Source organism: Ambystoma mexicanum, unplaced genomic scaffold (assembly GCF_040938575.1).
Source record: "Ambystoma mexicanum isolate Mex_15411 unplaced genomic scaffold, UKY_AmexF1_1 Mex_scaf4, whole genome shotgun sequence".
In the NCBI taxonomy this organism is placed as follows: Eukaryota; Metazoa; Chordata; class Amphibia; order Caudata; family Ambystomatidae; genus Ambystoma; species Ambystoma mexicanum.
In genome coordinates this window covers 9,134,580-9,206,668 of record NW_027182455.1, presented here as the reverse complement: position 1 = coordinate 9,206,668, position 72,089 = coordinate 9,134,580, and positions in this window count along the sequence as shown.

Below are 72,089 nucleotides of genomic sequence, written 5' to 3'. Positions count from 1 at the left end.
GATATCCAACTCCTTCCCATTCCAATCCTGAGACCCTTCCTATAGCATGAGATGTGATGTCTCAATGCTTCTAATACCAAACCTGAGATCCTTCCTATAACATGAGATGTGATATCCAACTCCTTCCATTCCAATCCTGGACCCTTCCTATAGCATGAGATGTGATATCTCAATGCTTATACCAAACCTGAGACCCTTCCTATAGCATGAGATGTGATATCCAACTCCTTCCCATTCCAATCCTGAGACCCTTCCTATAGCCTGAGATGTGATATCTGAATGCCTCTAATACCAAACCTGAGATCCTTCCTCTAACATGAAATGTGATATCCAACTCCTTCACTTTCCAAACCTGAGAGCCTATCTATAGCATGAGATGTGATATCCAAGTCCTTCCCATTCCAATCCTTAGACCCTTCCTACAGCATGCAATATGATATCTCAATGATTCTAATAAAAAACCTGAGACCCGTCCTATAACATGAGATGGGATATCCAACTCCTTCCCATTCCAATCCTGAGACACTTCCGAAAGCAGAGATGTGATATCTCAATGTTTATACCAAACCTGAGACCCTTCCTATAACATGAGATGTGATATCCAACTCCTTCCCGTTCCAAACCTGAGACCCTTCCTTTAGCATGAGATGTGATATCCAGCTCCTTCCCATTCCAATCCTGAGACACTTCCGATAGCATGAGATGTGATATCTCAATGCTTCTAATATCAAAACTGAGACCCTCCCTATAGCATGATATGTGATATCTAAGTCCTTCCCATTCCAATCCTGAGACCCTTCCTATAGCATGAGATGTGATATCTCAATGCTTCTAATACCAAACCTGAGATCCTTCCTATAATATGAGATGTGATATCTCAATACTTCTAATACCAATCCTGAGATCCATCCTATAACATGAGATGTGATATCCAACTCCTTCCCATTCCAATCCTGAGACCCTTCCTATAGCATGAGAGGTGATATCTCAATACTTCTAATACCAAACCTGAGATCCTTCCGATAACATGAGATGTGATATCTCAATACTTCTAATACCAATCCTGAGATCCATCCTATAACATGAGATGTGATATCCAAATCCTTCCCCTTCCAAACCTGAGACCCTCCCTTTAGCATGAGATGTGATATCCAAATCCTTCCCATTCCAATCCTGAGACCCTTCTGATAGCATAAGATATGATATCTCAATGCTTCTATACCAAACCTGAGATCCTTCCGATAGCATGAGATGTGATATCTCAATACTTCTAATACCAAACCTGAGATCCTTCCTATAACATGAGATGTGATATCCAAATCCTTATCTTCCAAACCTGAGACCCTCCCTTTAGCATGAGATGTGATATCCAACTCCTTCCCATTCCAATCCTGAGACTCTTCTGATAGCATAAGATATGATATCTCAATGCTTCTATACCAAACCTGAGATCCTTCTGATAGCATGAGATGTGATATCTCAATACTTCTAATACCAAACCTGAGATCCAACCTCTAACATGAAATGTGATATCCAACTCTTTCCCCTTGCAAACCTGAGAGCCTTCCTATAGCATGAGATGTGATATCCAAGTCCTTCCCATTCCAATCCTGAGACCCTTCCTATAACATGAGATGTGATATCCAACTCCTTCCCATTCCAACCTGAGACCCTTCCTATAGCATGAGATGGGATATCCAACTCCTTCCAAATCCAATCCCGATACCCTTCCAATAGCATGAGATCTGATATCCCAATGCTTATACCAAACCTGAGACCCTTCCTATAGCATGAGATGTGATATCCAACTCCTTCCCATTCCAATCCTGAGACCCTTCCTATAGCATGAGATGTGATATCTCAATGCTTCTAATATCAAACTTGAGACCCTCCCTATAGCATGAGATGTGATACCCAAGTCCTTCCCATTCCAATCCTGAGACACTTCCTATAGCATGAGATGTGATATCTCAATGCTTCTAATACCAAACCTGAGACTCTTCCTATAACATGAGATGGGATATCCAACTCCTTTCCATTCCAATCCTGAGACCCTTTCGATAGCAGAGATGTGATATCTCAATGTTTATACCAAACCTGAGACCCTTCCTACGGCATGAGATGTCATATTCAACTCCTTCCCATTCCAATCCTGAGACCCTTCCTATAGCATGAGATGTGATATCCAACTCCTTCCCATTCCAATCATGAGACCCTTCCTATAGCATGAGATGTGATGTCTCAATGCTTCTAATACCAAACCTGAGATCCTTCCTATAACATGAGATGTGATATCCAACTCCTTCCATTCCAATCCTGGACCCTTCCTATAGCATGAGATGTGATATCTCAATGCTTATACCAAACCTGAGACCCTTCCTATAGCATGAGATGTGATATCCAACTCCTTCCCATTCCAATCCTGAGACCCTTCCTATAGCCTGAGATGTGATATCTCAATGCCTCTAATACCAAACCTGAGATCCTTCCTCTAATATGAAATGTGATATCCAGCTCCTTCACTTTCCATACCTGAGAGCCTATCTATAGCATGAGATGTGATATCCAAGTCCTTCCCATTCCAATCCTTAGACCCTTCCTACAGCATGCAATACGATATCTCAATGATTCTAATAAAAAACCTGAGACCCGTCCTATAACATGAGATGGGATATCCAACTCCTTCCCATTCCAATTCTGAGACACTTCCGATAGCAGAGATGTGATATCTCAATGTTTATACCAAACCTGAGACCCTTCCTATAACATGAGATGTGATATCCAACTCCTTCCCGTTCCAAACCTGAGACCCTTCCTTTAGCATGAGATGTGATATCCAGCTCCTTCCCATTCCAATCCTGAGACACTTCCGATAGCATGAGATGTGATATCTCAATGCTTCTAATATCAAAACTGAGACCCTCCCTATAGCATGATATGTGATATCTAAGTCCTTCCCATTCCAATCCTGAGACCCTTCCTACAGCATGAGATGTGATATCTCAATGCTTCTACCAAACCTGAGACCCTTCCTTTAGCATGAGATGTGATATCCAACTCCTTCCCATTCCAATCCTGAGACCCTTCCTATAGCATGAGAGGTGATATCTCAATACTTCTAATACCAAACCTGAGATCCTTCCGATAACATGAGATGTGATATCTCAATACTTCTAATACCAAACCTGGGATCCATCCTATAACATATGTGATATCCAAATCCTTCCCCTTCCAAACCTGGGACCCTCCCTTTAGCATGAGATGTGATATCCAACTCCTTCCCATTCCAATCCTGAGACCCTTCTGATAGCATAAGATATGATATCTCAATGCTTCTATACCAAACCTGAGATCCTTCCGATAGCATGAGATGTGATATCTCAATACTTCTAATACCAAACCTGAGATCCTTCCTATAACATGAGATGGGATATCCAAATCCTTATCTTCCAAACCTGAGACCCTCCCTTTAGCATGAGATGTGATATCCAACTCCTTCCTATTCCAATCCTGAGACTCTTCTGATAGCATAAGATATGATATCTCAATGCTTCTATACCAAACCTGAGATCCTTCTGATAGCATGAGATGTGATATCTCAATACTTCTAATACCAAACCTGAGATCCTACCTCTAACATGAAATGTGATATCCAACTCTTTCCCCTTGCAAACCTGAGAGCCTTCCTATAGCATGAGATGTGATATCCAAGTCCTTCCCATTCCAACCTGAGACCCTTCCTATAGCATGAGATGGGATATCCAACTCCTTCCAAATCCAATCCCGATACCCTTCCGATAGCATGAGATCTGATATCCCAATGCTTCTACCAAACCTGAGACCCATACTATGGCATGAGATGTGATATCAAACTCCTTCCCATTCTAATCCTGAGACCCTTCCTATAGCTTGAGATGTGATATCCAACTCCTTCCCATTCCAATTCTGAGACCCTTCCTATACCATGAGACTTGATATCTCAATGCTTCTAATACCAAACCTGAGACCCGTCCTATAACATGAGATGTGATATCCAAATCCTTCCCCTTCCAAACCTTAGACCCTTCCTTTATCATGAGATGTGATAGCCAACTCCTTCCCATTCCAATCTTGAGACCCTTCCGATATCATGAAATGTGATATCTCAATGCTTCTAATATCAAACTTGAGACCCTCCCTATAACATGAGATGGGAATATCCAACTCCTTCCCATTCCAATCCTGAGACCCTTCCGATAGCACAGATGTGATATCTCAATGCTTATACCAAACCTGAGATCCTTCCTATAACATGAGATGTGATATCCAACTCCTTCCCATTCCAATCCTGAGACACTTCCTATAGCATGAGATGTGATATCTCACTGCTTATACCAAACCTGAGACCCTTCCTATAGCATGAGATGTGATATCTCTATGCTTCTAATACCAAACCTGAGATCCTTCCTCTAACATGAAATGTGATATCCAACTCCTTCCCTTTCCAAACCTAAGAGCCTATCTATAGCATGAGATGTGATATCCAAGTCCTTCACATTCCAACCCTTAGACCCTTCCTACAGCATGCAATATGATATCTCAATGATTCTAATAACAAACCTGAGACCCGTCCTATAACATGAGATGGGATATTCAACTCCTTCCCATTCCAATCCTGAGACTCTTCCGATAGCAGAGATGTGATATCTCAATGCTTATACCAAACCTGAGACCCTTCCTATAACATGAGATGTGATATCCAAATCCTTCCCGTTCCAAACCTGAGACCCTTCCTTTAGCATGAGATGTGATATCCAGCTCCTTCCCATTCCATTCCTGAGACACTTCCGATAGCATGAGATGTGATATCTCAATGCTTCTAATATCAAAACTGAGACCCTCCCTATAGCATGATATGTGATATCTAAGTCCTTCCCATTCCAATCCTGAGACCCTCCCTATAGCATGAGATGTGATATCCAACTCCTTCCCATTCCAATCCTGAGACCCTTCCTATAGCATGAGATATGATATCTCAATACTTCTAATACCAAACGTGAGATCCTTCCGATAACATGAGATGTGATATCCAAATCCTTCCCCTTCCAAACCTGAGACCCTCCCTTTAGCATGAGATGTGATATCCAACTCCTTCCTATTCCAATCCTGAGACTCTTCTGATAGCATGAGATGTGATATCTCAATGCTTCTAATACCAAACCTGAGATCCTTCCGATAGCATGAGATGTGATATCTCAATGCTTCTAATACCAAACCTGAGATCCTTCCTATAACATGAGATGTGATATCCAAATCCTTCCCCTTCCAAACCTGAGACCCTCCCTTTAGCATGAGATGTGATATCCAACTCCTTCCCATTCCATTCCTGAGACCCTTCTGATAGCATGAGATGTGATATCTCAATGCCTCTAATACCAAACCTGAGATCCTACCTCTAACATGAAATGTGATATCCAACTCTTTCCCCTTCCAAACCTGAGAGCCTTCCTATAGCATGAGATGTGATATCCAAGTCCTTCCCATTCCAATCCTGAGACCCTTCCTATAGCTTGAGATGTGATATCCAACTCCTTCCCATTCCAATTCTGAGACCCTTCCTATACTGAGACTTGATATCTCAATGCTTCTAATACCAAACCTGAGACCCGTAATATAACATGAGATGTGATATCCAAATCCTTCCCCTTCCAAACCTTAGACCCTTCCTTTATCATGAGATGTGATATCCAACTCCTTCCCATTCCAATCCTGAGACCCTTCCGATATCATGAGATGTGATATCTCAAAGCTTCTAATATCAAACTTGAGACCCTCCCTATAGCATGAGATGTGATATCCAAGTCCTTCCCATTCCAATCCTGAGGGCCTTCCTATAGCATGAGTTGTGATATCTCAATGCTTCTAATACCAAACCTGAGACCCTTCTTATACCATGAGATGGGAATATCCAACTCCTTCCCATTCCAATCCTGAGACCCTTCCGATAGCAGAGATGTGATATCTCAATGCTTATACCAAACCTGAGATCCTTCCTATAACATGAGATGTGATATCCAACTCCTTCCCATTCCAATCCTGAGACACTTCCTATAGCATGAGATGTGATATCTCACTGCTTATACCAAACCTGAGACCCTTCCCATAGCATGAGATGTGATATCCAACTCCTTCCCATTCCAATCCTCAGACCCTTCCTATAGCATGAGATGTGATATCTCAATGCTTCTAATATCAAACTTGAGACCCTACCTATAGCATGAGATGTGATATCCAAGTCCTTCCCATTCCAATCCTGAGACACTTCCTATAGCATGAGATGTGATATCTCAATGCTTCTAATACCAAACCTGAGACTCTTCCTATAACATGAGATGGGATATCCAACTCCTTCCCATTCCAATCCAGAGACCCTTTTGATAGCAGAGATGTGATATCTCAATGTTTATACCAAACCTGAGACCCTTCCTACGGCATGAGATGTCATATTCAACTCCTTCCCATTCCAATCCTGAGACCCTTCCTATAGCATGAGATGTGATATCCAACTCCTTCCCATTCCAATCCTGAGACCATTCCTATAGCATGAGATGTGATGTCTCAATGCTTCTAATACCAAACCTGAGATCCTTCCTATAACATGAGATGTGATATCCAACTCCTTCCATTCCAATCCTGGACCCTTCCTATAGCATGAGATGTGATCTCAATGCTTATACCAAACCTGAGACCCTTCCTATAGCATGAGATGTGATATCCAACTCCTTCCCATTCCAATCCTGAGACCCTTCCTATAGCCTGAGATGTGATATCTGAATGCCTCTAATACCAAACCTGAGATCCTTCCTCTAAAATGAAATGTGATATCCAACTCCTTCACTTTCCAAACCTGAGAGCCTATCTATAGCATGAGATGTGATATCCAAGTCCTTCCCATTCCAATCCTTAGACCCTTCCTACAGCATGCAATATGATATCTCAATGATTCTAATAAAAAACCTGAGACCCGTCCTATAACATGAGATGGGATATCCAACTCCTTCCCATTCCAATCCTGAGACACTTCCGATAGCAGAGATGTGATATCTCAATGTTTATACGAAACCTGAGACCCTTCCTATAACATGAGATGTGATATCCAACTCCTTCCCGTTCCAAACCTGAGACCCTTCCTTTAGCATGAGATGTGATATCCAGCTCCTTCCCGTTCCAATCCTGAGACACTTCCGATAGCATGAGATGTGATATCTCAATGCTTCTAATATCAAAACTGAGACCCTCCCTATAGCATATGTGATATCTAAGTCCTTCCCATTCCAATCCTGAGACCCTTCCTATAGCATGAGATGTGATATCTCAATGCTTATCCTTGATTCCTGTAGTAAATTGCTTTCCTTTGCAGGCCGACTCCTCTCACGAATGCCTTGTCTGCATGCATTCTCTCCTGGCCATTCTCTCACCGTGGCTATTTGCCTACCCCCTTCCTCTCTCAGTGGATGGACTTCTCCATCCTAGCCTCCTACCACTCAACTCCGCCTACTTGGAGAATTCAACATGAACCTGTATGCTTCCTGACCTGGACTTTTACGAGATCTGCAACTCTTCATGTCGCTGGCCCTACACACTGCAGGGAATACTCAGGATTTTCTGATCTCAGACCTCCCCCTCTGTAACCCTCTCAACAATCCTCTCCCGTGGTGATCAAGTTCTCATCTCTAAAGAAGGCTAACTGCCAGCTGTTCCTCCTCAGAGGAGTTCTCCCTTTCTGTCCCTGCTCCCTGCGCGTTGCAAACACTCGCTTCCCTGCTCTCTGGTTTAGACGCTTTTCCTTCTCAGAGGCCTTCTTCCTTTCTGCCCTTTTCGCGTTGCAAGTACTCGCTTCCCAGCTCTCTGGTTTAGACGCGTGTTCCCTGCCTTCTCTCCTCTTCCCGCTGCCTTCAAATCAAAAAATGAGCTCCAAAAGATACACAGTGCTCAGAATGCTCTATAACACCCATTATTCAACATATAGCCGTAACCCGCTAGACGTATTGAAACGTGCTGTAAACTAGCAAAAACAGCTAGAAAATGTACTTTCCTCGCGTTTTTGTAAATGCTAATTCTGATGGGTTCCCATGTATGTACTGTCCGTGCGTTTGTTGCCGAATCCTGAAGTTTTTAACCACTGTTCTCCCATACAAGGGGGGGGGGGGTCAACGTCTACTGCTGTTCACAGGCTGAATGTATACGGTTGAAATCTTCAAGGCATTATCAGCTTTCCTGACTGTTTTGGAACGTGTATTTGCCATCTGTTAATGCAGTCGCCCTGTGTTCATCGTCCCTTCTACTTTACAGGCTGCACTCCCCTGGTGATCACATTCTCCTCTCCAGAGCAGGCTGACTACCAGCTGCTCCTCCTCATAGGCGTTCATCCTTTCTGTCCCTGCTCCCTGCACCGTTTCGCGTTGCATGTACTAGCTTCCCAGCTCTCTGGTTTAGATGCGTGTTCCCTGCCTTCTCTCCTCTTCCTACAGCCTTCCAATGAGCTCCACAAGATACAGTGTTCAGAATGCTTTATAACACCCATTATTCAACATATAGCTGTAACCCGCTAGACGTATTGAAACGTGCTAAAAACGAGCAGAAACAGCTAGAAAATGTACTTTCCTCGCGTTTTGGTAAATGCGAATTCTGGTGGATTCCCATTTTGTACTCTGTTCGTGCGTTTGTTCAGTCGAATCCTGGTCTTTTGAACCACTCTTCTCCCATACAAGGGAGGGTCAAAATGTGTTGTTCACAGGCTGAATTTATACTGCTGAAATGCTCGCTTGCCTGCTCTCTGGTTTAGACGCGTGTACCCTGCATTTACCAAAACGCGAGGGAAGTACATTTTCTAGCTGTTTTTGCTAGTTTTTAGCACGTTTCAATACGTCTAGCTGGTTACAGCTATATGTTGAATAATGGGTGTTATAAAGCATTCTGAACACTGTATCTTGTGGAGCAAATTGGAAGGCTGTAGCAAGAGGAGAGAAGGCAGGGAACACGCATCTCAACCAGAGAGCTGGGAAGCGAGTACATGCAACGCGAAACGGTGCAGGGAGCAGGGACAGAAAGGATGAACACCTATGAGGAGGAGCAGCTGGTAGTTAGCCTGCATAGGAGAGAAGAATGTGATCACTAGGGGAGTGCAGCCTGTAAACTAGAAGGAACGATGAACAAAGGGCGACTGCATTAACAGATGGCAAATACACGTTCCAAAACAGTCAGGAAAGCTGATAATGCCTTGAAGATTTCAGCCGTATACATTCAGCCTGTGAACAGCAGTAGATGTTGACCCCCCCTCCCTAGTATGGGAGAACAGTGGTTAAAAACTTCAGGATTCGACACAAACGCACGGACACAGTACATACAACATGGGAACCCACCAGAATTCGCATTTACAAAAACGCGAGGGAAGTACATTTTCTAGCTATTTTTGCTAGTTTTTAGCACGTTTCAATACGTCTAGCGGGTTACAGCTATATGTTGAATAATGGGGTTATAAAGCATTCTGAACACTATCTTGTGGAGCTCATTGGAAGGCTGTAGGAAGAGGAGAGAAGGCAGGGAACACACATCTAAACCAGAGAGCTGGGAAGCGAGTACATGCAACGCGAAACGGTGCAGGGAGCAGGGACAGAAAGGTGGAACGCCTCTGAGGAGGAGCAGCTGGTAGTTAGCCTGCTCTGGAGAGGAGAATGTGATCACCACGGGAGTGCAGCCTTGAAACAAGAAGGGACGATGAAAACATGCTGACTGGAATAACAGATGGCAAATACACTTTCCAGAACAGTCGGTTTACCCGCTCATGCATTGACGATTTCAGCAGTATACATTCAGCCTGTGAACAGTAGATTTTGATCCCCCCCTTGTATGGGTGACGAGTGGTTAAAAACATCGGGATTCGACTGAACAAATGCACGGAGTACAAAATGGGAATCCACCAGAATTCGTATTTACCAAAACGCGAGGAAAGAACATTTTCTAGCTATTTTGCTAGTTTTTAGCACTTTTCAATACGTCTAGCGGGTTACAGCTATATCTTGAATAATGGGTGTTATAAAGCATTCTGAGCACCGTGTATCTTTTGAAGCTCATTTGTTGATTTGAAGGCAGCGGGAAGAGGAGAGAAGGCAGGGAACACACGTCTAAACCAGAGAGCTGGGAAGCGAGTTGTTTTCTGCAACGCGAAACGATGCAGAGAACAGGCACAGAAAGGAAGAAGGAAAAGCGTCTAAACCAGAGAGCAGGGAAGCGAGTGTTTGCAACGCGAAACGGTGCAGAGAGCAGGGACAGAAAGGGAGAACTCCACTGAGGAGGAACAGCTGGTAGTTAGCCTTCTTTGGAGATGAGAACTTGATCACCACGGGAGAGGATTGTTGAGAGGGTTACATAGGGGGATGTCTGAGATCAGAAAATCCTGAGTATTCCCTGCAGTGTGTAGGGCCAGAGACATGAAGAGTTGCAGATCTCGTAAAAGTCCAGGTCAGGAAGCATACAGGTTCATTTTGAATTCTCCAAGTAGATGGAGTTGAGTGGTAGGAGGCTAGGATGGAGAAGTCCATCCACTGAGAGAGGAAGGGGGTAGGCAAATAGCCACGGTGAGAGAATGGCCAGGAAAGAGAGAATGCATGCAGACAAGGCATTCGTGAGAGGAGTCGGCCTGCAAAGAAAAGCAATTTATTACAGGAATCAAGGATACTCCCCCTCATGAACGTTTGGATCTGGGCATGGAGAGGAACTTGTCATCAGGGAGGAAAGTGTCAGAGCTCGAGACAGCGCTGGCCGTCATCCATGTCTCGGTTAGACCAAGGACATCAAGGTCGGGTTCTTCCAGGAAATGGCAGATGTCAGATGAGTGTTAACTGAGTGAGAGTTGAGAGTGGGGAGGGGTACAAATCAGTAATCCTTGCGGAGGTGTAGAAGGAGCCTGACCTAGGGCACATGAGGAAGGAGAGAGGAAAGGAAGCAGAAGAAGGGAGAGAAGACACAGCAGGAGTGCATTATCAATCCGGGAGCTAGGAGTGGTGAGGTTAGACGGGGAGGTCTGAGTCTCAGGATTTGAATGGGAAGTTCGATATCACATGTCATGCTATAGGAAGAGTGTCAGGATTGGAATGGGAAGGAGTTGGATATCACATTTCATGTTAGAGGGAGGGTCTCAGTTTTGATATTAGAAGCATTGAGATATCACATATGCTATTGGAAGGGTCTCAGTATTGGAATTGGAAGGAGTTGGATATCACATATGCTAAAGGAAAGGTCTCAGGTTTGGAATGGGAAGGAGTTGGATATCACGTCTCATGTTATAGGAAGGGTCTCAGGTTTGGAATGGGAAGGAGTTGAATATCACATCTCATGCTAAAGGAAGGGTCATCAGGTTCGGTATAAGCATTGAGATATCACATCTCTGCTATCGGAAGGGTCTCAGGATAGGAATGGGAAGGACTTAGAATTCACATCTCATACTATAGGGAGGGTCTCAGTTTTGATATTAGAAGCATTGAGCTATCACATCTCATGCTATCGGAAGGGTCGCAGGATTGGAATGGGATGGAGTTGGATATCACATCTCAAGCTATCTCAGGATTGGAATGGGAAGGAGTTTGATATTTCATCTCAAGCTATAGGAAGGGTCTCAGGTTTGGAAAGGGAAGGATTTGGATTTCACATCTCATGTTATAGGATGGTTCTCATGTTTGGTTTTAGAAGCATTGAGATATCACATCTCATGCTATAGGAAGGGTCTAAGGTTTGGAAGGGGACGGATTTGGGTATCACATCTCATGTTATAGGACCGGTCTCAGGTTTGGTATTTGAAGCATTGAGATATCAAGTCTCATGGTATAGGACGGGTCTCAGAATTGGAATGAGAAGGAGTTGGATATCACATCTCAAGCTATAGGAAGGGTCTCATGATTGGAATGGGAAGGAGTTGGATATCACATCTCATGTTATAGGAAGGGTCTCAGGATTGGAATGGGATGGACTTGGATATCACATCTCATTCTATAGGAAGGCTCTCAGGGTTGGAAGGGGAAGGAGTTGGATATCACATTTCATGTTAGAGGTAGGATCTCAGGTTTGGTTTTAGAGGCATTGAGATATCACATCTCATGCCATCAGAAGGGTCTCAGGATTGGAATGGGAAGGAGTTGGATATCAAATCTCATGCTAAAGGGATGGTCTAAGGTTTGGAAGGGGAGGGATTTGGACATCATATCTCATGTTATTGGAAGGATCTCAGGTTTGGTATTAGAAGCATTGAGATATCACATCTCATGCTATCGGAAGGGTCTTAGGTTTGGTATAAGCATTGAGATATCACATCTCTGCTATCGGAAGGGTCTCAGGATTGGAATGGGAAGGATTTGGATATCACAATTCATGTTATAGGAAGGGTCTCAGGTTTGGTATTAGAAGCATTTAGATATCACATCTCATGCTATAGGAAGGGTCTCAGGAATGGAATGGGAAGGACTTGGATATCACATCTCATGATAAAGGAAGGGTCTAAGGTTTGGAAGGGGAAGGATTTGGATATCACATCTCATGTTATTGGACCGGTCTCAGGTTTGGTATTAGAAGCATTGAGATATCAAGTCTCATGGTATAGGACGGGAGTTTGATATCACATCTCATGCCATGGTATGGGTCTCAGGTTTTGTAGAAGCATTTGGATATCACATCTCATGCTATCGGAAGGGTATCAGGATTGGATTTGGAAGGAGTTGGATATCCCATCTCATGCTATAGGAAGGGTCTCAGGTTGGAATAGAAGGAGTTGGATATCACATCTCAGGTTATAGGAAGGGTCTCAGGATTGGAATGGGAAGGACTTGGATATCACATCTCATGCTGTAGGAAGGGTCTCAGGTTTGGAAAAGGAAGGAGTTGGATATCACATTTCATGTTAGAGGTAGGATCTCAGGTTTGGTATTAGAGGCATTGAGATATCACATCTCATGCTATCAGAAGGGTATCAGGATTGGAATGGGAAGGAGTTGGATATCACATCTCATGCTAAAGGGAGGGTCTCAGGTTTGGAATGGGAAGGATTTGGATATCACATCTCATGTTATAGGAAGGACCTTAGGTATGGTATTAGAAGCATTGAGATATCACATCTCATGCTATAGGAAGGGTCTCGGGATTGGAATGGGAAGGAGTTGGATATCACATCTCATGTTATAGGAAGGATCTCAGGTTTGGTATTAGAAGCATTGAGATATCACATCTCATGCTATAGGAAGGGTCTCAGGATTGGAATGGGAAGGAGTTGGATATCACATATGCTATGGGAAGGGTCTCAGGTTTGGTATAAGCATTGAAATATCACATCTCTGCTATCTGAAGGGTCTCAGGATTGGAATGGGAGGAGCTGGATATCACATCTCATGCTATGGGAAGGGTCTCAGGTTTGGTATAAGCATTGAAATATCACATCTCTGCTATCGGAAGGGTCTCAGGATTGGAATGGGAGGAGCTGGATATCACATCTCATGCTAAAGGAAGGGTCTCAGGTTTGGAAGGGGAAGGAGTTGGATATCACATCTCATGCTAAAGGGAGGGTCTCAGGTTTGGAATGGGAAGGATTTGGATATCACATCTCATGTTATAGGAAGGACCTTAGGTTTGGTATTAGAAGCATTCAGATATCACATCTCATGCTATAGGAAGGGTCTCGGGATTGGAATGGGAAGGAGTTGGATATCACATCTCATTTTATTGGAAGGATCTCAGGTTTGGTATTAGAAGCATTGAGATATCACATCTCATGCTATCGGAAGGGTCTTAGGTTTGGTATAAGCATTGAGATATCACATCTCTGCTATCGGAAGGGTCTCAGGATTGGAATAGGAAGGATTTGGATATCATAATTCATGTTATAGGAAGGGTCTCAGGTTTGGTATTAGAAGCATTGAGATATCACATCTCATGCTATAGGAAGGGTCTCAGGATTGGAATGGGAAGGACTTGGATATCACATCTCATGTTATAGGAAGGGTCTCAGGTTTGGTATTAGAAGCATTGAGATATCACATCTCATGCTATAGGAAGGGTCTCAGGAATGGAATGGGAAGGACTTGGATATCACATCTCATGATAAAGGAAGGGTCTAAGGTTTGGAAGGGGAAGGATTTGGATATCACATCTCATGTTATTGGACCGGTCTCAGGTTTGGTATTAGAAGCATTGAGATATCAAGTCTCATGGTATAGGACGGGAGTTTGATATCACATCTCATGCCATGGTATGGGTCTCAGGTTTTGTAGAAGCATTGGTATATCACATCTCATGCTATTGGAAGGGTATCAGGATTGGATTTGGAAGGAGTTGGATATCCCATCTCATGCTATAGGAAGGGTCTCAGGTTGGAATAGAAGGAGTTGGATATCACATCTCATGTTATAGGAAGGGTCTCAGGATTGGAATGGGAAGGACTTGGATATCACATCTCATGCTGTAGGAAGGGTCTCAGGTTTGGAAAAGGAAGGAGTTGGATATCACATTTCATGTTAGAGGTAGGATCTCAGGTTTGGTATTAGAGGCATTGAGATATCAGATCTCATGCTATCAGAAGGGTATCAGGATTGGAATGGGAAGGAGTTGGATATCACATCTCATGCTAAAGGGAGGGTCTCAGGTTTGGAATGGGAAGGATTTGGATATCACATCTCATGTTATAGGAAGGACCTTAGGTTTGGTATTAGAAGCATTGAGATATCACATCTCATGCTATAGGAAGGGTCTCGGGATTGGAATGGGAAGGAGTTGGATATCACATCTCATGTTATAGGAAGGATCTCAGGTTTGGTATTAGAAGCATTGAGATATCACATCTCATGCTATAGGAAGGGTCTCAGGATTGGAATGGGAGGAGCTATATATCACATCTCATGCTCAAGGAAGGGTCTCAGGTTTGGAAGGGGAAGGATTTGGATATCACATCTCATGTTATAGGACGGGTCTCAGGTTTGGTATTAGAAGCATTGTGATATCACATCTCATGCTATAGGATGTGTCTCAGGATTGGAATGGGAAGGAGTCGGATATCACATCTCATGCTATAGGAAGGGTTTCAGGTTTGGTAGAAGCATTGAGATATCACATCTCATGCTATAGGAAGAGTCTCAGGTTTGGGAAGGGAAGGATTTGGATTTCACATCTCATGTTATAGGATGGTTCTCATGTTTGGTTTTTGAAGCATTGAGATATCACATCTCATGCTATCGGAAGGGTCTCAGGTTTGGAATGGGAAGGAGTTGGATATCAGATCTCATGTTATAGGAAGGGTCTCAGGTTTGGAATGGGAAGGAGTTGGATATGACATCTCTTGTTATAGGGAGGGTCTCAGAATTTGAATGGTAAGGAGTTGGATATCACATCTCATGCTATAGGAAGGGTCTCAGGTTGGAATGGGAAGGAGTTGGATATCACATCTCATGTTATATACAGGAAGGGTCTCAGGATTGGAATGGGAAGGATTTGGATATCACATCTCTTGCTATAGGAAGGGTCTCAGGTTTTTTATTAGAAACATTGAGATATCACATCTCATGCTATAGGAAGGGTTTTAGGATTGGAATGGGAAGTATTTGGATATCACATCTCATGCTAAAGGAAGGGTCTCAGGTTTGGAAGGGGAAGGATTTGGATATCACATCTCATCCAATAGGAAGGGTCTCAGGTTTGGAATGGGAAGGAATTGGATATCACATCTCATGTTATAGGAAGGGTCTCAGGTTTTTTATTAGAAACATTGAGATATCACATCTCATGTTATAGGACGGTTCCCAGGTTTGGTATTAGAAGCATTGAGATATCACATCTCATGGTATAGGAAGGGTCTCAGGGTTGGAATGGGAAGGAGTTGGATATCACATCTCATCCAATAGGAAGGGTCTCAGGTTTGGAATGGGAAGGAATTGGATATCACATCTCATGTTATAGGAAGGATCTCAGGTTTGGTATTAGAAGCATTGAGATATCACATCTCATGCTATAGGAAGGGTCTCAGGATTGGAATGTGAAGGATTTGGATATCACATCTCATGCTAAAGGAAGGGTCTCAGGTTTGGTAGAAGCATTGAGATATCACATCTCATGCTATAGGAAGTGTCTCAGGATTTGAATGGCAAGGAGTTGGATATCACATCTCATGCCATAGGAAGCGTATCAGGTTTGGTATAAGCATTAAGATATCACATCTCTGCTATCGGAAGGTTCTCAGGATTGGATTGGGAAGGAGTTGTATATCCCTTCCCATGCTATAGGAAGTGTCTCAGGTTGGAATGGGAAGGAGTTGAATATCACATCTCATGTTATAGGAAGGGTCTCAGGATTGGAATGGGAAGGATTTGGATATCACATCTCATGTCATAGGAAGGATCTCAGGTTTGGTATTAGAAGCATTGATATATCACATCTCATGCTATAGGAATGGTCTCAGGATTGGAATGGGAAGGATTTGGATATCACATCTCATGTCATAGGAAGGATCTCAGGTTTGGTATTAGAAGCATTGATATATCACATCTCATGCTATAGGAAGGGTCTCAGGATTGGAATGGGAAGGATTTGGATATCACATCTCATGTCATAGGAAGGATCTCAGGTTTGGTATTAGAAGCATTGATATATCACATCTCATGCTATAGGAATGGTCTCAGGATTGGAATGGGTAGGAGTTGGATATTACATTCTTGCTATAGTAAGGGTCTCATGTTTGGAATGGGAAGGAGTTGGATATCACATATGCTATAGGAAGTGTCTCAGGTTTGGAACGGGAAGGAGTTGGATATCACATCTCATGTTATAGGAAGGGTCTCAGGTTTGGTATAAGCATTGAGATATCACATCTCTGCTATCAGGAGTGGCTCAGGTATGGAATGGGAAGGAGTTGGATATCCCATCTCATGTTAAAGGACGGGTCTCTGGTTTGGTATTAGAATCATTGAGATATCACATCGCATGCTGTAGGAAGGGTCTAAGGATTGGAATGGGATGGACTTGGATATCACATCTCATGCTATAGGTAGGCTCTCAGGTTTGGTATAAGCATTGAGATATCACATCTCATGCTATAGGAAGGGTCTCAGGATTGGAATGGGAAGGATTTGGATATCACATCTCATGCTATAGGAAGGGTCTCAGATTTGGTATAAGCATTGAGATATCACATCTCATGCTATAGGAAGGGTCTCAGGATTGGAATGGGAAGGAGTTGTATATGACATCTCAAGCCTTAGGAAGGGTCTCAGGTTTGGTATAAGCATTGAGATATCACATCTCTGCTATCGGAAGGGTCTCAGGATTGGAATGGGAAGGAGTTGGATATCCCATCTCATGTTATAGGAAGGGTCTCAGGTTTGGTATTAGAAGCATTGAGATATCACATCTCATGCTATAGGAAGGGTCTCAGGATTGGAATGGGAAGGAGTTGGATATCACATCTCATTATAAAGGAAGGGTCTAAGGTTTGGAAGGGGAAGGATTTGGATATCACATCTCATGTTATAGGACGGGTCTCAGGTTTGGTATTAGAAGCATTGAGATATCAAGTCTCATGGTATAAAAAGGGTCTCAGAATTGGAATGGGAAGGAGTTGGATATCACATCTCAAGCTATAGGAAGCGTCTCAGGATTGGAATGGGAAGGAGTTTGATATCACATCTCATGCCATAGTATGGGTCTCAGGTTTGGTAGAAGCATTGGGATATCACATCTCATGCTATAGGAAGGGTCTCAGGATTGGAATGGGAAGAAGTTGGATATCACATCTCAAGCTATAGGAAGGGTCTCAGGTTTGGTATAAGCATTGAGATATCACATCTCATGCTATAGGAAGGGTCTCAGGGTTGGAATGGGAAGGAGTTGTATATGACATCTCATGCCATAGGAAGGGTCTCAGGTTTGGTATAAGCATTGAGATATCACATCACATGCTATAGGAAGGGTCTCAGGATTGGAATGGGAAGGACTTGGATATCACATCACATGCTATAGGAAGGGTCTCAGGATTGGAATGGGAAGGACTTGGATATCACATCTCATGCTATAGGCAGGGTCTCAGGTTTGGAAAGGGAAGGAGATGGATATCACATTTCATGTTAGAGGTAGGATCTCAGGTTTGGTATTAGAGGCAATGAGATATCACATCTCATGCTATCAGAAGGGTCTCAGGATTGGAATGGGAAGGAGTTGGATATCACATTTCATGCTAAAGGGAGGGTCTCAGGTTTGGAAGGGGAAGGATTTGGAAATCACATCTCATATTATAGGAAGGATCTCAGGTTTGGTATTAGAAGCATTGAGATATCACATCTCATGCTATCGGAAGGATCTCAGGTTTGGTATAAGAGGCATTGAGATATCACATCTCATGCTATCATAAGGGTCTCAGGATTGGAATGGGAAGGAGTTGGATATCACATCTCATGTTACAGGAAGGATCTCAGGTTTGGTATTAGAAGCATTGAGACATCACATCTCATGCTATAGGAAGGGTCTCAGGATTGGAATGGGAAGGAGTTGGATATCACATCTCATGCTATAGGAAGGGTCTCAGGTTTGGTATAAGCATTGAGATATCACATCTCATGCTATAGGAAGGGTCTCAGGATTGGAATGGGAAGGATTTGGATATCACATCTTATGCTATAGGAAGGGTCTCAGGTTTGGTATAAGCACTGAGATATCACATCTCATGCTATAGGAAGGGTCTCAGGATTGGAATGGGAAGAAGTTGGATATCACATCTCATGCTATAGGAAGGGTCTCAGGTTTGGTATAAGCATTGAGATATCACATCTCATGCTATAGGAAGGGTCTCAGGGTTGGAATGGGAAGGAGTTGTATATGACATCTCATGCCATAGGAAGGGTCTCAGGTTTGGTATAAGCATTGAGATATCACATCACATGCTATAGGAAGGGTCTCACGATTGGAATGGGAAGGACTTGGATATCACATCTCATGCTATAGGCAGGGTCTCAGGTTTGGAAAGGGAAGGAGATGGATATCACATTTCATGTTAGAGGTAGGATCTCAGGTTTGGTATTAGAGGCATTGAGATATCACATCTCATGCTATCAGAAGGGTCTCAGAATTGGAATGGGAAGGAGTTGGATATCACATTTCATGCTAAAGGGAAGGTCTCAGGTTTGGAAGGGGAAGGATTTGGAAATCACATCATATTATAGGAAGGATCTCAGGTTTGGTATTAGAAGCATTGAGATATCACATCTCATGCTATCGGAAGGATCTCAGGTTTGGTATAAGAGGCATTGAGATATCACATCTCATGCTATCATAAGGGTCTCAGGATTGGAATGGGAAGGAGTTGGATATCACATCTCATGTTATAGGAAGGATCTCAGGTTTGGTATTAGAAGCATTGAGACATCACATCTCGTGCTATAGGAAGGGTCTCAGGATTGGAATGGGAAGGAGTTGGATATCACATCTCATGCTATAGGAAGGGTCTCAGGTTTGGTATAAGCATTGAGATATCACATCTCATGCTATAGGAAGGGTCTCAGGATTGGAAAGGGAAGGATTTGGATATCACATCTTATGCTATAGGAAGGGTCTCAGGTTTGGTATAAGCATGGAGATATCACTTCTCATGCTATAGGAAGGGTCTCAGGATTGGAATGGGAAGGAGTTGGATATCACATCTCATGCTATAGGAAGGGTCTCAGATTTGGTATAAGCATTGAGATATCACATCTCATGCTATAGGAAGGGTCTCGGGATTGGAATGGGAAGGAGTTGTATATGACATCTCAGGCCATAGGAAGGGTCTCAGATTTGGTATAAGCATTGAGATATCACATCTCATGATATCGGAAGGGTATCAGGATTGGAATGGGAAGGAGTTGGATATCACATTTCATGATAAAGGAAGGGTCTAAGGTTTGGAAGGGGAAGGATTTGGATATCACATCTCATGTTATAGGACGGGTCTCAGGTTTGGTATTAGAAGCATTGAGATATCAAGTCTCATGGTATAAGAAGGGTCTCAGGATTGGAATGGGAAGGAGTTTGATATCACATCTTATGCCATAGTATGGGTCTCAGGTTTGGTAGAAGCATTGGGATATCACATCTCATGCTATCGGAAGGGTATCAGTATTGGATTTGGAAGGAGTTGGATATCCCATCTCATGCTATAGGAAGGGTCTCAGGTTGGAATGGGAAGGAGTTGGATATCACATTTCATGTTATAGGAAGGGTCTCAGGATTGGAATGGGAAGGACTTGGATATCATATCTCATGCTATAGGAAGGCTCTCAGGTTTGGAAGGGGAAGGAGTTGGATATCACATTTCATGTTAGAGGAAGGATCTCAGGTTTGGTATTAGAGGCCTTGAGATATCACATCTCATGCTATAGGAAGGGTCTCAGGATTGGAATGGGAAGGAGTTGGATATCACATCTCAAGCTATAGGAAGGGTCTCAGGTTTGGTATAAGCATTGAGATATCACATCTCATGCTATAGGAAGGGTCTCCTGATTGGAATGGGAAGAAGTTGGATATCACATCTAATGCTATAGGAAGGGTCTCAGGTTTGGTATAAGCATTGAGATATCACATCTCATGCTATAGGAAGGGTCTCAGGATTGGAATGGGAAGGAGTTGTATATGCCATCTCATGCCATAGGAAGGGTCTCAGGTTTGGTATAAGCATTGAGATATCACATCACATGCTATAGGAAGGGTCTCAGGATTGGAATGGGAAGGACTTGGATATCACATATCATGCTATAGGCAGGGTCTCAGGTTTGGAAAGGGAAGGAGATGGATATCACATTTCATGTTAGAGGTAGGATCTCAGGTTTGGTATTAGAGGCATTGAGAAATCACATCTCATGCTATCAGAAGGGTCTCAGGATTGGAATGGGAAGGAGTTGGATATCACATCTCATGCTAAAGGGAGGGTCTTAGGTTTGGAAAGGGAAGGATTTGGAAATCACATCTCATATTATAGGAAGGATCTCAGGTTTGGTATTAGAAGCATTAAGATATCACATCTCATGCTATCGGAAGGATCTCAGGTTTGGTATAAGAGGCATTGAGATATCACATCTCATGCTATCATAAGGGTCTCAGGATTGGAATGGGAAGGAGTTGGATATCACATCTCATGTTAGAGGAAGGATCTCAGGTTTGGTATTGGAAGCATTGAGACATCACATCTCATGCTATAGGAATGGTCTCAGGATTGGAATGGGTAGGAGTTGGATATTACATTCTTGTTATAGGAAGGGTCTCATGTTTGGAATGGGAAGGAGTTGGATATCACATATGCTATAGGAAGTGTCTCAGGTTTGGAACGGGAAGGAGTTGGATATCACATCTCATGTTATAGGAAGGGTCTCAGGTTTGGTATAAGCATTGAGATATCACATCTCTGCTATCAGGAGTGGCTCAGGATTGGAATGGGAAGGAGTTGGATATCCCATCTCATGTTAAAGGACGGGTCTCTGGTTTGGTATTAGAATCATTGAGATATCACATCGCATGCTGTAGGAAGGGTCTAAGGATTGGAATGGGATGGACTTGGATATCACATCTCATGCTATAGGTAGGCTCTCAGGTTTAGTATAAGCATTGAGATATCACATCTCATGCTATAGGAAGGGTCTCAGGATTGGAATGGGAAGGATTTGGATATCACATCTCATGCTATAGGAAGGGTCTCAGGTTTGGTATAAGCATGGAGATATCACTTCTCATGCTATAGGAAGGGTCTCAGGATTGGAATGGGAAGGTGTTGGATATCACATCTCATGCTATAGGAAGGGTCTCAGATTTGGTATAAGCATTGAGATATCACATCTCATGCTCTAGGAAGGGTCTCAGGATTGCAATGGGAAGGAGTTGTATATGACATCTCAGGCCTTAGGAAGGGTCTCAGGTTTGGTATAAGCATTGAGATATCACATCTCTGCTATCGGAAGGGTCTCAGGATTGGAATGGGAAGGAGTTGGATATCCCATCTCATGTTATAGGAAGGGTCTCAGGTTTGGTATTAGAAGCATTGAGTTATCACATCTCATGCAATAGGAAGGGTCTCAGGATTGGAATGGGAAGGACTTGGATGTCACATCTCATGCTATAGGGAGGGTCTCAAGTTTGATATTAGAAGCATTGAGATAACAAATCTCATGATATCGGAAGGGTCTCAGGATTGGAATGGGAAGGAGTTGGATATCACATCTCATTATAAAGGAAGGGTCTAAGGTTTGGAAGGGGATGGATTTGGATATCACATCTCATGTTATAGGACGGGTCTCAGGTTTGGTATTAGAAGCATTGAGATATCAAGTGTCATGGTATAAGAAGGGTCTCAGAATTGGAATGGGAAGGAGTTGGATATCACATCTCAAGCTATAGGAAGCGTCTCAGGATTGGAATGGGAAGGAGTTTGATATCACATCTCATGCCATAGTATGGGTCTCAGGTTTGGTAGAAGCATTGGGATATCACATCTCATGCTATCGGAAGGGTATCAGTATTGGATTTGGAAGGAGTTGTATATGCCATCTCCTGCCATAGGAAGGGTCTCAGGTTTGGTATAAGCATTGAGATATCACATCACATGCTATAGGAAGGGTCTCAGGATTGGAATGGGAAGGACTTGGATATCACATATCATGCTATAGGCAGGGTCTCAGGTTTGGAAAGGGAAGGAGATGGATATCACATTTCATGTTAGAGGTAGGATCTCAGGTTTGGTATTAGAGGCATTGAGAAATCACATCTCATGCTATCAGAAGGGTCTCAGGATTGGAATGGGAAGGAGTTGGATATCACATCTCATGCTAAAGGGAGGGTCTTAGGTTTGGAAAGGGAAGGATTTGGAAATCACATCTCATATTATAGGAAGGATCTCAGGTTTGGTATTAGAAGCATTGAGATATCACATCTCATGCTATCGGAAGGATCTCAGGTTTGGTATAAGAGGCATTGAGATATCACATCTCATGCTATCATAAGGGTCTCAGGATTGGAATGGGAAGGAGTTGGATATCACATCTCATGTTAGAGGAAGGATCTCAGGTTTGGTATTGGAAGCATTGAGACATCACATCTCATGCTATAGGAATGGTCTCAGGATTGGAATGGGTAGGAGTTGGATATTACATTCTTGTTATAGGAAGGGTCTCATGTTTGGAATGGGAAGGAGTTGGATATCACATATGCTATAGGAAGTGTCTCAGGTTTGGAACGGGAAGGAGTTGGATATCACATCTCATGTTATAGGAAGGGTCTCAGGTTTGGTATAAGCATTGAGATATCACATCTCTGCTATCAGGAGTGGCTCAGGATTGGAATGGGAAGGAGTTGGATATCCCATCTCATGTTAAAGGACGGGTCTCTGGTTTGGTATTAGAATCATTGAGATATCACATCGCATGCTGTAGGAAGGGTCTAAGGATTGGAATGGGATGGACTTGGATATCACATCTCATGCTGTAGGTAGGCTCTCAGGTTTAGTATAAGCATTGAGATATCACATCTCATGCTATAGGAAGGGTCTCAGGATTGGAATGGGAAGGATTTGGATATCACATCTCATGCTATAGGAAGGGTCTCAGGTTTGGTATAAGCATGGAGATATCACTTCTCATGCTATAGGAAGGGTCTCAGGATTGGAATGGGAAGGTGTTGGATATCACATCTCATGCTATAGGAAGGGTCTCAGATTTGGTATAAGCATTGAGATATCACATCTCATGCTCTAGGAAGGGTCTCAGGATTGCAATGGGAAGGAGTTGTATATGACATCTCAGGCCTTAGGAAGGGTCTCAGGTTTGGTATAAGCATTGAGATATCACATCTCTGCTATCGGAAGGGTCTCAGGATTGGAATGGGAAGGAGTTGGATATCCCATCTCATGTTATAGGAAGGGTCTCAGGTTTGGTATTAGAAGCATTGAGTTATCACATCTCATGCAATAGGAAGGGTCTCAGGATTGGAATGGGAAGGACTTGGATGTCACATCTCATGCTATAGGGAGGGTCTCAAGTTTGATATTAGAAGCATTGAGATAACAAATCTCATGATATCGGAAGGGTCTCAGGATTGGAATGGGAAGGAGTTGGATATCACATCTCATTATAAAGGAAGGGTCTAAGGTTTGGAAGGGGATGGATTTGGATATCACATCTCATGTTATAGGACGGGTCTCAGGTTTGGTATTAGAAGCATTGAGATATCAAGTGTCATGGTATAAGAAGGGTCTCAGAATTGGAATGGGAAGGAGTTGGATATCACATCTCAAGCTATAGGAAGCGTCTCAGGATTGGAATGGGAAGGAGTTTGATATCACATCTCATGCCATAGTATGGGTCTCAGGTTTGGTAGAAGCATTGGGATATCACATCTCATGCTATCGGAAGGGTATCAGTATTGGATTTGGAAGGAGTTGGATATCCCATCTCATGCTATAGGAAGGGTCTCAGGTTAGAATGGGAAGGAGTTGGATATCACATTTCATGTTATAGGAAGGGTCTCAGGATTGGAATGGGAAGGACTTGGATATCATATCTCATGCTATAGGAAGGCTCTCAGGTTTGGAAGGGGAAGGAGTTGGATATCACATTTCATGTTAGAGGAAGGATCTCAGGTTTGGTATTAGAGGCCTTGAGATATCACATCTCATGCTATAGGAAGGGTCTCAGGATTGGAATGGGAAGGAGTTGGATATCACATCTCAAGCTATAGGAAGGGTCTCAGGTTTGGTATAAGCATTGAGATATCACATCTCATGCTATAGGAAGGGTCTCAGGATTGGAATGGGAAGAAGTTGGATATCACATCTCATGCTATAGGAAGGGTCTCAGGTTTGGTATAAGCATTGAGATATCACATCTCATGCTATAGGAAGGGTCTCAGGGTTGGAATGGGAAGGAGTTGTATATGACATCTCATGCCATAGGAAGGGTCTCAGGTTTGGTATAAGCATTGAGATATCACATCACATGCTATAGGAAGGGTCTCAGGATTGGAATGGGAAGGACTTGGATATCACATCTCATGCTATAGGCAGGGTCTCAGGTTTGGAAAGGGAAGGAGATGGATATCACATTTCATGTTAGAGGTAGGATCTCAGGTTTGGTATTAGAGGCATTGAGATATCACATCTCATGCTATCAGAAGGGTCTCAGGATTGGAATGGGAAGGAGTTGGATATCAAATCTCATGCTAAAGGGATGGTCTAAGGTTTGGAAGGGGAGGGATTTGGACATCATATCTCATGTTATTGGAAGGATCTCAGGTTTGGTATTAGAAGCATTGAGATATCACATCTCATGCTATCGGAAGGGTCTTAGGTTTGGTATAAGCATTGAGATATCATATCTCTGCTATCGGAAGGGTCTCAGGATTGGAATGGGAAGGATTTGGATATCACAATTCATGTTATAGGGAGGGTCTCAGTTTTCATATTAGAAGCATTGAGATATCACATATGCTATTGGAAGGGTCTCAGTATTGGAATGGGAAGGAGTTGGATATCACATCTCATGTTATAGGGAGGGTCTCAGTTTTGATATTAGAAGCATTGAGATATCACATATGCTATTGGAAGGGTCTCAGTATTGGAATTGGAAGGAGTTGGATATCACATATGCTAAAGGAAAGGTCTCAGGTTTGGAATGGGAAGGAGTTGGATATCACGTCTCATGTTATAGGAAGGGTCTCAGGTTTGGAATGGGAAGGAGTTGAATATCACATCTCATGCTAAAGGAAGGGTCATCAGGTTCGGTATAAGCATTGAGATATCACATCTCTGCTATCGGAAGGGTCTCAGGATAGGAATGGGAAGGACGTAGATTTCACATCTCATACTATAGGGAGGGTCTCAGTTTTGATATTAGAAGCATTGAGCTATCACATCTCATGCTATCGGAAGGGTCTCAGGATTGGAATGGGATGGAGTTGGATATCACATCTCAAGCTATCTCAGGATTGTAATGGGAAGGAGTTTGATATCACATATCAAGCTATAGGAAGGGTCTCAGGTTTGGAAGGGGAAGGATTTGGATCTCACATCTCAAGCTATCTCAGGATTGGAATGGGAAGGAGTTTGATATTTCATCTCAAGCTATAGGAAGGGTCTCAGGTTTGGAAAGGGAAGGATTTGGATTTCATATCTCATGTTATAGGATGGTTCTCATGTTTGGTTTTAGAAGCATTGAGATATCACATCTCATGCTATGGGAAGGGTCTCAGGTTTGGAATGGGAAGGAGTTGGTTATCACATCTCATGCTAAAGGAAAGGTCTCAGGTCTGGAAGGGGAAGGATTTGGATCTCACATCTCATGTTTTAGGACGGGTCTCAGGTTTGGTATTAGAAGCATTGAACTATCACATCTCATGGTATAGGAAGGTTCCCAGGATTGGAATGGGAACGAGTTGGATATCACATTGAATGGGAAGGAGTTTGATATCACATCTCAAGCTATAGGAAGGGCCTCATGTTTGGAATGGGAATGATTTGGATTTCACATCTCATGTTATAGGATGGTTCTCATGTTTGGTTTTAGAAGCATTGAAATATCACATCTCATGCTATCTGAAGGGTCTCAGGTTTGGAATGGGAAGGAGTTTGATATCACATCTCATGTTAGAGGTAGGATCTCAGGTTTGGTATTAGAGGCATTGAGATATGACATCTCATGCCATCAGAAGGGTCTCAGGATTGGAATGGGAAGGAGTTGGATATCACATCTCATGCTAAAGGGAGGGTCTAAGGTTTGGAAGGGGAAGGATTTGGACATCACATCTCATGTAATTGGAAGGATCTGAGGTTTGGCATTAGAAGCATTGAGATATCACATCTCATGCTATCGGAAGGGTCTCAGGTTTGGTATAAGCATTGAGATATCACATCTCTGCTATCGGAAGGGTCTCAGGATTGGAATGGGAAGGATTTGGAGATCACATCTCATGTTATAGGAAGGGTCTCAGGTTTGGTATTAGAAGCATTGAGATATCACATCTCATGCTATATTAAGGGTCTCAGGAATGGAATGGGAAGGACTTGGATATCACATCTCATGATAAAGGAAGGGTCTAAGGTTTGGAAGGGGAAGGATTTGGATATCACATCTCATGTTATTGGACCGGTCTCAGGTTTGGTATTAGAAGCATTGAGATATCAAGTCTCATGGTATAGGACGGGAGTTTGATATCACATCTCATGCCATGGTATGGGTCTCAGGTTTTGTAGAAGCATTGGGATATCACATCTCATGCTATTGGAAGGGTATCAGGATTGGATTTGGAAGGAGTTGGATATCCCATCTCATGCTATAGGAAGGGTCTCAGGTTGGAGTAGAAGGAGTTGGATATCACATCTCATGTTATAGGAAGGGTCTCAGGATTGGAATGGGAAGGACTTGGATATCACATCTCATGTTATAGGAAGGATCTCAGGTTTTGTATTAGAAGCATTGAGATATCACATCTCATGCTATAGGAAGGGTCTCAGGATTGGAATGTGAAGCATTTGGATATCACATCTCATGCTAAAGGAAGGGTCTCAGGTTTGGTATAAGCATTGAGATATCACATCTCTGCTATCGGAAGGGTCTAAGGATTGGATTGGGAAGGAATTGGATATCCCTTCTCATGCTATAGGAAGGGTCTCAGGTTGGAATGGGTAGGAGTTGGATATCACATCTCATGTTATAGGAAGGGTCTCAAGATTGAAATGGGAAGGATTTGGATATCACATCTCTTGCTATAGGAAGGGTCTCAGGTTTTCTATTAGAAACATTGAGATATGACATCTCATGCTATAGGAAGGGTTTCAGTATTGGAATGGGAAGGATTTGGATATCACATCTCATGCTAAAGGAAGGGTCTCAGGTTTGGAAGGGGAAGGATTTGGATATCATATCTCATGTTATAGGACATATCTCATGTTATAGGACGGGTCCCAGGTTTGGTATTAGAAGCATTGAGATATCACATCTCATGGTATAGGAAGGGTCTCAGGATTGGAATGGGAAGGAGTTGGATCTCCCTTCTCATGCTACAGGAAGGGTCTCAGGTTGGAATGGGAAGGAGTTGGATATCACATCTCGTTATAGGAAGGGTCTCAGGATTGGAATGGGAAGGAATTGGATATCACATCTCTTGCTATAGGAAGGGTCTCAGGTTTGGAAGGGGAAGGATTTGGATATCATATCTCATGTTATAGGACCGGTCCCAGGTCTGGTATTAGAAGCATTGAGATATCACATCTCATGCTATAGGAGGAGTCTCAGGATTGGAATGGGCAGGAGTTGAATATCACCTCTCATGCTAAAGGAAGGGTATCAGGTTTGATAGAAGCATTGAGATATCACATCTCATGCTATAGGAAGGAACTCAGGATTGGAATGGGAAGGAGTTGGATATCACATCTAATGCCATAGGAAGGGTCATCAGGTTTGGTATAAGCATTGAGATATCGCATCTCTGCTATCGGAAGGGTCTCAGGATAGGAATGGTAAGGACTTAGAATTCACATCTCATACTATAGGGAGGGTCTCAGTTTTGATATTAGAAGCATTGAGCTATCACATCTCATGCTATCGGAAGGGTCTCAGGATTGGAATGGGATGGAGTTGGATATCACATCTCAAGCTATCTCAGGATTGGAATGGGAAGGAGTTTGATATTTCATCTCAAGCTATAGGAAGGGTCTCAGGTTTGGAAAGGGAAGGATTTGGATTTCACATCTCATGTTATAGGATGGTTCTCATGTTTGGTTTTAGAAGCATTGAGATATCACATCTCATGCTATCGGAAGGGTCTCAGGTTTGGAAAGGGAAGGATTTGGATTTCACATGTTATAGGATGGTTCTCAGGTTTGGTTTTAGAAGCATTAAATTATAACATCTCATGCTATAGGAAGGGTCTCAGGTTTGGAATGGGAAGGAGTTGGATATCACATCTCTGCTATCTGAAGGGTCTCAGGATTGGAATGGGAAGGAGTTGGATATCCCATCTCGTTATAGGAAGGGTCTCAGGTTTGGTATTAGAAGCAATGAGATATCACATCTCATGGTATAGGACGGGTCTCAGAATTGGAATGAGAAGGAGTTGGATATCACATCTCAAGCTATAGGAAGGGTCTCATGATTGGAATGGGAAGGAGTTGGATATCACATCTCATGTTATAGGAAGGGTCTCAGGATTGGAATGGGAAGGACTTGGATATCACATCTCATTCTATAGGAAGGCTCTCAGGGTTGGAAGGGGAAGGAGTTGGATATCACATTTCATGTTAGAGGTAGGATCTCAGGTTTGGTTTTAGAGGCATTGAGATATCACATCTCATGCCATCAGAAGGGTCTCAGGATTGGAATGGGAAGGAGTTGGATATCAAATCTCATGCTAAAGGGATGGTCTAAGGTTTGGAAGGGGAAGGATTTGGAAATTCCATCTCATGTTATTGGACCGGTCTCAGGTTTGGTATTAGAAGCATTGAGATATCACATCTCATGCTATCGGAAGGGTCTTAGGTTTGGTATAAGCATTGAGATATCACATCTCTGCTATCGGAAGGGTCTCAGGATTGGAATGGGAAGGATTTGGATATCACAATTCATGTTATAGGAAGGGTCTCAGGTTTGGTATTAGAAGCATTGAGATATCACATCTCATGCTATAGGAAGGGTCTCAGGATTGGAATGGGAAGGACTTGGATATCACATCTCATGATAAAGGAAGGGTCTAAGGTTTGGAAGGGGAAGGATTTGGATATCACAATTCATGTTATAGGAAGGGTCTCAGGTTTGGTATTAGAAGCATTGAGATATCACATCTCATGCTATAGGAAGGGTCTCAGGAATGGAATGGGAAGGACTTGGATATCACATCTCATGATAAAGGAAGGGTCTAAGGTTTGGAAGGGGAAGGATTTGGATATCACATCTCATGTTATTGGACCGGTCTCAGTTTTGGTATTAGAAGCATTGAGATATCAAGTCTCATGGTATAGGACGGGAGTTTGATATCACATCTCATGCCATGGTATGGGTCTCAGGTTTTGTAGAAGCATTGGGATATCACATCTCATGCTATCGGAAGGGTATCAGGATTGGATTTGGAAGGAGTTGGATATCCCATCTCATGCTATAGGAAGGGTCTCAGGTTGGAATAGAAGGAGTTGGATATCACATCTCATGTTATAGGAAGGGTCTCAGGATTGGAATGGGAAGGACTTGGATATCACATCTCATGCTGTAGGAAGGGTCTCAGGTTTGGAAAAGGAAGGAGTTGGATATCACATTTCATGTTAGAGGTAGGATCTCAGGTTTGGTATTAGAGGCATTGAGATATCACATCTCATGCTATCAGAAGGGTATCAGGATTGGAATGGGAAGGAGTTGGGTATCACATCTCATGTTATAGGACCGGTCTCAGGTTTGGTATTTGAAGCATTGAGATATCAAGTCTCATGGTATAGGACGGGTCTCAGAATTGGAATGAGAAGGAGTTGGATATCACATCTCAAGCTATAGGAAGGGTCTCATGATTGGAATGGGAAGGAGTTGGATATCACATCTCATGTTATAGGAAGGGTCTCAGGATTGGAATGGGAAGGACTTGGATATCACATCTCATTCTATAGGAAGGCTCTCAGGGTTGGAAGGGGAAGGAGTTGGATATCACATTTCATGTTAGAGGTAGGATCTCAGGTTTGGTTTTAGAGGCATTGAGATATCACATCTCATGCCATCAGAAGGGTCTCAGGATTGGAATGGGAAGGAGTTGGATATCAAATCTCATGCTAAAGGGATGGTCTAAGGTTTGGAAGGGGAAGGATTTGGATATCACATCTCATGTTATTGGACCGGTCTCAGGTTTGGTATTAGAAGCATTGAGATATCACATCTCATGCTATCGGAAGGGTCTTAGGTTTGGTATAAGCATTGAGATATCACATCTCTGCTATCGGAAGGGTCTCAGGATTGGAATGGGAAGGATTTGGATATCACAATTCATGTTATAAGAAGGGTCTCAGGTTTGGTATTAGAAGCATTGAGATATCACATCTCATGCTATAGGAAGGGTCTCAGGATTGGAATGGGAAGGACTTGGATATCACATCTCATGTTATAGGAAGGGTCTCAGGTTTGGTATTAGAAGCATTGAGATATCACATCTCATGCTATAGGAAGGGTCTCAGGAATGGAATGGGAAGGACTTGGATATCACATCTCATGATAAAGGAAGGGTCTAAGGTTTGGAAGGGGAAGGATTTGGATATCACATCTCATGTTATTGGACCGGTCTCAGGTTTGGTATTAGAAGCATTGAGATATCAAGTCTCATGGTATAGGACGGGAGTTTGATATCACATCTCATGCCATGGTATGGGTCTCAGGTTTTGTAGAAGCATTGGGATATCACATCTCATGCTATCGGAAGGGTATCAGGATTGGATTTGGAAGGAGTTGGATATCCCATCTCATGCTATAGGAAGGGTCTCAGGTTGGAATAGAAGGAGTTGGATATCACATCTCATGTTATAGGAAGGGTCTCAGGATTGGAATGGGAAGGACTTGGATATCACATCTCATGCTGTAGGAAGGGTCTCAGGTTTGGAAAAGGAAGGAGTTGGATATCACATTTCATGTTAGAGGTAGGATCTCAGGTTTGGTATTAGAGGCATTGAGATATCACATCTCATGCTATCAGAAGGGTATCAGGATTGGAATGGGAAGGAGTTGGATATCACATCTCATGCTAAAGGGAGGGTCTCAGGTTTGGAATGGGAAGGATTTGGATATCACATCTCATGTTATAGGAAGGACCTTAGGTTTGGTATTAGAAGCATTGAGATATCACATCTCATGCTATAGGAAGGGTCTCGGGATTGGAATGGGAAGGAGTTGGATATCACATCTCATGTTATAGGAAGGATCTCAGGTTTGGTATTAGAAGCATTGAGATATCACATCTCATGCTATAGGAAGGGTCTCAGGATTGGAATGGGAAGGAGTTGGATATCACATCTCATGCTATGGGAAGGGTCTCAGGTTTGGTATAAGCATTGAAATATCACATCTCTGCTATCGGAAGGGTCTCAGGATTGGAATGGGAGGAGCTGGATATCACATCTCATGCTATGGGAAGGGTCTCAGGTTTGGTATAAGCATTGAAATATCACATCTCTGCTATCGGAAGGGTCTCAGGATTGGAATGGGAGGAGCTGGATATCACATCTCATGCTAAAGGAAGGGTCTCAGGTTTTTAAGGGGAAGGAGTTGGATATCACATCTCATGCTAAAGGGAGGGTCTCAGGTTTGGAATGGGAAGGATTTGGATATCACATCTCATGTTATAGGAAGGACCTTAGGTTTGGTATTAGAAGCATTGAGATATCACATCTCATGCTATAGGAAGGGTCTCGGGATTGGAATGGGAAGGAGTTGGATATCACATCTCATGTTATTGGAAGGATCTCAGGTTTGGTATTAGAAGCATTGAGATATCACATCTCATGCTATCGGAAGGGTCTTAGGTTTGGTATAAGCATTGAGATATCACATCTCTGCTATCGGAAGGGTCTCAGGATTGGAATGGGAAGGATTTGGATATCATAATTCATGTTATAGGAAGGGTCTCAGGTTTGGTATTAGAAGCATTGAGATATCACATCTCATGCTATAGGAAGGGTCTCAGGATTGGAATGGGAAGGACTTGGATATCACATCTCATGTTATAGGAAGGGTCTCAGGTTTGGTATTAGAAGCATTGAGATATCACATCTCATGCTATAGGAAGGGTCTCAGGATTGGAATGGGCAGGAGTTGAATATCACCTCTCATGCTAAAGGAAGGGTATCAGGTTTGATAGAAGCATTGAGATATCACATCTCATGCTATAGGAAGGAACTCAGGATTGGAATGGGAAGGAGTTGGATATCACATCTAATGCCATAGGAAGGGTCATCAGGTTTGGTATAAGCATTGAGATATCACATCTCTGCTATCGGAAGGGTCTCAGGATAGGAATGGTAAGGACTTAGAATTCACATCTCATACTATAGGGAGGGTCTCAGTTTTGATATTAGAAGCATTGAGCTATCACATCTCATGCTATCGGAAGGGTCTCAGGATTGGAATGGGATGGAGTTGGATATCACATCTCAAGCTATCTCAGGATTGGAATGGGAAGGAGTTTGATATTTCATCTCAAGCTATAGGAAGGGTCTCAGGTTTGGAAAGGGAAGGATTTGGATTTCACATCTCATGTTATAGGATGGTTCTCATGTTTGGTTTTAGAAGCATTGAGATATCACATCTCATGCTATCGGAAGGGTCTCAGGTTTGGAAAGGGAAGGATTTGGATTTCACATGTTATAGGATGGTTCTCAGGTTTGGTTTTAGAAGCATTAAATTATAACATCTCATGCTATAGGAAGGGTCTCAGGTTTGGAATGGGAAGGAGTTGGATATCACATCTCTGCTATCTGAAGGGTCTCAGGATTGGAATGGGAAGGAGTTGGATATCCCATCTCGTTATAGGAAGGGTCTCAGGATTGGTATTAGAAGCAATGAGATATCACATCTCATGCTATAGGAAGGGTCTAAGGTTTGGAAGGGGACGGATTTGGGTATCACATCTCATGTTATAGGACCGGTCTCAGGTTTGGTATTTGAAGCATTGAGATATCAAGTCTCATGGTATAGGACGGGTCTCAGAATTGGAATGAGAAGGAGTTGGATATCACATCTCAAGCTATAGGAAGGGTCTCATGATTGGAATGGGAAGGAGTTGGATATCACATCTCATGTTATAGGAAGGGTCTCAGGATTGGAATGGGAAGGACTTGGATATCACATCTCATTCTATAGGAAGGCTCTCAGGGTTGGAAGGGGAAGGAGTTGGATATCACATTTCATGTTAGAGGTAGGATCTCAGGTTTGGTTTTAGAGGCATTGAGATATCACATCTCATGCCATCAGAAGGGTCTCAGGATTGGAATGGGAAGGACTTGGATATCACATCTCATGATAAAGGAAGGGTCTAAGGTTTGGAAGGGGAAGGATTTGGAAATTCCATCTCATGTTATTGGACCGGTCTCAGGTTTGGTATTAGAAGCATTGAGATATCACATCTCATGCTATCGGAAGGGTCTTAGGTTTGGTATAAGCATTGAGATATCACATCTCTGCTATCGGAAGGGTCTCAGGATTGGAATGGGAAGGATTTGGATATCACAATTCATGTTATAGGAAGGGTCTCAGGTTTGGTATTAGAAGCATTGAGATATCACATCTCATGCTATAGGAAGGGTCTCAGGATTGGAATGGGAAGGACTTGGATATCACATCTCATGATAAAGGAAGGGTCTAAGGTTTGGAAGGGGAAGGATTTGGATATCACAATTCATGTTATAGGAAGGGTCTCAGGTTTGGTATTAGAAGCATTGAGATATCACATCTCATGCTATAGGAAGGGTCTCAGGAATGGAATGGGAAGGACTTGGATATCACATCTCATGATAAAGGAAGGGTCTAAGGTTTGGAAGGGGAAGGATTTGGATATCACATCTCATGTTATTGGACCGGTCTCAGTTTTGGTATTAGAAGCATTGAGATATCAAGTCTCATGGTATAGGACGGGAGTTTGATATCACATCTCATGCCATGGTATGGGTCTCAGGTTTTGTAGAAGCATTGGGATATCACATCTCATGCTATCGGAAGGGTATCAGGATTGGATTTGGAAGGAGTTGGATATCCCATCTCATGCTATAGGAAGGGTCTCAGGTTGGAATAGAAGGAGTTGGATATCACATCTCATGTTATAGGAAGGGTCTCAGGATTGGAATGGGAAGGACTTGGATATCACATCTCATGCTGTAGGAAGGGTCTCAGGTTTGGAAAAGGAAGGAGTTGGATATCACATTTCATGTTAGAGGTAGGATCTCAGGTTTGGTATTAGAGGCATTGAGATATCACATCTCATGCTATCAGAAGGGTATCAGGATTGGAATGGGAAGGAGTTGGGTATCACATCTCATGTTATAGGACCGGTCTCAGGTTTGGTATTTGAAGCATTGAGATATCAAGTCTCATGGTATAGGACGGGTCTCAGAATTGGAATGAGAAGGAGTTGGATATCACATCTCAAGCTATAGGAAGGGTCTCATGATTGGAATGGGAAGGAGTTGGATATCACATCTCATGTTATAGGAAGGGTCTCAGGATTGGAATGGGAAGGACTTGGATATCACATCTCATTCTATAGGAAGGCTCTCAGGGTTGGAAGGGGAAGGAGTTGGATATCACATTTCATGTTAGAGGTAGGATCTCAGGTTTGGTTTTAGAGGCATTGAGATATCACATCTCATGCCATCAGAAGGGTCTCAGGATTGGAATGGGAAGGAGTTGGATATCAAATCTCATGCTAAAGGGATGGTCTAAGGTTTGGAAGGGGAAGGATTTGGATATCACATCTCATGTTATTGGACCGGTCTCAGGTTTGGTATTAGAAGCATTGAGATATCACATCTCATGCTATCGGAAGGGTCTTAGGTTTGGTATAAGCATTGAGATATCACATCTCTGCTATCGGAAGGGTCTCAGGATTGGAATGGGAAGGATTTGGATATCACAATTCATGTTATAAGAAGGGTCTCAGGTTTGGTATTAGAAGCATTGAGATATCACATCTCATGCTATAGGAAGGGTCTCAGGATTGGAATGGGAAGGACTTGGATATCACATCTCATGTTATAGGAAGGGTCTCAGGTTTGGTATTAGAAGCATTGAGATATCACATCTCATGCTATAGGAAGGGTCTCAGGAATGGAATGGGAAGGACTTGGATATCACATCTCATGATAAAGGAAGGGTCTAAGGTTTGGAAGGGGAAGGATTTGGATATCACATCTCATGTTATTGGACCGGTCTCAGGTTTGGTATTAGAAGCATTGAGATATCAAGTCTCATGGTATAGGACGGGAGTTTGATATCACATCTCATGCCATGGTATGGGTCTCAGGTTTTGTAGAAGCATTGGGATATCACATCTCATGCTATCGGAAGGGTATCAGGATTGGATTTGGAAGGAGTTGGATATCCCATCTCATGCTATAGGAAGGGTCTCAGGTTGGAATAGAAGGAGTTGGATATCACATCTCATGTTATAGGAAGGGTCTCAGGATTGGAATGGGAAGGACTTGGATATCACATCTCATGCTGTAGGAAGGGTCTCAGGTTTGGAAAAGGAAGGAGTTGGATATCACATTTCATGTTAGAGGTAGGATCTCAGGTTTGGTATTAGAGGCATTGAGATATCACATCTCATGCTATCAGAAGGGTATCAGGATTGGAATGGGAAGGAGTTGGATATCACATCTCATGCTAAAGGGAGGGTCTCAGGTTTGGAATGGGAAGGATTTGGATATCACATCTCATGTTATAGGAAGGACCTTAGGTTTGGTATTAGAAGCATTGAGATATCACATCTCATGCTATAGGAAGGGTCTCGGGATTGGAATGGGAAGGAGTTGGATATCACATCTCATGTTATAGGAAGGATCTCAGGTTTGGTATTAGAAGCATTGAGATATCACATCTCATGCTATAGGAAGGGTCTCAGGATTGGAATGGGAAGGAGTTGGATATCACATCTCATGCTATGGGAAGGGTCTCAGGTTTGGTATAAGCATTGAAATATCACATCTCTGCTATCGGAAGGGTCTCAGGATTGGAATGGGAGGAGCTGGATATCACATCTCATGCTATGGGAAGGGTCTCAGGTTTGGTATAAGCATTGAAATATCACATCTCTGCTATCGGAAGGGTCTCAGGATTGGAATGGGAGGAGCTGGATATCACATCTCATGCTAAAGGAAGGGTCTCAGGTTTTTAAGGGGAAGGAGTTGGATATCACATCTCATGCTAAAGGGAGGGTCTCAGGTTTGGAATGGGAAGGATTTGGATATCACATCTCATGTTATAGGAAGGACCTTAGGTTTGGTATTAGAAGCATTGAGATATCACATCTCATGCTATAGGAAGGGTCTCGGGATTGGAATGGGAAGGAGTTGGATATCACATCTCATGTTATTGGAAGGATCTCAGGTTTGGTATTAGAAGCATTGAGATATCACATCTCATGCTATCGGAAGGGTCTTAGGTTTGGTATAAGCATTGAGATATCACATCTCTGCTATCGGAAGGGTCTCAGGATTGGAATGGGAAGGATTTGGATATCATAATTCATGTTATAGGAAGGGTCTCAGGTTTGGTATTAGAAGCATTGAGATATCACATCTCATGCTATAGGAAGGGTCTCAGGATTGGAATGGGAAGGACTTGGATATCACATCTCATGTTATAGGAAGGGTCTCAGGTTTGGTATTAGAAGCATTGAGATATCACATCTCATGCTATAGGAAGGGTCTCAGGATTGGAATGGGCAGGAGTTGAATATCACCTCTCATGCTAAAGGAAGGGTATCAGGTTTGATAGAAGCATTGAGATATCACATCTCATGCTATAGGAAGGAACTCAGGATTGGAATGGGAAGGAGTTGGATATCACATCTAATGCCATAGGAAGGGTCATCAGGTTTGGTATAAGCATTGAGATATCACATCTCTGCTATCGGAAGGGTCTCAGGATAGGAATGGTAAGGACTTAGAATTCACATCTCATACTATAGGGAGGGTCTCAGTTTTGATATTAGAAGCATTGAGCTATCACATCTCATGCTATCGGAAGGGTCTCAGGATTGGAATGGGATGGAGTTGGATATCACATCTCAAGCTATCTCAGGATTGGAATGGGAAGGAGTTTGATATTTCATCTCAAGCTATAGGAAGGGTCTCAGGTTTGGAAAGGGAAGGATTTGGATTTCACATCTCATGTTATAGGATGGTTCTCATGTTTGGTTTTAGAAGCATTGAGATATCACATCTCATGCTATCGGAAGGGTCTCAGGTTTGGAAAGGGAAGGATTTGGATTTCACATGTTATAGGATGGTTCTCAGGTTTGGTTTTAGAAGCATTAAATTATAACATCTCATGCTATAGGAAGGGTCTCAGGTTTGGAATGGGAAGGAGTTGGATATCACATCTCTGCTATCTGAAGGGTCTCAGGATTGGAATGGGAAGGAGTTGGATATCCCATCTCGTTATAGGAAGGGTCTCAGTTTTGGTATTAGAAGCAATGAGATATCACATCTCATGCTATAGGAAGGGTCTAAGGTTTGGAAGGGGACGGATTTGGGTATCACATCTCATGTTATAGGACCGGTCTCAGGTTTGGTATTTGAAGCATTGAGATATCAAGTCTCATGGTATAGGACGGGTCTCAGAATTGGAATGAGAAGGAGTTGGATATCACATCTCAAGCTATAGGAAGGGTCTCATGATTGGAATGGGAAGGAGTTGGATATCACATCTCATGTTATAGGAAGGGTCTCAGGATTGGAATGGGAAGGACTTGGATATCACATCTCATTCTATAGGAAGGCTCTCAGGGTTGGAAGGGGAAGGAGTTGGATATCACATTTCATGTTAGAGGTAGGATCTCAGGTTTGGTTTTAGAGGCATTGAGATATCACATCTCATGCCATCAGAAGGGTCTCAGGATTGGAATGGGAAGGACTTGGATATCACATCTCATGATAAAGGAAGGGTCTAAGGTTTGGAAGGGGAAGGATTTGGAAATTCCATCTCATGTTATTGGACCGGTCTCAGGTTTGGTATTAGAAGCATTGAGATATCACATCTCATGCTATCGGAAGGGTCTTAGGTTTGGTATAAGCATTGAGATATCACATCTCTGCTATCGGAAGGGTCTCAGGATTGGAATGGGAAGGATTTGGATATCACAATTCATGTTATAGGAAGGGTCTCAGGTTTGGTATTAGAAGCATTGAGATATCACATCTCATGCTATAGGAAGGGTCTCAGGATTGGAATGGGAAGGACTTGGATATCACATCTCATGTTATAGGAAGGGTCTCAGGTTTGGTATTAGAAGCATTGAGATATCACATCTCATGCTATAGGAAGGGTCTCAGGAATGGAATGGGAAGGACTTGGATATCACATCTCATGATAAAGGAAGGGTCTAAGGTTTGGAAGGGGAAGGATTTGGATATCACATCTCATGTTATTGGACCGGTCTCAGGTTTGGTATTAGAAGCATTGAGATATCAAGTCTCATGGTATAGGACGGGAGTTTGATATCACATCTCATGCCATGGTATGGGTCTCAGGTTTTGTAGAAGCATTGGGATATCACATCTCATGCTATCGGAAGGGTATCAGGATTGGATTTGGAAGGAGTTGGATATCCCATCTCATGCTATAGGAAGGGTCTCAGGTTGGAATAGAAGGAGTTGGATATCACATCTCATGTTATAGGAAGGGTCTCAGGATTGGAATGGGAAGGACTTGGATATCACATCTCATGCTGTAGGAAGGGTCTCAGGTTTGGAAAAGGAAGGAGTTGGATATCACATTTCATGTTAGAGGTAGGATCTCAGGTTTGGTATTAGAGGCATTGAGATATCACATCTCATGCTATCAGAAGGGTATCAGGATTGGAATGGGAAGGAGTTGGATATCACATCTCATGCTAAAGGGAGGGTCTCAGGTTTGGAATGGGAAGGATTTGGATATCACATCTCATGTTATAGGAAGGACCTTAGGTTTGGTATTAGAAGCATTGAGATATCACATCTCATGCTATAGGAAGGGTCTCGGGATTGGAATGGGAAGGAGTTGGATATCACATCTCATGTTATAGGAAGGATCTCAGGTTTGGTATTAGAAGCATTGAGATATCACATCTCATGCTATAGGAAGGGTCTCAGGATTGGAATGGGAAGGAGTTGGATATCACATCTCATGCTATGGGAAGGGTCTCAGGTTTGGTATAAGCATTGAAATATCACATCTCTGCTATCGGAAGGGTCTCAGGATTGGAATGGGAGGAGCTGGATATCACATCTCATGCTATGGGAAGGGTCTCAGGTTTGGTATAAGCATTGAAATATCACATCTCTGCTATCGGAAGGGTCTCAGGATTGGAATGGGAGGAGCTGGATATCACATCTCATGCTAAAGGAAGGGTCTCAGGTTTTTAAGGGGAAGGAGTTGGATATCACATCTCATGCTAAAGGGAGGGTCTCAGGTTTGGAATGGGAAGGATTTGGATATCACATCTCATGTTATAGGAAGGACCTTAGGTTTGGCATTAGAAGCATTGAGATATCACATCTCATGCTATAGGAAGGGTCTCGGGATTGGAATGGGAAGGAGTTGGATATCACATCTCATGTTATTGGAAGGATCTCAGGTTTGGTATTAGAAGCATTGAGATATCACATCTCATGCTATCGGAAGGGTCTTAGGTTTGGTATAAGCATTGAGATATCACATCTCTGCTATCGGAAGGGTCTCAGGATTGGAATGGGAAGGATTTGGATATCATAATTCATGTTATAGGAAGGGTCTCAGGTTTGGTATTAGAAGCATTGAGATATCACATCTCATGCTATAGGAAGGGTCTCAGGATTGGAATGGGAAGGACTTGGATATCACATCTCATGTTATAGGAATGTTCTCAGGTTTGGTATTAGAAGCATTGAGATATCACATCTCATGCTATAGGAAGGGTCTCAGGAATGGAATGGGAAGGACTTGGATATCACATCTCATGATAAAGGAAGGGTCTAAGGTTTGGAAGGGGAAGGATTTGGATATCACATCTCATGTTATTGGACCGGTCTCAGGTTTGGTATTAGAAGCATTGAGATATCAAGTCTCATGGTATAGGACGGGAGTTTGATATCACATCTCATGCCATGGTATGGGTCTCAGGTTTTGTAGAAGCATTGGTATATCACATCTCATGCTATCGGAAGGGTATCAGGATTGGATTTGGAAGGAGTTGGATATCCCATCTCATGCTATAGGAAGGGTCTCAGGTTGGAATAGAAGGAGTTGGATATCACATCTCATGTTATAGGAAGGGTCTCAGGATTGGAATGGGAAGGACTTGGATATCACATCTCATGCTGTAGGAAGGGTCTCAGGTTTGGAAAAGGAAGGAGTTGGATATCACATTTCATGTTAGAGGTAGGATCTCAGGTTTGGTATTAGAGGCATTGAGATATCAGATCTCATGCTATCAGAAGGGTATCAGGATTGGAATGGGAAGGAGTTGGATATCACATCTCATGCTAAAGGGAGGGTCTCAGGTTTGGAATGGGAAGGATTTGGATATCACATCTCATGTTATAGGAAGGACCTTAGGTTTGGTATTAGAAGCATTGAGATATCACATCTCATGCTATAGGAAGGGTCTCGGGATTGGAATGGGAAGGAGTTGGATATCACATCTCATGTTATAGGAAGGATCTCAGGTTTGGTATTAGAAGCATTGAGATATCACATCTCATGCTATAGGAAGGGTCTCAGGATTGGAATGGGAAGGAGTTGGATATCACATCTCATGCTATGGGAAGGGTCTCAGGTTTGGTATAAGCATTGAAATGTCACATCTCTGCTATCGGAAGGGTCTCAGGATTGGAATGGGAGGAGATATATATCACATCTCATGCTAAAGGAAGGGTCTCAGGTTTGGAAGGGGAAGGATTTGGATATCACATCTCATGTTATAGGACGGGTCTCAGGTTTGGTATTAGAAGCATTGTGATATCACATCTCATGCTATAGGATGTGTCTCAGGATTGGAATGGGAAGGAGTTGGATATCACATCTCATGCTATAGGAAGGGTTTCAGGTTTGGTAGAAGCATTGAGATATCACATCTCATGCTATAGGAAGAGTCTCAGGTTTGGGAAGGGAAGGATTTGGATTTCACATCTCATGTTATAGGATGGTTCTCATGTTTGGTTTTTGAAGCATTGAGATATCACATCTCATGCTATCGGAAGGGTCTCAGGTTTGGAATGGGAAGGAGTTGGATATCACATCTCATGTTATAGGAAGGGTCTCAGGTTTGGAATGGGAAGGAGTTGGATATGACATCTCTTGTTATAGGGAGGGTCTCAGGATTTGAATGGTAAGGAGTTGGATATCACATCTCATGCTATAGGAAGGGTCTCAGGTTGGAATGGGAAGGAGTTGGATATCACATCTCATGTTATATACAGGAAGGGTCTCAGGATTGGAATGGGAAGGATTTGGATATCACATCTCTTGCTATAGGAAGGGTCTCAGGTTTTTTATTAGAAACATTGAGATATCACATCTCATGCTATAGGAAGGGTTTTAGGATTGGAATGGGAAGTATTTGGATATCACATCTCATGCTAAAGGAAGGGTCTCAGGTTTGGAAGGGGAAGGATTTGGATATCACATCTCATCCAATACGAAGGGTCTCAGGTTTGGAATGGGAAGGAATTGGATATCACATCTCATGTTATAGGAAGGGTCTCAGGTTTTTTATTAGAAACATTGAGATATCACATCTCATGTTATAGGACGGTTCCCAGGTTTGGTATTAGAAGCATTGAGATATCACATCTCATGGTATAGGAAGGGTCTCAGGGTTGGAATGGGAAGGAGTTGGATATCACATCTCATCCAATAGGAAGGGTCTCAGGTTTGGAATGGGAAGGAATTGGATATCACATCTCATGTTATAGGAAGGATCTCAGGTTTGGTATTAGAAGCATTGAGATATCACATCTCATGCTATAGGAAGGGTCTCAGGATTGGAATGTGAAGGATTTGGATATCACATCTCATGCTAAAGGAAGGGTCTCAGGTTTGGTAGAAGCATTGAGATATCACATCTCATGCTATAGGAAGGGTCTCAGGATTTGAATGGCAAGGAGTTGGATATCACATCTCATGCCATAGGAAGGGTCTCAGGTTTGGTATAAGCATTGAGATATCACATCTCTGCTATCGGAAGGTTCTCAGGATTGGATTGGGAAGGAGTTGGATATCCCTTCCCATGCTATAGGAAGTGTCTCAGGTTGGAATGGGAAGGAGTTGAATATCACATCTCATGTTATAGGAAGGGTCTCAGGATTGGAATGGGAAGGATTTGGATATCATATCTCTTGCTATAGGAAGGGTCTCGGGATTGGAATGGGAAGGATTTGGATATCACATCTCATGTCATAGGAAGGATCTCAGGTTTGGTATTAGAAGCATTGATATATCACATCTCATGCTATAGTAAGGGTCTCATGTTTGGAATGGGAAGGAGTTGGATATCACATATGCTATAGGAAGTGTCTCAGGTTTGGAACGGGAAGGAGTTGGATATCACATCTCATGTTATAGGAAGGGTCTCAGGTTTGGTATAAGCATTGAGATATCACATCTCTGCTATCAGGAGTGGCTCAGGATTGGAATGGGAAGGAGTTGGATATCCCATCTCATGTTAAAGGACGGGTCTCTGGTTTGGTATTAGAATCATTGAGATATCACATCGCATGCTGTAGGAAGGGTCTAAGGATTGGAATGGGATGGACTTGGATATCACATCTCATGCTATAGGTAGGCTCTCAGGTTTGGTATAAGCATTGAGATATCACATCTCATGCTATAGGAAGGGTCTCAGGATTGGAATGGGAAGGATTTGGATATCACATCTCATGCTATAGGAAGGGTCTCAGATTTGGTATAAGCATTGAGATATCACATCTCATGCTATAGGAAGGGTCTCAGGATTGGAATGGGAAGGAGTTGTATATGACATCTCAAGCCTTAGGAAGGGTCTCAGGTTTGGTATAAGCATTGAGATATCACATCTCTGCTATCGGAAGGGTCTCAGGATTGGAATGGGAAGGAGTTGGATATCCCATCTCATGTTATAGGAAGGGTCTCAGGTTTGGTATTAGAAGCATTGAGATATCACATCTCATGCTATAGGAAGGGTCTCAGGATTGGAATGGGAAGGACTTGGATGTCACATCTCATGCTATAGGGAGGGTCTCAAGTTTGATATTAGAAGCATTGAGATAACAAATCTCATGATATCGGAAGGGTCTCAGGATTGGAATGGGAAGGAGTTGGATATCACATCTCATTATAAAGGAAGGGTCTAAGGTTTGGAAGGGGAAGGATTTGGATATCACATCTCATGTTATAGGACGGGTCTCAGGTTTGGTATTAGAAGCATTGAGATATCAAGTCTCATGGTATAAGAAGGGTCTCAGAATTGGAATGGGAAGGAGTTGGATATCACATCTCAAGCTATAGGAAGCGTCTCAGGATTGGAATGGGAAGGAGTTTGATATCACATCTCATGCCATAGTATGGGTCTCAGGTTTGGTAGAAGCATTGGGATATCACATCTCATGCTATAGGAAGGGTCTCAGGATTGGAATGGGAAGAAGTTGGATATCACATCTCAAGCTATAGGAAGGGTCTCAGGTTTGGTATAAGCATTGAGATATCACATCTCATGCTATAGGAAGGGTCTCAGGGTTGGAATGGGAAGGAGTTGTATATGACATCTCATGCCATAGGAAGGGTCTCAGGTTTGGTATAAGCATTGAGATTTCACATCACATGCTATAGGAAGGGTCTCAGGATTGGAATGGGAAGTACTTGGATATCACATCACATGCTATAGGAAGGGTCTCAGGATTGGAATGGGAAGGACTTGGATATCACATCTCATGCTATAGGCAGGGTCTCAGGTTTGGAAAGGGAAGGAGATGGATATCACATTTCATGTTAGAGGTAGGATCTCAGGTTTGGTATTAGAGGCAATGAGATATCACATCTCATGCTATCAGAAGGGTCTCAGGATTGGAATGGGAAGGAGTTGGATATCACATTTCATGCTAAAGGGAGGGTCTCAGGTTTGGAAGGGGAAGGATTTGGAAATCATATCTCATATTATAGGAAGGATCTCAGGTTTGGTATTAGAAGCATTGAGATATCACATCTCATGCTATCGGAAGGATCTCAGGTTTGGTATAAGAGGCATTGAGATATCACATCGCATGCTATCATAAGGGTCTCAGGATTGGAATGGGAAGGAGTTGGATATCACATCTCATGTTATAGGAAGGATCTCAGGTTTGGTATTAGAAGCATTGAGACATCACATCTCATGCTATAGGAAGGGTCTCAGGATTGGAATGGGAAGGAGTTGGATATCACATCTCATGCTATAGGAAGGGTCTCAGGTTTGGTATAAGCATTGAGATATCACATCTCATGCTATAGGAAGGGTTTTAGGATTGGAATGGGAAGTATTTGGATATCACATCTCATGCTAAAGGAAGGGTCTCAGGTTTGGAAGGGGAAGGATTTGGATATCACATCTCATCCAATAGGAAGGGTCTCAGGTTTGGAATGGGAAGGAATTGGATATCACATCTCATGTTATAGGAAGGGTCTCAGGTTTTTTATTAGAAACATTGAGATATCACATCTCATGTTATAGGACGGTTCCCAGGTTTGGTATTAGAAGCATTGAGATATCACATCTCATGGTATAGGAAGGGTCTCAGGGTTGGAATGGGAAGGAGTTGGATATCACATCTCATCCAATAGGAAGGGTCTCAGGTTTGGAATGGGAAGGAATTGGATATCACATCTCATGTTATAGGAAGGATCTCAGGTTTGGTATTAGAAGCATTGAGATATCACATCTCATGCTATAGGAAGGGTCTCAGGATTGGAATGTGAAGGATTTGGATATCACATCTCATGCTAAAGGAAGGGTCTCAGGTTTGGTAGAAGCATTGAGATATCACATCTCATGCTATAGGAAGGGTCTCAGGATTTGAATGGCAAGGAGTTGGATATCACATCTCATGCCATAGGAAGGGTCTCAGGTTTGGTATAAGCATTGAGATATCACATCTCTGCTATCGGAAGGTTCTCAGGATTGGATTGGGAAGGAGTTGGATATCCCTTCCCATGCTATAGGAAGTGTCTCAGGTTGGAATGGGAAGGAGTTGAATATCACATCTCATGTTATAGGAAGGGTCTCAGGATTGGAATGGGAAGGATTTGGATATCATATCTCTTGCTATAGGAAGGGTCTCGGGATTGGAATGGGAAGGATTTGGATATCACATCTCATGTCATAGGAAGGATCTCAGGTTTGGTATTAGAAGCATTGATATATCACATCTCATGCTATAGTAAGGGTCTCATGTTTGGAATGGGAAGGAGTTGGATATCACATATGCTATAGGAAGTGTCTCAGGTTTGGAACGGGAAGGAGTTGGATATCACATCTCATGTTATAGGAAGGGTCTCAGGTTTGGTATAAGCATTGAGATATCACATCTCTGCTATCAGGAGTGGCTCAGGATTGGAATGGGAAGGAGTTGGATATCCCATCTCATGTTAAAGGACGGGTCTCTGGTTTGGTATTAGAATCATTGCGATATCACATCGCATGCTGTAGGAAGGGTCTAAGGATTGGAATGGGATGGACTTGGATATCACATCTCATGCTATAGGTAGGCTCTCAGGTTTGGTATAAGCATTGAGATATCACATCTCATGCTATAGGAAGGGTCTCAGGATTGGAATGGGAAGGATTTGGATATCACATCTCATGCTATAGGAAGGGTCTCAGATTTGGTATAAGCATTGAGATATCACATCTCATGCTATAGGAAGGGTCTCAGGATTGGAATGGGAAGGAGTTGTATATGACATCTCAAGCCTTAGGAAGGGTCTCAGGTTTGGTATAAGCATTGAGATATCACATCTCTGCTATCGGAAGGGTCTCAGGATTGGAATGGGAAGGAGTTGGATATCCCATCTCATGTTATAGGAAGGGTCTCAGGTTTGGTATTAGAAGCATTGAGATATCACATCTCATGCTATAGGAAGGGTCTCAGGATTGGAATGGGAAGGACTTGGATGTCACATCTCATGCTATAGGGAGGGTCTCAAGTTTGATATTAGAAGCATTGAGATAACAAATCTCATGATATCGGAAGGGTCTCAGGATTGGAATGGGAAGGAGTTGGATATCACATCTCATTATAAAGGAAGGGTCTAAGGTTTGGAAGGGGAAGGATTTGGATATCACATCTCATGTTATAGGACGGGTCTCAGGTTTGGTATTAGAAGCATTGAGATATCAAGTCTCATGGTATAAGAAGGGTCTCAGAATTGGAATGGGAAGGAGTTGGATATCACATCTCAAGCTATAGGAAGCGTCTCAGGATTGGAATGGGAAGGAGTTTGATATCACATCTCATGCCATAGTATGGGTCTCAGGTTTGGTAGAAGCATTGGGATATCACATCTCATGCTATAGGAAGGGTCTCAGGATTGGAATGGGAAGAAGTTGGATATCACATCTCAAGCTATAGGAAGGGTCTCAGGTTTGGTATAAGCATTGAGATATCACATCTCATGCTATAGGAAGGGTCTCAGGGTTGGAATGGGAAGGAGTTGTATATGACATCTCATGCCATAGGAAGGGTCTCAGGTTTGGTATAAGCATTGAGATTTCACATCACATGCTATAGGAAGGGTCTCAGGATTGGAATGGGAAGTACTTGGATATCACATCACATGCTATAGGAAGGGTCTCAGGATTGGAATGGGAAGGACTTGGATATCACATCTCATGCTATAGGCAGGGTCTCAGGTTTGGAAAGGGAAGGAGATGGATATCACATTTCATGTTAGAGGTAGGATCTCAGGTTTGGTATTAGAGGCAATGAGATATCACATCTCATGCTATCAGAAGGGTCTCAGGATTGGAATGGGAAGGAGTTGGATATCACATTTCATGCTAAAGGGAGGGTCTCAGGTTTGGAAGGGGAAGGATTTGGAAATCATATCTCATATTATAGGAAGGATCTCAGGTTTGGTATTAGAAGCATTGAGATATCACATCTCATGCTATCGGAAGGATCTCAGGTTTGGTATAAGAGGCATTGAGATATCACATCGCATGCTATCATAAGGGTCTCAGGATTGGAATGGGAAGGAGTTGGATATCACATCTCATGTTATAGGAAGGATCTCAGGTTTGGTATTAGAAGCATTGAGACATCACATCTCATGCTATAGGAAGGGTCTCAGGATTGGAATGGGAAGGAGTTGGATATCACATCTCATGCTATAGGAAGGGTCTCAGGTTTGGTATAAGCATTGAGATATCACATCTCATGCTATAGGAAGGGTCTCAGGATTGGAATGGGAAGGATTTGGATATCACATCTTATGCTATAGGAAGGGTCTCAGGTTTGGTATAAGCATTGAGATATCACATCTCATGCTATAGGAAGGGTCTCAGGATTGGAATGGGAAGAAGTTGGATATCACATCTCATGCTATAGGAAGGGTCTTAGGGTTGGAATGGGAAGGAGTTGTATATGACATCTCATGCCATAGGAAGGGTCTCAGGTTTTGTATAAGCATTGAGATATCACATCACATGCTATAGGAAGGGTCTCAGGATTGGAATGGGAAGGACTTGGATATCACTTCTCATGCTATAGGCAGGGTCTCAGGTTTGGAAAGGGAAGGAGATGGATATCACATTTCATGTTAGAGGTAGGATCTCAGGTTTGGTATTAGAGGCATTGAGATATCACATCTCATGCTATCAGAAGGGTCTCAGGATTGGAATGGGAAGGAGTTGGATATCACATTTCATGCTAAAGGGAGGGTCTCAGGTTTGGAAGGGGAAGGATTTGGAAATCACATCTCATATTATAGGAAGGATCTCAGGTTTGGTATTAGAAGCATTGAGATATCACATCTCATGCTATCGGAAGGATCTCAGGTTTGGTATAAGAGGCATTGATATATCACATCTCATGCTATCATAAGGGTCTCAGGATTGGAATGGGAAGGAGTTGGATATCACATCTCATGTTATAGGAAGGATCTCAGGTTTGGTATTAGAAGCACTGAGACATCACATCTCATGCTATAGGAAGGGTCTCAGGATTGGAATAGGAAGGAGTTGGATATCACATCTCATGCTATAGGAAGGGTCTCAGGTTTGGTATAAGCATTGAGATATCACATCTCATGCTATAGGAAGGGTCTCAGGATTGGAATGGGAAGGATTTGGATATCACATCTTATGCTATAGGAAGGGTCTCAGGTTTGGTATAAGCATGGAGATATCACTTCTCATGCTATAGGAAGGGTCTCAGGATTGGAATGGGAAGGAGTTGGATATCACATCTCATGCTATAGGAAGGGTCTCAGATTTGGTATAAGCATTGAGATATCACATCTCATGCTATAGGAACGGTCTCAGGATTGGAATGGGAAGGAGTTGTATATGACATCTCAGGCCATAGGAAGGGTCTCAGATTTGGTATAAGCATTGAGATATCATATCTCATGATATCGGAAGGGTCTCAGGATTGGAATGGGAAGGAGTTGGATATCACATTTCATGATAAAGGAAGGGTCTAAGGTTTGGAAGGGGAAGGATTTGGATATCACATCTCATGTTATAGGACGGGTCTCAGGTTTGGTATTAGAAGCATTGAGATATCAAGTCTCATGGTATAAGAAGGGTCTCAGGATTGGAATGGGAAGGAGTTTGATATCACATCTCATGCCATAGTATGGGTCTCAGGTTTGGTAGAAGCATTGGGATATCACATCTCATGCTATCGGAAGGGTATCAGTATTGGATTTGGAAGGAGTTGGATATCCCATCTCATGCTATAGGAAGGGTCTCAGGTTGGAATGGGAAGGAGTTGGATATCACATTTCATGTTATAGGAAGTGTCTCAGGATTGGAATGGGAAGGACTTGGATATCATATCTCATGCTATAGGAAGGCTCTCAGGTTTGGAAGGGGAAGGAGTTGGATATCACATTTCATGTTAGAGGAAGGATCTCAGGTTTGGTATTAGAGGCCTTGAGATATCACATCTCATGCTATAGGAAGGGTCTCAGGATTGGAATGGGAAGGAGTTGGATATCACATCTCAAGCTATAGGAAGGGTCTCAGGTTTGGTATAAGCATTGAGATATCACATCTCATGCTATAGGAAGGGTCTCAGGATTGGAATGGGAAGAAGTTGGATATCACATCTCATGCTATAGGATGTCAAGCTCGGCCGCCGTTGGCGGCTGTGGAGACGCTGGCGATGGGGCGGCCATTGAATTGGCCGTCACGCTGACGGTGTCCACATCCAGCGGTCTAATTTTCTCCGCGCTTCCCCGGCGGAGCCTATTTAACGTCACCCAACCCGGAAGCCCGCGCGTTGGAACCTTCGCGTCAGGCTCCGGGTTGGTACGCTGCAGTTTTCCTTTCCGTGGCTGTCGCCACCGCATTCCCCTTGTTGCTTCTCTCCTCCCTCTCTTGTTTCTCCTTCCGTTCCTCGTCCTCTCCCTTTGTTTCTCTCCCTCATTGACTACTGGGATCCCCTTCTTATGCTCTCTCATTGTGTCGCGTTCCCTACTGGCTCCTTTCTCTGCTTGCCGTTCTGCCTTCCTAGGTATACACTCCTGCCTCTGCCCTATTTAAGCGGACCCCTCAAGCTTCGCTATCGACATACTCCTGATATGCCCTGCAGTCCAGACCAGAACCACTACTGACCTGCAAAGAAGGGGTTTTTTGTGCCTTTTAGGCTTTTTCCCCTACACCGGTCTACCCCGGTTCGGGGGGCCCCTTTTTGCCCCGAGTTTGAGGGGCAGGGTGGCTTCCTCTCGGGGTAGGTCATATCACCATACCAGAGAACAGGAAGTCTGGAAAAGGAGATTCGGAGCTGAACCGGAAAAGATACCCCAAGGTGAGCAGGAAGGTATTGAAGATAGAGGGGGATCAGGGGTGAAGTTAGAAGAAAGTAGGAGTACAGCTGACAGATTGCAACGCCTGGAAGTAACAATGGCCACCCCTGAACAGGTACAGGAGTTAGTGGCCGCAGTTCAGGCCTTGAACGTTGAACTACAGAACGTTAAGGCTGATAATCTAACCTTGAGACAAATGATCACTTCACGAGAACCCAGGGATCATGATTTGCCTCCCATGGCTTTATCTACTGGCAAGTTTGACGGAACCCCAAGGCGCCTCAAAGAATTCCTGGAAGCATGTTCTATGTATTTCACGTTCAGACCTAGTCTGTTTTCAACTGATCACACCAAGGTGGGATTTATGGTTTCCAACATGACAGGGAACGCCTTAGCTTGGGTCACTCCCCTGGTGTCAAACAATGATCCTGTGATAAGTAATTTTGGTGGATTTGTGACCTTATTGCGCCAGACCTTTGAACAGGACGAGATAGTCCATGTAGCAGCAGAAGAGCTATTGGATGTTCAACAGGGTTCCAGTGACCTGTTGACGTATATCTCCACGTTTCAGCGCTTGGCTTCCACCGCAGGATGGCCAGAACAGGCCCAGTATACTGTGTTCCGTCGTGGACTGAAGGAGGAGATCAAGGACGAATTGGCAAGAATAGCTCGTCCAACAACCCTGTCGGATTTGTTTTCCATAGTCACCCAGATTGAGTATCGTTTGAGTGAACGTAAGGCAGAGAGAAAGAACTATAAGTCCCCTATCTCCCTTCCTCAAGGCACCCATTCAGTACCTTCTCTAGCTCACCCCAGCAACAAGGAAGAACCTATGCAGGTTGGGTCTACCAGAACTCCTTTGTCATCTGAAGAGAGAAGACGCCGTAGAGAATTGGGACTTTGTATGTATTGTGGCTCGGATTCCCACCTGCTTCGAAATTGCTCAGAAGTACCGCCAAGGCGGTCGGGAAACGAACGACCTCGGAACTAAAGGGGACGAGTGAACGAGGTCGGACTTTTAGTCCCTATCTTACAGTGACAGTGACGTCACATCCAACCACGCTGGACTCACGTCTTATGGCAGTTCCCATCCAATTGACTACCCCGACGGAAGTCCTTACCACCATGGCCTTGTTGGATTGTGGCGCTGCAGGAGTGTTTATGGATACTACGTGGGCACACAAACACGGGCTAACACTTGTACAAAGGGAGGAAGTCCAGAAGGTGGAAGGAGTCGATGGGTCTCCGCTTTCATCAGGTCCTATCACCCACTCCACCGAAACCATGATGGTTCGCATCTTTCACCATTCGGAACAGTTACAGTTCGATTTAATTCGAGCAGCACATTTCCCAGTAATACTTGGAATCTCTTGGCTGAGGATGCATAATCCGCTAATAGATTGGACACAGAACACTTTGGCCTTCACTTCCTCATACTGTAAACACAATTGCGGTATCCATCCCGCAGAAGAGCCGGTACAGGTCCTTACTCCTCTACAACAAGGGGTAAACGAGATTTGTAAAGTTCCTCAAGAATTGACCGAATTTTCTGACCTCTTCAAGGACAACTCAGTTTTGGAACTACCCCCACATCGGCCGGAAGACTGTGTCATCGAGTTGCTACCTGATGCCCTGGTGCCATTCAGTCGCATGTTCTCCTTGTCTCTTACGGAAAAGAGGGCCCTTCGTAAATATTTGGATTCCCATTTAGTTAATGGCCTTATTCGACCTTCCAAATCACCGGCAGGTGCATCTCTCTTCTTCATACCTAAGAAAGATACTTCTGAACTAAGGCCCTGTATTGATTACCGGGGCCTGAACAAGGTCACAATTCGAGACAGATACCCAATGCCCCTGATAGCTGACATATTGGAAGCAGTCCAGGGTTCCACAATATTTTCTAAATTGGACCTTCGCAGTGCCTATCATCTCCTGCGAATTAGAAATGGGGATGAATGGAAGACTGCTTTTCGGACCCCGTTTGGCCTTTTTGAGTATCGGGTGATGCCATTCGGCCTGGTAAACGCACCCGCCATATTCCAACGCTTTATGGATCGCCTGTTTTCCGATCTGCTATATTGTAGTGTCATAGTTTATTTGGATGACATCTTGGTGTTTTCAAAGACCAATTCCGAACACGTGTGTCATCTTCGGACAGTATTCCAGCGACTACGCTCGCAACAGCTATTGGTCAAGCTTGAGAAATGTCTCTTCTACCAACCTTCTATTCCATACTTAGGATACATCCTCTCTCAAGAAGGAATCAGTATGGATCCCAGGAAGGTATCTGCCATCCTGGATTGGCCAGTTCCAGCATCCCAAAAAGACGTCCAACGGTTTTTGGGGTTAGCTAATTTTTATAGAAAATTTATCAATCACTTCTCACAGATAGTTCTTTCAATCACCGCCCTCCTGAAAAAGGATACCAAACCTTTCTTTTGGTCGGAATCGGCCAACCAAGCCTTTTTAGATCTGAAAGGAAGATTCTGCTCCGCTCCGATTCTGTCTCAACCGGATCAGGACCAGCCCTTCATAGTCGAGGCAGACGCTTCGGCCCACGCATTGGGAGCTGTTCTCCTTCAACTTAAGGATGGCACAGAGCATCCCGTAGCCTATCTCTCTAAAACCCTTTCAGCTAGCCAAAGGAATTACTCTGTGATAGAAAAAGAACTTTTGGCCCTCAAAGTCGCCTGTGAAGAATGGAGACACCTACTCCAAGGCGGTACCCATCCTTTCGTGTTACGCACGGACCATAAGAACCTAAAGGTACTCGGAAGTATGGAGTGTGTCAACTCCAGGCAGGCCCGGTGGGCGCATTTCTTTAGCCAGTATGATTTTGATATAACCTACATACCAGGCACTCAGAATTGCTTGGCCGATGCCCTATCCAGAAGACAGTCTTTCGAGCAACTCACCCCCCCAATCGGAAACCCTCTGTTTCCTCGAAACAGGATTGTGGGATTAGTTTCTTCCTTTCTGCAAGAAATCAAGATGGTAACCAGACCGGACTTAGTCACCTCAATACCTGGGAGTCTGCGCTCACAAATAGGTTGGTCGGAAGGACTTTTGCTAGTGGGACAGCGTTTGTATGTTCCCTCCGAAATCCTACAGCGGAAGGTACTGGATTGGGGCCATAACCACATGACAGCTGGCCATAGAGGAGTTAAAGGAACCACAGAGTTGATCTCTCGCTCATTCTTTTGGCCATCACTATCTCAGGATGTGAGAAGGCACTGTAGAACGTGTATGGTGTGCGCACAGAATAAGAATACCACCTGCAAACCCTATGGGTTATTGACTCAACCGGAATTACCCAACAGACCCTGGACTCAAATTTCTACAGACTTCATTGTAGACTTGCCAGTGTCCCAGGGTTCGACTTGTCTCATGGTTACCATAGACACGTTTACTAAGATGGCACATTTTTCTGCATTACCAGGAATACCATCTGCCCCCCAGATGGCGGAAGTTTTTCTTAGGGACATATTCAGACTCCATGGTCTTCCTGATAAGATAATCTCTGATAGAGGCACTCAATACACATCTCGATTTTGGGGAGCCCTATGCCACCGACTAGGGATAGAAAGGGCCTTATCATCTGGCTTTCACCCCCAGACCAATGGCCAGACGGAGCGAATTAACGCCTCCCTCGAGCAGTACCTTAGGTGTTACATCAACAAGAATCAGGACAATTGGGTTAGCCTTCTGCCCACGGCAGAATTCGCCTACAACAACACAGTACATTTGGCTACGGGTCTTAGCCCCTTTTTCTGCTCCTATGGGGTTCACCCTCGTAGTATACTTCCTGTGTTTCCCTCACCTTCTAATATACCTACTATTGAATCTACCTTGGATCGCATAACTACCGCACATTCTACCGCTCGACGGAGTTTGGCTTCCACTAGGCATAGGTATAAGGTTTTTGCTGATCGGTCTCGCTTGCCTTGCCCTGATTGGAAGGAGGGTGATCGAGTTTGGTTATCAACCCGATTCCTGCCTAGATGGGTGCATTCGACCAAATTGACCCCCCGATTTGTAGGGCCCTATAAGATCATCAAGAAGATCAATCCTGTGGACTATAAATTACAGCTTCCCAAATCCATGCACCGGGTACACCCGGTCTTTCACTCATCCCTCCTTCGGCCTGTTGATCCCCATATCTCAGTTAAGAAGGCTGTTGGATTGTCCAATAATGCCAAGAACCTGCCCAAAGAATATGAGGTATCAGCCATTCGTGATTCCAGATATCGCAAAGGCAGGTTGGAATACCTGGTTTCCTGGAGGAATTACCCTAGTTCAGAGGACTCCTGGGAGCCTAAATCCTATATTCATGCTCCCAGAATGGTCAGGAGTTTTCACCGAGCTCATCCGGGTAAGCCCGGGGGAACCAGCCTTGGAGGGGGGCACACTGTCAAGCTCGGCCGCCGTTGGCGGCTGTGGAGACGCTGGCGATGGGGCGGCCATTGAATTGGCCGTCACGCTGACGGCGTCCACATCCAGCGGTCTAGTTTTCTCCGCGCTTCCCCGGCGGAGCCTATTTAACGTCACCCAACCCGGAAAACCGCGCGTTGCAACCTTCGCGTCAGGCTCCGGGTTGGTACGCTGCAGTTTTCCTTTCCGTGGCTGTCGCCACCGCATTCCCCTTGTTGCTTCTCTCCTCCCTCTCTTGTTCCTCCTTCCGTTCCTCATCCTCTCCCTTTGTTTCTCTCCCTCATTGACTACTGGGATCCCCTTCTTATGCTCTCTCATTGTGTCGCGTTCCCTACTGGCTCCTTTCTCTGCTTGCCGTTCTGCCTTCCTAGGTATACACTCCTGCCTCTGCCCTATTTAAGCGGACCCCTCAAGCTTCGCTATCAACATACTCCTGATATGCCCTGCAGTCCAGACCAGAACCACTACTGACCTGCAAAGAAGGGTTTTTTTGTGCCTTTTAGGCTTTTTCCCCTACACCGGTCTACCCCGGTTCGGGGGCCCCCTTTTTGCCCCGAGTTTGAGGGGCAGGGTGGCTTCCTCTCGGGGTAGGTCATATCACCATACCAGAGAACAGGAAGTCTGGAAAAGGAGATTCGGAGCTGAACCGGAAAAGATACCCCAAGGTGAGCAGGAAGGTATTGAAGATAGAGGGGGATCAGGGGTGAAGTTAGAAGAAAGTAGGAGTACAGCTGACATAGGAAGGGTCTCAGGTTTGGTATAAGCATTGAGATATCACATCTCATGCTATAGGAAGGGTCTCAGGATTGGAATGGGAAGGAGTTGTATATGCCATCTCATGCCATAGGAAGGGTCTCAGGTTTGGTATAAGCATTGAGATATCACATCACATGCTATAGGAAGGGTCTCAGGATTGGAATGGGAAGGACATGGATATCACATATCATGCTATAGGCAGGGTCTCAGGTTTGGAAAGGGAAGGAGATGGATATCACATTTCATGTTAGAGGTAGGATCTCAGGTTTGGTATTAGAGGCATTGAGAAATCACATCTCATGCTATCAGAAGGGTCTCAGGATTGGAATGGGAAGGAGTTGGATATCACATCTCATGCTAAAGGGAGGGTCTCAGGTTTGGAAGGGGAAGGATTTGGAAATCACATCTCATATTATAGGAAGGATCTCAGGTTTGGTATTAGAAGCATTGAGATATCACATCTCATGCTATCGGAAGGATCTCAGGTTTGGTATAAGAGGCATTGAGATATCACATCTCATGCTATCATAAGGGTCTCAGGATTGGAATGGGAAGGAGTTGGATATCACATCTCATGTTATAGGAAGGATCTCAGGTTTGGTATTGGAAGCATTGAGACATCACATCTCATGCTATAGGAATGGTCTCAGGATTGGAATGGGTAGGAGTTGGATGTTACATTCTTGCTATAGGAAGGGTCTCATGTTTGGAATGGGAAGGAGTTGGATATCACATATGCTATAGGAAGTGTCTTAGGTTTGGAACGGGAAGGAGTTGGATATCACATCTCATGTTATAGGAAGGGTCTCAGATTTGGTATAAGCATTGAGATATCACATCTCTGCTATCAGGAGTGGCTCAGGATTGGAATGGGAAGGAGTTGGATATCCCATCTCATGTTAAAGGACGGGTCTCTGGTTTGGTATTAGAATCATTGAGATATCACATCGCATGCTGTAGGAAGGGTCTAAGGATTGGAATGGGATGGACTTGGATATCACATCTCATGCTATAGGTAGGCTCTCAGGTTTGGTATAAGCATTGAGATATCACATCTCATGCTATAGGAAGGGTCTCAGGATTGGAATGGGAAGGATTTGGATATCACATCTCATGCTATAGGAAGGGTCTCAGGTTTGGTATAAGCATGGAGATATCACTTCTCATGCTATAGGAAGGGTCTCAGGATTGGAATGGGAAGGTGTTGGATATCACATCTCATGCTATAGGAAGGGTCTCAGATTTGGTATAAGCATTGAGATATCACATCTCATGCTATAGGAAGGGTCTCAGGATTGCAATGGGAAGGAGTTGTATATGACATCTCAGGCCTTAGGAAGGGTCTCAGGTTTGGTATAAGCATTGAGATATCACATCTCTGCTATCGGAAGGGTCTCAGGATTGGAATGGGAAGGAGTTGGATATCCCATCTCATGTTATAGGAAGGGTCTCAGGTTTGGTATTAGAAGCATTGAGATATCACATCTCATGCTATAGGAAGGGTCTCAGGATTGGAATGGGAAGGACTTGGATGTCACATCTCATGCTATAGGGAGGGTCTCAAGTTTGATATTAGAAGCATTGAGATAACAAATCTCATGATATCGGAAGGGTCTCAGGATTGGAATGGAAAGGAGTTGGATATCACATCTCATTATAAAGGAAGGGTCTAAGGTTTGGAAGGGGAAGGATTTGGATATCACATCTCATGTTATAGGACGGGTCTCAGGTTTGGTATTAGAAGCATTGAGATATCAAGTGTCATGGTATAAGAAGGGTCTCAGAATTGGAATGGGAAGGAGTTGGATATCACATCTCAAGCTATAGGAAGCGTCTCAGTATTGGAATGGGAAGGAGTTTGATATCACATCTCATGCCATAGTATGGGTCTCAGGTTTGGTAGAAGCATTGGGATATCACATCTCATGCTATCGGAAGGGTATCAGTATTGGATTTGGAAGGAGTTGGATATCCCATCTCATGCTATAGGAAGGGTCTCAGGTTATAATGGGAAGGAGTTGGATATCACATTTCATGTTATAGGAAGGGTCTCAGGATTGGAATGGGAAGGAGTTGGATATCACATCTCATGCTATAGGAAGGGTCTCAGATTTGGTATAAGCATTGAGATATCACATCTCATGCTATAGGAAGGGTCTCAGGATTGGAATGGGAAGGAGTTGTATATGACATCTCAGGCCATAGGAAGGGTCTCAGATTTGGTATAAGCATTGAGATATCACATCTCATGATATCGGAAGGGTCTCAGGATTGGAATGGGAAGGAGTTGGATATCACATTTCATGATAAAGGAAGGGTCTAAGGTTTGGAAGGGGAAGGATTTGGATATCATATCTCATGTTATAGGACGGGTCTCAGGTTTGGTATTAGAAGCATTGAGATATCAAGTCTCATGGTATAAGAAGGGTCTCAGGATTGGAATGGGAAGGAGTTTGATATCACATCTCATGCCATAGTATGGGTCTCAGGTTTGGTAGAAGCATTGGGATATCACATCTCATGCTATCGGAAGGGTATCAGTATTGGATTTGGAAGGAGTTGGATATCCCATCTCATGCTATAGGAAGGGTCTCAGGTTGGAATTGGAAGGAGTTGGATATCACATTTCATGTTATAGGAAGGGTCTCAGGATTGGAATGGGAAGGACTTGGATATCATATCTCATGCTATAGGAAGGCTCTCAGGTTTGGAAGGGGAAGGAGTTGGATATCACATTTCATGTTAGAGGAAGGATCTCAGGTTTGGTATTAGAGGCCTTGAGATATCACATCTCATGCTATAGGAAGGGTCTCAGGATTGGAATGGGAAGGAGTTGGATATCACATCTCAAGCTATAGGAAGGGTCTCAGGTTTGGTATAAGCATTGAGATATCACATCTCATGCTATAGGAAGGGTCTCAGGATTGGAATGGGAAGAAGTTGGATATCACATCGCATGCTATAGGAAGGGTCTCAGGTTTGGTATAAGCATTGAGATATCACATCTCATGCTATAGGAAGGGTCCCAGGATTGGAATGGGAAGGAGTTGTATATGCCATCTCATGCCATAGGAAGGGTCTCAGGTTTGGTATAAGCATTGAGATATCACATCACATGCTATAGGAAGGGTCTCAGGATTGGAATGGGAAGGACTTGGATATCACATATCATGCTATAGGCAGGGTCTCAGGTTTGGAAAGGGAAGGAGATGGATATCACATTTCATGTTAGAGGTAGGATCTCAGGTTTGGTATTAGAGGCATTGAGAAATCACATCTCATGCTATCAGAAGGGTCTCAGGATTGGAATGGGAAGGAGTTGGATATCACATCTCATGCTAAAGGGAGGGTCTCAGGTTTGGAAGGGGAAGGATTTGGAAATCACATCTCATATTATAGGAAGGATCTCAGGTTTGGTATTAGAAGCATTGAGATATCACATCTCATGCTATCGGAAGGATCTCAGGTTTGGTATGAGAGGCATTGAGATATCACATCTCATGCTATCATAAGGGTCTCAGGATTGGAATGGGAAGGAGTTGGATATCACATCTCATGTTATAGGAAGGATCTCAGGTTTGGTATTGGAAGCATTGAGACATCACATCTCATGCTATAGGAATGGTCTCAGGATTGGAATGGGTAGGAGTTGGATATTACATTCTTGCTATAGGAAGGGTCTCATGTTTGGAATGGGAAGGAGTTGGATATCACATATGCTATAGGAAGTGTCTTAGGTTTGGAACGGGAAGGAGTTGGATATCACATCTCATGTTATAGGAAGGGTCTCAGGTTTGGTATAAGCATTGAGATATCACATCTCTGCTATCAGGAGTGGCTCAGGATTGTAATGGGAAGGAGTTGGATATCCCATCTCATGTTAAAGGACGGGTCTCTGGTTTGGTATTAGAATCATTGAGATATCACATCGCTGTTAGGAAAGATTTCGTAATTGTAGGGAATTTTCCTTCCATGTGGCAACCCCTAAACTTTTTGCTATTGTTTTTAACCTTGTTCTTGACTTTGCCAGAGAAGTACAGCCTTCTGCCGCACTTCTCTGGGCTTTCGCTCCTTTCTTACGGGGAAACTGACATGCCCTTAAGACAGTCAGTACCGGGGAACGCTGTTTCCCGTAGTTTCTTTTATCATGTTGCGGCTTTAGTGCAACATGACACAAGAGGGCACTGTAAGCTAAGTTACAGCTCTCTTGGGTCTCTAGCCTTCTACAGGCCCTAGATACTCTTTTAGGATGGTATTTGATCGGTGCAAGTCATTCAGGGACTGGAATGGTGGCAGCGATCGTTTTGTTTATTCTGAGCTCCTTTTGGCGTTCTGAGCACGTTTTTCGCACTGAACCCAAAATGGTGGCCTGGCTCCCAAAATGGCCAGACCACGAGGCTCCTTTGTCCTGTCCACTGACCGTCTTGCTCCCTTCACCTTCCCCAGGTCGGGCGACCCGGGGCCTTCCTTATTTGGGCATGTACTTTCCCGCGAAACGTGGTTGCTTTCGCGGGCTTCTACATGTCGTTTGTGTGCCTCCAGGGTGGGGGCTGGGATGTCTGGTCCCAATACACATCCTGGGTGCCAGAGAGTCTAGGGTGGTGTGAATGCCTGGGACCACCGTGGTCCGTGATTGGTCCACGTATGGTATGTGTGTTGATGAGCGGATCTCCCATTGGCTCCCCTCCGTTTTGGCGCGAAGGGAACCGTGGATAAGAGGGAGCTGGAAACACCACTACCAGGTCGATCTCCTGAGTTCTCACGAACGAAGGAATACAGGAGCCAAGTATCCTGCAACCAAGAGGCTGGACCGAGGAATCGCTGGTGACCCGCTGAAGGAATCCTCCTTTGCACTGCTGTCGTCCTGTGAAACCCTTTCCTCCTTGGATCGAACCAGAAGGCCTGTACTGGTGCTTCGACCTTTGGAATAGCAGGAACAGCTATTCCCGGCGACTTCATCCTCTCCTGCCAAGTAAGCCTTCGGAAGTGTCTCTGGGCCATCCAGTTGACTGACCAGCTTACAAGGGAGTCCTGCTCTGTAACCGCCGCCAGGTTGTGTTGTATTCCGAGTCCTTGTCACTCTCCCACGCTTCGTACACTTGGCGTTCCCAAGTCTGAAGGGAGGAGTGTACATTTGGCTCGAATACACACGGCCGCTCCGTTGTCCTGCTGCGGCAACAAACTGTGCTGGTTTCGTCGATTGGGACGTCTTTTTGCTCTACACGACTACGAGGCGTTCCCTGCTCTTCTGAACCTGCCAGCTGCTATAACGAACGTGGAGAAGCCTGGGTCTGCTTGCTTCGGGGACCGGTGAGTAGTTTAGCTAGGATCTGGTCGCCCTCCTGCAGTATCCCATTGCTTTTCCCTGCTGTGTAAAAACAGCACCCTTTTGGCCGTACTCGCGCTCTGCTTCTGCCCGCTGTGGAGGCTGCGCTTGAGTTACGGAACCTGTTCTCCTTCTGCTGTGCACTAACCCGAACTGCCTGACTTCCTCTGAAGAGCTTCCCCTTTTGCCCGTTGGCACCGGCGTGGCAGGTACTTTGAGCACAAGGCTCCACTCTTCGCAGGGCTCGGACTTCCATCTAGTAGGTGCCTCTGAAGGCGAACTGAGTCTAAAGCGGTATCGCACTGCCTGTTTTCCTTCCCTGGCAGGTGGACTACATATTTCGTGCTTTAAACGCTTGCGACTGTGTATTTGTATATATATTGTGTTGATATGGTATGTGTTGGTTTAATATTGTGATATTGTGATTTTCTCACTACGGTCATTATTTTAAAGGCCTTAAAATAAATGTGTATCTATTTTTGATATAACAACTGTTTGGAGTAGTTTGTAAGCGCTCTTGCTTTGTGTGCTCATTGCGGGCTTTCAGTCACCCTCACCCCTCTTGAGACCTAGTCTTGACCGCTGCGATCGCTACCTTGATTGGTCTGGCTTGTCCAGAGGTTACCCTGTTCCAAGTAATTAGGTTGGCCTTCTGAACTTCTGCACCACCAGGACAGAGTTCAGAAATCCGTCTTAACAGATATCACATCTCATGCCATGGTATGGGTCTCAGGTTTTGTAGAAGCATTGGGATATCACATCTCATGCTATCGGAAGGGTATCAGGATTGGATTTGGAAGGAGTTGGATATCCCATCTCATGCTATAGGAAGGGTCTCAGGTTGGAATAGAAGGAGTTGGATATCACATCTCATGTTATAGGAAGGATCTCAGGTTTGGTATTGGAAGCATTGAGACATCACATCTCATGCTATAGGAATGGTCTCAGGATTGGAATGGGTAGGAGTTGGATATTACATTCTTGCTATAGGAAGGGTCTCATGTTTGGAATGGGAAGGAGTTGGATATCACATATGCTATAGGAAGTGTCTTAGGTTTGGAACGGGAAGGAGTTGGATATCACATCTCATGTTATAGGAAGGGTCTCAGGTTTGGTATAAGCATTGAGATATCACATCTCTGCTATCAGGAGTGGCTCAGGATTGGAATGGGAAGGAGTTGGATATCCCATCTCATGTTAAAGGACGGGTCTCTGGTTTGGTATTAGAATCATTGAGATATCACATCGCTGTTAGGAAAGATTTCGTAATTGTAGGGAATTTTCCTTCCATGTGGCAACCCCTAAACTTTTTGCTATTGTTTTTAACCTTGTTCTTGACTTTGCCAGAGAAGTACAGCCTTCTGCCGCACTTCTCTGGGCTTTCGCTCCTTTCTTACGGGGAAACTGACATGCCCTTAAGACAGTCAGTACTGGGGAACGCTGTTTCCCGTAGTTTCTTTTATCATGTTGCGGCTTTAGTGCAACATGACACAAGAGGGCACTGTAAGCTAAGTTACAGCTCTCTTGGGTCTCTAGCCTTCTACAGGCCCTAGATACTCTTTTAGGATGGTATTTGATCGGTGCAAGTCATTCAGGGACTGGAATGGTGGCAGCGATCGTTTTGTTTATTTTGAGCTCCTTTTGGCATTCTGAGCACGTTTTTCGCACTGAACCCAAAATGGTGGCCTGGCTCCCAAAATGGCCAGACCACGAGGCTCCTTTGTCCTGTCCACTGACCGTCTTGCTCCCTTCACCTTCCCCAGGTCGGGCGACCCGGGGCCTTCCTTATTTGGGCATGTACTTTCCCGCGAAACGTGGTTGCTTTCGCGGGCTTCTACATGTCGTTTGTGTGCCTCCAGGGTGGGGGCTGGGATGTCTGGTCCCAATACACATCCTGGGTGCCAGAGAGTCTAGGGTGGTGTGAATGCCTGGGACCACCGTGGTCCGTGATTGGTCCACGTATGGTATGTGTGTTGATGAGCGGATCTCCCATTGGCTCCCCTCCGTTTTGGCGCGAAGGGAACCGTGGATAAGAGGGAGCTGGAAACACCACTACCAGGTCGATCTCCTGAGTTCTCACGAACGAAGGAATACAGGAGCCAAGTATCCTGCAACCAAGAGGCTGGACCGAGGAATCGCTGGTGACCCGCTGAAGGAATCCTCCTTTGCACTGCTGTCGTCCTGTGAAACCCTTTCCTCCTTGGATCGAACCAGAAGGCCTGTACTGGTGCTTCGACCTTTGGAATAGCAGGAACAGCTATTCCCGGCGACTTCATCCTCTCCTGCCAAGTAAGCCTTCGGAAGTGTCTCTGGGCCATCCAGTTGACTGACCAGCTTACAAGGGAGTCCTGCTCTGTAACCGCCGCCAGGTTGTGTTGTATTCCGAGTCCTTGTCACTCTCCCACGCTTCGTACACTTGGCGTTCCCAAGTCTGAAGGGAGGAGTGTACATTTGGCTCGAATACACACGGCCGCTCCGTTGTCCTGCTGCGGCAACAAACTGTGCTGGTTTCGTCGATTGGGACGTCTTTTTGCTCTACACGACTACGAGGCGTTCCCTGCTCTTCTGAACCTGCCAGCTGCTATAACGAACGTGGAGAAGCCTGGGTCTGCTTGCTTCGGGGACCGGTGAGTAGTTTAGCTAGGATCTGGTCGCCCTCCTGCAGTATCCCATTGCTTTTCCCTGCTGTGTAAAAACAGCACCCTTTTGGCCGTACTCGCGCTCTGCTTCTGCCCGCTGTGGAGGCTGCGCTTGAGTTACGGAACCTGTTCTCCTTCTGCTGTGCACTAACCCGAACTGCCTGACTTCCTCCGAAGAGCTTCCCCTTTTGCCCGTTGGCACCGGCGTGGCAGGTACTTTGAGCACAAGGCTCCACTCTTCGCAGGGCTCGGACTTCCATCTAGTAGCTGCCTCTGAAGGCGAACTGAGTCTAAAGCGGTATCGCACTGCCTGTTTTCCTTCCCTGGCAGGTGGACTACATATTTCGTGCTTTAAACGCTTGCGACTGTGTATTTGTATATATATTGTGTTGATATGGTATGTGTTGGTTTAATATTGTGATATTGTGATTTTCTCGCTACGGTCATTATTTTAAAGGCCTTAAAATAAATGTGTATCTATTTTTGATATAACAACTGTTTGGAGTAGTTTGTAAGCGCTCTTGCTTTGTGTGCTCATTGCGGGCTTTCAGTCACCCTCACCCCTCTTGAGGCCTAGTCTTGACCGCCGCGATCGCTACCTTGATTGGTCTGGCTTGTCCAGAGGTTACCCTGTTCCAAGTAATTAGGTTGGCCTTCTGAACTTCTGCGCCACCAGGACAGAGTTCAGAAATCCGTCTTAACAATCGCATGCTGTAGGAAGGGTCTAAGGATTGGAATGGGATGGACTTGGATATCACATCTCATGCTATAGGTAGGCTCAGGTTTGGTATAAGCATTGAGATATCACATCTCATGCTATAGGAAGGGTCTCATGATTGGAATGGGAAGGATTTGGATATCACATCTCATGCTATAGGAAGGGTCTCAGGTTTGGTATAAGCATGGAGATATCACTTCTCATGCTATAGGAAGGGTCTCAGAATTGGAATGGGAAGGTGTTGGATATCACATCTCATGCTATAGGAAGGGTCTCAGATTTGGTATAAGCATTGAGATATCACATCTCATGCTATAGGAATGGTCTCAGGATTGCAATGGGAAGGAGTTGTATATGACATCTCAGGCCTTAAGAAGGGTCTCAGGTTTGGTATAAGCATTGAGATATCACATCTCTGCTATCGGAAGGGTCTCAGGATTGGAATGGGAAGGAGTTGGATATCCCATCTCATGTTATAGGAAGGGTCTCAGGTTTGGTATTAGAAGCATTGAGATATCACATCTCATGCTATAGGAAGGGTCTCAGGATTGGAATGGGAAGGACTTGGATGTCACATCTCATGCTATAGGAAGGGTCTCAAGTTTGATATTAGAAGCATTGAGATAACAAATCTCATGATATCGGAAGGGTCTCAGGATTGGAATGGAAAGGAGTTGGATATCACATCTCATTATAAAGGAAGGGTCTAAGGTTTGGAAGGGGAAGGATTTGGATATCACATCTCATGTTATAGGACGGGTCTCAGGTTTGGTATTAGAAGCATTGAGATATCAAGTGTCATGGTATAAGAAGGGTCTCAGAATTGGAATGGGAAGGAGTTGGATATCACATTTCAAGCTATAGGAAGCGTCTCAGGATTGGAATGGGAAGGAGTTTGATATCACATCTCATGCCATAGTATGGGTCTCAGGTTTGGTAGAAGCATTGGGATATCACATCTCATGCTATCGGAAGGGTATCAGTATTGGATTTGGAAGGAGTTGGATATCCCATCTCATGCTATAGGAAGGGTCTCAGGTTAGAATGGGAAGGAGTTGGATATCACATTTCATGTTATAGGAAGGGTCTCAGGATTGGAATGGGAAGGACTTGGATATCATATCTCATGCTATAGGAAGGCTCTCAGGTTTGGAAGGGGAAGGAGTTGGATATCACATTTCATGTTAGAGGAAGGATCTCAGGTTTGGTATTAGAGGCCTTGAGATATCACATCTCATGCTATAGGAAGGGTCTCAGGATTGGAATGGGAAGGAGTTGGATATCACATCTCAAGCTATAGGAAGGGTCTCAGGTTTGGTATAAGCATTGAGATATCACATCTCATGCTATAGGAAGGGTCTCAGGATTGGAATGGGAAGAAGTTGGATATCACATCTCATGCTATAGGAAGGGTCTCAGGTTTGGTATAAGCATTGAGATATCACATCTCATGCTATAGGAAGGGTCTCAGGGTTGGAATGGGAAGGAGTTGTATATGACATCTCATGCCATAGGAAGGGTCTCAGGTTTGGTATAAGCATTGAGATATCACATCACATGCTATAGGAAGGGTCTCAGGATTGGAATGGGAAGGACTTGGATATCACATCTCATGCTATAGGCAGGGTCTCAGGTTTGGAAAGGGAAGGAGATGGATATCACATTTCATGTTAGAGGTAGGATCTCAGGTTTGGTATTAGAGGCATTGAGATATCACATCTCATGCTATAGGCAGGGTCTCAGGATTGGAATGGGAAGGAGTTGGATATCACATCTCATGTTATATGAAGGATCTCAGGTTTGGTATTAGAAGCATTGAGACATCACATCTCATGCTATAGGAAGGGTCTCAGGATTGGAATGGGAAGGAGTTGGATATCACATCTCATGCTATAGGAAGGGTCTCTGGTTTGCTATAAGCATTGAGATATCACATCTCATGCTATCAGAAGGGTCTCAGGATTGGAATGGGAAGGAGTTGGATATCACATTTCATGCTAAAGGGAGGGTCTCAGGTTTGGAAGGGGAAGGATTTGGAAATCACTTCTCATATTATAGGAAGGATCTCAGGTTTGGTATTAGAAGCATTGAGATATCACATCTCATGCTATCGGAAGGATCTCAGGTTTGGTATAAGAGGCATTGAGATATCACATCTCATGCTATCATAAGGGTCTCAGGATTGGAATGGGAAGGAGTTGGATATCACATCTCATGTTATATGAAGGATCTCAGGTTTGGTATTAGAAGCATTGAGACATCACATCTCATGCTATAGGAAGGGTCTCAGGATTGGAATGGGAAGGAGTTGGATATCACATCTCATGCTATAAGAAGGGTCTCTGGTTTGCTATAAGCATTGAGATATCACATCTCATGCTATAGGAAGGGTCTCAGGATTGGAATGGGAAGGAGTTGTATATGACATCTCATGCCGTAGGAAGGGTCTCAGGTTTGGTATAAGCATTGAGATATCACATCTCTGCTATCGGAAAGGTCTCAGGATTGGAATGGGAAGGAGTTGGATATCCCATCTCATGTTATAGGAAGAGTCTCAGGTTTGGTATTAGAAGCATTGAAATATCACATCTCATGCTATAGGATGTGTCTCAGGATTGGAATGGGAAGGACTTGGATATCACATCTCATGCTATAGGGAGGATCTCACGTTTGATATTAGAAGCATTGAGATATCACATCTCATGCTATAGGAAGGGTCTCAGGATTGGAATGGGAAGGAGTTGGATATCACATCTCATGCTATAGGATGGGTCTCAGGTTTGGTATAAGCAGTGAGATATCACATCTCATGCTATAGGAAGTGTCTCAGGATTGGAATGGGAAGGAGTTGGATATCACATCTCATGTTATAGGAAGGATCTCAGGTTTGGTATAAGCATTGAGATATCACATCTCTGCTATCGGAAGGGTCTCAGGATTGGAATGGGAAGGAGTTGGATATTCCCATCTCATGTTATAGGAAGGGTCTCAGGTTTGGTATTAGAAGCATTGAGACATCACATCTCATGCTATAGGAAGGGTCTCAGGATTGGAATGGGAAGGACTTGGATATCACATCTCATGCTAAGGGAGGGTCTCAAGTTTGATATTAGAAGCATTGAGATATCACATCTCATGATATCGGAAGGGTCTCAGGATTGGAATGGGAAGGAGTTGGATATCACATCTCATGATAAAGGAAGGGTCTAAGGTTTGGAAGGGGAAGGATTTGGATATCACATCTCATGTTATAGGGCGGGTCTCAGGTTTGGTATTAGAAGCATTGAGATATCAAGTCTCATGGTATAGGAAGGGTCTCAGAATTAGAATGGGAAGGAGTTGGATATCACATCTCAAGCTATAGGAAGGGTCTCAGGATTGGAATGGGAAGGAGTTTGATATCACATCTCATGCCATAGTATGGGTCTCAGGTTTGGTATAAGCATTGGGATATCACATCTCATGCTATCGGAAGGGTATCAGGATTGGATTTGGAAGGAATTGGATATCCCATCTCATGCTATAGAAAGGGTCTCAGGTTGGAATGGGAAGGAGTTGGATATCACATCTCATGTTATAGGAAGGGTCTCAGGATTGGAATGGGAAGGACTTGGATATCACATCTCATGCTATAGGAAGGCTCTCAGGTTTGGAAGGGGAAAGAGTTGGATATCACATTTCATGTTAGAGATAGGATCTCAGGTTTGGTATTAGAGGCATTGAGATATCACATCTCATGCTATCAGAAGGGTCTCAGGATTGGAATGGGAATGAGTTGGATATCACATTTCATGCTAAAGGGAGGGTCTCAGGTTTGGAAGGGGAAGGATTTGGATATCACATCTCATGTTATAAGAAGGAGCTCAGGTTTGGTATTAGAAGCATTGAGATATCACATCTCATGCTATCGGAAGGATCTCAGGTTTGGTATTAGAAGCATTGAGATATCACATCTCATGCTATCAGAAGGGTCTCAGGATTGGAATGGGAAGGAGTTGGATATCACATCTCATGCTAAAGGGAGGGTCTCTGGTTTGGAAGGGGAAGGATTTGGATATCACATCTCATGTTATCGGAAGGATCTCAGGTTTGGTATTAGAAGCATTGAGATATCACATCTCATGCTATAGGAAGGGTCTCATGATTGGAATGGGAAGGATTTGGATATCACATCTCATGCTATAGGAAGGGTCTCAGGTTTGGTATAAGCATGGAGATATCACTTCTCATGCTATAGGAAGGGTCTCAGAATTGGAATGGGAAGGTGTTGGATATCACATCTCATGCTATAGGAAGGGTCTCAGATTTGGTATAAGCATTGAGATATCACATCTCATGCTATAGGAAGGGTCTCAGGATTGCAATGGGAAGGAGTTGTATATGACATCTCAGGCCTTAAGAAGGGTCTCAGGTTTGGTATAAGCATTGAGATATCACATCTCTGCTATCGGAAGGGTCTCAGGATTGGAATGGGAAGGAGTTGGATATCCCATCTCATGTTATAGGAAGGGTCTCAGGTTTGGTATTAGAAGCATTGAGATATCACATCTCATGCTATAGGAAGGGTCTCAGGATTGGAATGGGAAGGACTTGGATGTCACATCTCATGCTATAGGGAGGGTCTCAAGTTTGATATTAGAAGCATTGAGATAACAAATCTCATGATATCAGAAGGGTCTCAGGATTGGAATGGAAAGGAGTTGGATATCACATCTCATTATAAAGGAAGGGTCTAAGGTTTGGAAGGGGAAGGATTTGGATATCACATCTCATGTTATAGGACGGGTCTCAGGTTTGGTATTAGAAGCATTGAGATATCAAGTGTCATGGTATAAGAAGGGTCTCAGAATTGGAATGGGAAGGAGTTGGATATCACATCTCAAGCTATAGGAAGCGTCTCAGGATTGGAATGGGAAGGAGTTTGATATCACATCTCATGCCATAGTATGGGTCTCAGGTTTGGTAGAAGCATTGGGATATCACATCTCATGCTATCGGAAGGGTATCAGTATTGGATTTGGAAGGAGTTGGATATCCCATCTCATGCTATAGGAAGGGTCTCAGGTTAGAATGGGAAGGAGTTGGATATCACATTTCATGTTATAGGAAGGGTCTCAGGATTGGAATGGGAAGGACTTGGATATCATATCTCATGCTATAGGAAGGCTCTCAGGTTTGGAAGGGGAAGGAGTTGGATATCACATTTCATGTTAGAGGAAGGATCTCAGGTTTGGTATTAGAGGCCTTGAGATATCACATCTCATGCTATAGGAAGGGTCTCAGGATTGGAATGGGAAGGAGTTGGATATCACATCTCAAGCTATAGGAAGGGTCTCAGGTTTGGTATAAGCATTGAGATATCACATCTCATGCTATAGGAAGGGTCTCAGGATTGGAATGGGAAGAAGTTGGATATCACATCTCATGCTATAGGAAGGGTCTCAGGTTTGGTATAAGCATTGAGATATCACATCTCATGCTATAGGAAGGGTCTCAGGGTTGGAATGGGAAGGAGTTGTATATGACATCTCATGCCATAGGAAGGGTCTCAGGTTTGGTATAAGCATTGAGATATCACATCACATGCTATAGGAAGGGTCTCAGGATTGGAATGGGAAGGACTTGGATATCACATCTCATGCTATAGGCAGGGTCTCAGGTTTGGAAAGGGAAGGAGATGGATATCACATTTCATGTTAGAGGTAGGATCTCAGGTTTGGTATTAGAGGCATTGAGATATCACATCTCATGCTATCAGAAGGGTCTCAGGATTGGAATGGGAAGGACTTGGATATCACATCTCATGCTATAGGCAGGGTCTCAGGTTTGGAAAGGGAAGGATTTGGAAATCACATCTCATATTATAGGAAGGATCTCAGGTTTGGTATTAGAAGCATTGAGATATCACATCTCATGCTATCGGAAGGATCTCAGGTTTGGTATAAGAGGCATTGAGATATCACATCTCATGCTATCATAAAGGTCTCAGGATTGGAATGGGAAGGAGTTGGATATCACATCTCATGTTATATGAAGGATCTCAGGTTTGGTATTAGAAGCATTGAGACATCACATCTCATGCTATAGGAAGGGTCTCAGGATTGGAATGGGAAGGAGTTGGATATCACATCTCATGCTATAGGAAGGGTCTCTGGTTTGCTATAAGCATTGAGATATCACATCTCATGCTATAGGAAGGGTCTCAGGATTGGAATGGGAAGGAGTTGTATATGACATCTCATGCCGTAGGAAGGGTCTCAGGTTTGGTATAAGCATTGAGATATCACATCTCTGCTATCGGAAAGGTCTCAGGATTGGAATGGGAAGGAGTTGGATATCCCATCTCATGTTATAGGAAGAGTCTCAGGTTTGGTATTAGAAGCATTGAGATATCACATCTCATGCTATAGGAAGTGTCTCAGGATTGGAATGGGAAGGACTTGGATATCACATCTCATGCTATAGGGAGGATCTCACGTTTGATATTAGAAGCATTGAGATATCACATCTCATGCTATAGGAAGGGTCTCAGGATTGGAATGGGAAGGAGTTGGATATCACATCTCATGCTATAGGATGGGTCTCAGGTTTGGTATAAGCAGTGAGATATCACATCTCATGCTATAGGAAGTGTCTCAGGATTGGAATGGGAAGGAGTTGGATATCACATCTCATGTTATAGGAAGGATCTCAGGTTTGGTATAAGCATTGAGATATCACATCTCTGCTATCGGAAGGGTCTCAGGATTGGAATGGGAAGGAGTTGGATATTCCCATCTCATGTTATAGGAAGGGTCTCAGGTTTGGTATTAGAAGCATTGAGACATCACATCTCATGCTATAGGAAGGGTCTCAGGATTGGAATGGGAAGGACTTGGATATCACATCTCATGCTATAGGGAGGGTCTCAAGTTTGATATTAGAAGCATTGAGATATCACATCTCATGATATCGGAAGGGTCTCAGGATTGGAATGGGAAGGAGTTGGATATCACATCTCATGATAAAGGAAGGGTCTAAGGTTTGGAAGGGGAAGGATTTGGATATCACATCTCATGTTATAGGGCGGGTCTCAGGTTTGGTATTAGAAGCATTGAGATATCAAGTCTCATGGTATAGGAAGGGTCTCAGAATTAGAATGGGAAGGAGTTGGATATCACATCTCAAGCTATAGGAAGGGTCTCAGGATTGGAATGGGAAGGAGTTTGATATCACATCTCATGCAATAGTATGGGTCTCAGGTTTGGTATAAGCATTGGGATATCACATCTCATGCTATCGGAAGGGTATCAGGATTGGATTTGGAAGGAGCTGGATATCCCATCTCATGCTATACGAAGGGTCTCAGGTTGGAATGGGAAGGAGTTGGATATCACATCTCATGTTATAGGAAGGGTCTCAGGATTGGAATGGGAAGGACTTGGATATCACATCTCATGCTATAGGAAGGCTCTCAGGTTTGGAAGGGGAAA